This window comes from Equus quagga, chromosome 14, assembly GCF_021613505.1.
Source record: "Equus quagga isolate Etosha38 chromosome 14, UCLA_HA_Equagga_1.0, whole genome shotgun sequence".
Classification (NCBI taxonomy): Eukaryota; Metazoa; Chordata; class Mammalia; order Perissodactyla; family Equidae; genus Equus; species Equus quagga.
This window is the reverse complement of record NC_060280.1, coordinates 72,577,583-72,649,671: the sequence shown is the minus strand read 5'-3', so window position 1 is coordinate 72,649,671 and position 72,089 is coordinate 72,577,583. Positions and strand designations below refer to the sequence as shown.

Here is a 72,089-nt window from a genome sequence, read left to right as displayed (position 1 = left end):
AAAGAAGATGGGCAGATTGGTGACCCTCACTCATTCTTACCCATCCTCAGGAATGAAATAAAAATAAAAAACAAAAAGCTCAACAAGTTACCTTTCCCCATCTGTGAGTTAAGAAACCACGTACAGAAATCATGACTAAAAGAACTCTGAAAATCTGCAAAGCTTTTAACTTTATGGCCTAATCTCTTATAATACAGTAGACATTGCTAAAATGCTTTAAAAAGAAAAGGCTATACATAATTGTTTTTAGGGAAAACAAAGAGGGGTGACTTCATCAGACAGTGTTTCACTATAATGTTTGCTTATGTATGAAAAATACATGGAAAGGGGCAAGTGAGAGGTGGTCTAAAAAGGAAAAGAAATGGGGTTGAATTTCAGGACCATACTGTTAAGAATAAAGCTCAGTTAAGTGAGTAAGTATGGAACTGAGAATAATCATGAGATTCAATAACATGTTAGCATGTTTAAATGACATGCTTGAGGAAAAAAAGTAGTTAAAGCAAAAATCTTGTTCTGAAGAAAATTATGGGGAAACACACTCATACATATACAAGCACACACACACATACCAACAACCCAATAACATTGGTTCTGCTTAGTTTGCAATTCTCTTCAGGGTTTTCTCCAGAGCAAGTTTGACATTCTTGTTCCTTAGACTATAGATGAGGGGGTTCAACATGGGCACTACATTGGTATAAAATACTGAGAGGAACTTCCCCTGGTCTTCAGAACCAGAAGAAGATGTCTTCAGATGTGTGAATAAGCCGGAACCATAGAATAAGGCGATAGTAATTATGTGGGAGCTACAAGTGCTGAAGGCTTTGGACAAACCCTGAGCTGATGAGATCTGGAGGATACTGGAAAGGATCAAAGCATAAGAAATGAAAATAATGAAGCTGGATATTATTACAACTGTGCTCACAATAATGGAATCCACCAATTCATTGGCATAGGTGCTGCTGCAGGAGAGCTGGAGGAGGGGGAAGATGTCACACATGTAATGATTAATGATGTTGGAACCACAAAAAGACAATCTGACCATGTCCCCTGTGTGGAGCATGGCACCAGCAAACCCCATTACATATGAACCAAACATCAGCAGAGAACAGATCTGAGGGCACATGTTGGCTGTGTACAGCAGGGGCTTACAGATGGCTACAAAGCGATCATAGGCCATGGCTGTCAACACATAGCACTCAGAATGGACAAAGAAACAGAAAAAAAACAGCTGAGTCATACATCCTTCAAAAGAGATGATATTCTTCTCCAACACAAAACTCATCAGCATTTTAGGAGTAATGACCAGAGAGTGAAAGAGATCTACGGAGGATAGGTTGAAGATGAAAGAGTACATGGGAGTGTGAAGGTGAGGATTCAGGCATATTAGATTAATTAAGCTCAAATTCCCTACCACAGTGACCATATAGATTAATAAGAAGAGAAAGAAGAAGGGTAATTGGAATTGAGGTTGATCTGTAAATCCTACCAGGATGAACTCAGTTACTGAAGAGTCATTTTCCATAGCCATTATCTGCAAGGATGTGATCTGTGAGGAAATGAAAGAAGAATGTCACATTAGGAAGGGACTCAGATCCTTTGTTTCCAGAGTGAGGACTTGTTCTACTGGGCTCAAATGTGACTGCTGGGACAGCACTCTGAAGGAAGAGCCAGAGCAACAACTCCCTATCTTTTAACTTTCTTCTTTCATTTGTCCTTTCTTTCCATTTTGCTTATTTTTGATTGTTTGTTTATTTTTTGGTTTGTGAGGAAGATTCGCTCTGAGCTAACATCTGGGTCAATCTTCTTCCTCCTTATATGTGGGATGCCTCCACAGCATGGCCAATGAGCGAAGCAGGTCCAGACCCAGGATCCAAACCCACAAACCTGCATGTCAAAGCAGAGCGCGTGGAACTTGAACCACTCGTCCATAGGGCCGGCCTCTTCCTTCTATATTTTAAAATCTTAACTGTAACTCCTCACCTACTCTGGGCCGACACAACCCAGAATAAAGTCTTTTCATATGGTCATCAGAAGTGATGTCCACATTTGAAAGATAAGGAAACAGTATTTTGAAAAGATGCATAGACTTGCCAAGGTCATACAGCAAAAGAGCAAGGGAGACAAGAGTAGTACTCAGGACCATTTTATAAGGAAATTTGTGAAGCTCTGAAATAGTGATGTCAGTGTGGTCCCCATTGCACCCATTGCTCAACCCATTCTCTGCTTCTTACTTTTCAGAAACTCAGTACCTGGCTTAGTGAAAGGGCCGAGAGTGTCCCCTACTGTCCTGTATTCCTCCTATCCATTATCTTCATCCAATCTTACTTCAAAATCACAAGGAATTGTTGAGGAAGGACAGATAGCCTCCCCACACCTCACCACTGCTGTAGCTATGGGATCGAAAACATCACAAAATAGAAGACTCAGCTGCCCAACTTCCTTCTGGAGATCTCCCTATTACCAAACCTTAAGTGTTCTTTTCCCTTCACTGTCCTGAAGGAGACAAAGGTTCAGGTAATGGAGGATGCAACATCGCTTCTGTTTGTGGATTTGCATGTCTTCAGGGCAAAGCAAATGCATTGACTTTACATCTTCAAATCACCAGCTGGCTAATATTGTGAATTTGTCTTATTCTCTGCGGATCTCAGCAACTTGTTTGGAAGCTTGGAAAACGTGTCTCATTTAGGATGAAAGTTTGAAAAGGCTCCTGAGGGAAGAAATTATTGAGCCTGTGTTTACATCCTCTGTCAAGGAATTAACTTGGTTCCTATGGGATTCAATGCTCTTATCCAAGTATCAGCTCATATTAAGAATTTCAAATTCTCTGTACAGGGAGTGAGTAGCCTCCTTTTTGTTCCTAGTCACCCTCTAGAGCTCATGCTTAATTCTAAAAGAAGAGTGTTCAGGGATAGAGTCATTTGCCATTTACAATATTTTTTTACATTTTTCTGTGATTGATAGAGTATATGTCATAGCTTTAATTACTATCCATCTTTTGTTGTCTTTCATATCTATAGAGAAGTATAACAGGCACATGTTAAGAGAATGGGCTCTGGAGTCAGATTGATTACGCTTGAATTCAAATTCCTCCACTTACTGTATGTGTGCTCTTGGACAAGCTGCTTAATCTCTCTGAGCCTTTTTGCCTCATGTACATTATGAGTTTAACAATAATTCCTACTTCCTAAAATTGCTTTGAGGATTAAATGCCTTATAAACTCTAAGGCACTTAGAGCATTGCTTGGCATATGGTAAGTGCTAAATCAGTATTAGGTTTCCTTCGTCTTTATCGTAATCTGCATCTAGCCTGGGCCTATTCCCTTAGTCCACAATTCTATATCCAACCGTCTACTAGATATCCATACTCAAACTGAATTCAGCCTCTCCTTGTGGTCCAAGAACTGTTTCTCCTTTCATCATCCTTTTCTAAGTTCAACGCAACATCTTCTACCTAGTTAGCTAATCCAGAAACAGGTTGTCATTCTGGACTCCTCCTTCTCACTAACCATTAGCATCTGATCTTCAAAGTTTACATTGCTCTTCTTTCCTTAAAATCCCTGGTTTCTGACCCTTCCTCTTCATTTGATAAAGCTCTCTTACCTCTCTTACTTTGTCAGAAATACCATCATGTGTTCCTTACCGACATAGGCATGTTCTGAGAAATGCATCATTAGGTGATTTTGTCATTGTGCGAACACCATAGAGTGAACTTACACAAACCTAGTTGGTATAGCCTACTACACACCCAGGCTATATGGTAGTAATCCTATGGGACTGTATATGCAATCTGTCATTGACTGAAATGTTATGCGGTGCATGACTGTCTTCTAAAAGTTTCCTTAACCTGAGTTCTACCGTTACCTGTTATAGTGGCTTTTTATTGATGTGTAACAGATTGCCTTAAACTTAAAAGAACTTACAAGAACACCCACTTGCTAGTCATACTTCTGTAAATTAGAAGTCTGGTATGTAATGGCCTGGCTGGATTCTCTGCCCAGGTCAAAATCAGGGTGTAGGCAGGGCTGCATTTCCTTCCAGAGGCTCTGGGGAAGAATCTGCTTCCAAGCTCATTCAGTTGTTAGTAGAATTCAGTTCCTTGCAATTGTAGAACTGAGATCTCCATTTCCTTGCTAGCTGTCAACTAGGAATCACTCTCAGCTTCTAGAGGCTGCCTGCATTCCTCATCAAGTTGCTCCCTTGTTTTCAACTCAGCAATAAATAACACGCTGAATTATTTTTGTGCTTTGAACTCCTTGACTTTCCCTTCTGCCACTAGCTTGAGAAAAAACTCTCTGCTTTTAAAATATTCGTGTGACTAGGTTAGGCCTGCTTTGCCAATCTCCCTAATTTAAGGTCAACTGTACCATATAACATAACATAATCACTAGAGCGGTATCTCATTATATTTACTGGTTCCACCCACACTCAAAGAAGTGGAGATTATACAAGGGAGAAAGTCATTGGGGAGCTTGTTTTTACTTTTCATTGTAGGTGAGACTAACTCGATTCAAACAAAAAAGTCTGGAAATGTATTCTTCACACATTTTGTATAGAATTAGCTATATAAAATGCAACATTCCCTTGCTTAAAACTCTTCAGCTTCTCTCTCAACACAAGTGTAAACCCCTCAGCCTGCCACAGAAAGCCTTCTAGGGTCTGCTCCACGATTTTTATGTTCACAGCCTTTTCCCTCCCATGCCTCCACTCCTTGAATTTCACTTTCTAGTATTGAAGAGCTTGAAGTTCCTCTCACACATTCTGATGATTTCTTGGCTACATGTTTTTTCATCTTCCTGAAATGCCTTCTCCCTTATTGTTCACTTGGATACCCTTACTGATACTCAAAGAGTCAGTTCTGTCCTCATTTCTGATAGAATATCTATTCTGATCTCTTCTCCTGTCCCCACTCCCAGCACCTGAAGTCTCATGTCTGTATGCTGCTGTGGCATCTTGTGCATGCTCCTATTTATACACAATGTGTGTACCTTCATTACCTTTAGGCTGTAAACTCCTAGAAGGCAAGGATTCAATCTTACTTATTTTTATTCATGCTGCTCTTAATGGATTTTTGCTTTTTTGGTCTTTAACTCCATATTTCCAAATAACATGTAATTGCATCTTGATTTTTCAGTGTTAGGCCTCGTTAGCTGACTTTAAGTTTGAGAAATGAGAATTTAGCCAGTTTTCACCTTCCATCACCACGAATATACTTCCTAATCCTGCCAATACAATTTATTTTTTAGTAACATCAATATTCAGTGTTTACATGATTATGAAGATGTAAATGCTTTGCACATCTAAGTAGTAAAACATGCTGATTACTTTTTCTTCACAACCTTTGTTCTCTCTAGAGTAAATAATGGTCTTGGTTTTTTGTTTGTTCAATTTCATGTACATTTATAATTAATTCATCTCAACACTCTCCCCTAGTTCTTTAAATCACCTTTCTATACTTACACACCCTTTAAATGTTCAAATTCAAATGTAAAATAATGAAAATACAATAAAAGTTCCTATTTAACTAACAGAAAACCCAAAGTATGTTTTTCTAAATGGTAGGCAGCTCCCTAAAATTAATAAACTTAGACCCAAGATCCTTCCTTCTTGTAGCTCTTGTCATCTTTAACACATGCTCTTTTGTAACAAGTTGGCCAAAGGGGAAATATGAGAGATTATGAAAATGAAGTTTTTGTGGGTTTGGAACTGGCACACTTAACTTTGCCTGTATTCCTTTCACTAGAACTCAGGCAACTGGCTGTATGTAACTGAAAGTTATGCTGGGAAATGAGTTCTAAAATGAGTTTGTTGAACAGCTAGCCTATCCACACTTTGTATGTCTTGACCACATCTTGTATGCCTGAAAGTGTCTTTATTTTATACTTATATTTAAATGATATGATAGCATTCAGTATGTGAACTTCTGATTATTTCTGTTGTTTTCTGTATAGTACTAGCACAGTCTATTGCCTTCCTTCCAGAGAGCCTCCATTTTACATTCTCTACAGAATAATTTCCAGTCTCCTGCTGGGATTCAGGAGGATCATTCACCTTGATGCACTGAGTGGAAGAGAGACTCTGGGAATCTATTTCTTTGACAGACTTTCAAGTAGCCCTCCTGTTTTGTTTTGTTTTATTTTTTGAGGAAGATTAGCCCTGAGCTAACATCTGCTGCCAATCCTCGTCTTTTTGCTGAGGAAGACTGGCCCTGAGCTAACATCTGTGCCCATCTTCCTCAAGTCTATGTGTGGGACACCTACGACAGCATGGTTTGCCAAGCGGTGCCATGTTCACACCCGGGATCTGAACCGGCAAACTCCGGGCCACCAAAGCGGAACGTGTACACTTAACTGCTGCACCACCGGGCCGGCCCTGTAGCTCTCCTGTTTTTATCCTCTTCTTCACCTCTACTCTCAGAGGTGATCTGTGCTAACAAAGTGCTGAACATACGGGAGATGATATGATGTGTGATATTTGCTTCTACCTCATAGCTTAGAGTTAAGCTTTCTCGGGACTGCGGAGTCAGTTACTGATCATTCCTCTGCTTTCCAGATTTGCAAATTTCTTCCTGCTATTCTTCCCCCTACCGTTCTCCTTCTCCCAGGGAGTTAATGTAACATACCTGTGCTTCTGACGTTTAATGCCTTTATTACCATTTTAGTGGGTGTTCAGAAAGTAAGAGTGGTTAAATGCATATGCTCAATCTATTATCTCTAATCAAAAGTCCCATCACTGAACTTCTAAGGTGATATGTAGGAGAACACAAAGTCAGCATAATTTCGTCTCTTGGTAACGAAGCACCCATGTCCTGAGCTGTTATATCCCTACTTAGAGAAGGAACTGTCCCTGAGGTTTAAACTCCACAAACAAGTTATCTGATTATTTTATTACTTTTACTGATTAATTTCATTCAATAAACGTCTCTTTGAGGATTTAAGTTGCAAGTCACTATGAACAGGAAAAGGAATAAGATGCGGATCCTGCCCCTCAGCACTCTCGGTCTAATTAAAGAAGCAACAAAAGAAACTGAAAATTGTGCAATTTATAGATAAATGATGCTAGTCACAATACTAAATTCTTTTATTAACTTATCATTTATAACACTCACAACTAGCTGAGACAGGTATCTCTGTTTTATATATGAAGAAACCAAAGCCAAGTTTAATGATTTTGCCAAAGTCACAACTAATGACAGAGCCAGGATTCAGACACAAATCTTTCCTAATGTAAAATTAATTTCTTTTACAATGCTACGTAGAAAAAGGGAGTAGGTGCTACTATAGTAGTTTGTACAAGGTACAATAATGATATATATTATTAAAAACTTTTCAGTGTAATAAATTACTTTTCATTTGAACTTGAGACAAAAAAAGTTCATTTAACTGGGAAGTTCAGGAATGCGTTTTGCTTCAGATTTGACTGGATCCAAAGGGTCAAGGAGGTTGTGTCTCTCTGTTTCATTTTCTTGAATATGCTTGGTTCTAGATGGCTTTATTCTTGGACATAATTTCTACATGTGTAGACAATAGACCAACTGTTTTTCTCATGAATATGTATCTCCAACTTTATTATGCTGACTCAAGCCATGAAAAGATCACTTCTTTGCTTGATCTCATCCTAGCTGAAATTTCAAAATGGACCTTACTAAGAGTTGGGGCATAACTCATGGGGAAAATGGCTTACCATGAGACCATATTAAGACTCCTCTGGGACTCTATGGCCCTTCTCCATATACTCAGATCCCATGAGAGAGAGTAGCTCTTATCTGGGTACCTACTTTGTAACTTCCGGTTGTCAATGTGGCAAGCACTAATTTTATTACCATACACCCAAGATTATCCCAGAGGTATTTTGGGCTTTTAGAGTTCAAATGAGGAAGGGGAATGAAGAAGTGGGAAAGAAAAAGACTCAATATCTGCTGCTCAATGCCTGTACTTTTAATTTTAGTTTTCTTCTGAAAGAGATACATCTTTAAAATGTGACTGATGCAAAGAAAATGAACTCACCCTCAAGTGCATAACTCTGGGTGAGATTTAATAGAACACTCTTCTCAGTTGGGGATTGGAGAATGCTAACCCCTGTGAAGGATCTCACTCCTTATTTGATTTGCCTATATCTCTTTTTTCCCTTGTTGCAGTCTTTAAGGTTTTACTTTTAAACCATTAAAATACAAATTTTATATTATTATTTGACCTCTCTGGTTATTAGTGTCTATTATTCCTTTACACGTGGTACTTTCAGAATTTTAATTTTTTCCTTCTCTTGAGGTACCAAGAAGTTCCATTTCAAATTGCATATCCTTTTCATTCCCTTCTTGTATATCTTGCTCTGATCAATCAAGACACATTTTCCTTTTTCATATTTAGCGTGAACTTACTCTTTCTGCCTATGGTTTTAGATCAAATTAGATCCATCGCAAATGCCCTTCTTCCCTCTTCTCCACAGCATTTTTCCACCTGTCCTGCTCACTGCAAAAGCTTGAAGCAGAGCAGGAGTGACAGAGAATGCTCCCTGAGATTTAGAGGTTTCTTCTTTCTTAATTTATAGTTATTTTGAACTTTGGGCATTTTATGTCTTTAGATTATACTGTGGATATTGTTTCTATGGAGTTTTATTAGTTCTTATTGTTCTATATTGCATTTACCAGAAATACTTGGAGGCAAAGATCTAGGTAGCTGCCATTTTCTTTGGTTTCCTAGAAGTCTTCTCAGAAATATTATTTTTGAAATATCTGTATATTTTAAAGAGCTATATTGCATTGATTTAGAGCTGGTTCACTTTCAACTCAGAAATACTTTTTTGGTTTTAATTTTGTTAAAAACACCACCGTTCATCATTTAAACTTGTGTTATTTCAGGAAAAGTAAATATTCAAAAGATTATTAGGACTATTACTGGAAATATGGTGGGCTGGCTTATTCAAACCAACAGTCTTGTTGGAAATAACTGTATGGTCATATAAAATATAGATTTTTTTTCTTATTAGAATTGAAAGCTGAAAGAGTATAAAAAGTTACTAGGTCAAAATAGATCACACGAAGAGTCCTATATCTATTAAACAAATTGAATTAGTAAGTAATCCTTTATAAACATACGTACACACACACACACACACACACATCTTCGTTCCCCAATGGCTTCACTGGTTTGTTCTATCAAACTTACAAGGAGGAATAATACTTTTTATGCAATTTTTTGCAAATTTACAAATTTTATGCAAATTCTTTCAGAAAACAAAGAGAAAATACTTTGCAAGACATTTTATGAGGCCAGCATAACTGTGATACCCAAATGAGACAAAACATTACAAGAAAAAAAAATACACCAATATCTCTGATACACATACAGGGAAAAATTATTTACAAAATATTAGCTAACCTAATACAGTGTTCTATAAAAAGGATAGTGCATTATGACCAAGTGGGGTTCATCATAGGAAGTCAATGTTGGTTTAGCCTCTGAAAATCATTCAATATAATTCACAACATTAACAGAATAAAATAGGGAATAATATAATCTGCTAAGTAGATGCTGAAAAAGCATTTGGAAAGACTGAACACCTATTTATCATAAAAATCTCAGAAAAATAGGAACAGAAGAGAGCTTTCTCAATTCAGCAATGAGTGATCATGAAAGATCTACATCTAACATCATAGTTAATATTAATAGTAAAGACTGAATGTTTCCCATGAGATTGGGAATAAGCTAAGATTGTCATCTCTTCTCTATATTTGGTGAAGAGCCTACCTATTGGAAATAAGATAAGAAAATGAAATAAAATGCCAGAAGATTGAAAAACAAGATGATAAATAAGTGCATTATTTATTTCTTTGGTGAGGAAGATTCACTCTGAGCTAACATCCATTGCTAATCTTCTTTTTTTTTTTTTTGCTTTAGGAAGATTATCCCTGAGATAACATCTATGTCAATCTTCCTCTAGTTTGTACGTGGGTAACTGCCACAACATGGCTTGATGAGTGCTGTAGGTCTGTGCCTGGGATCCAAACCTGTGAACATGGATCACCAAAGAAGAGCATGTGGGACTTAACCACTACACTATGGAACCAGCTCCATAACTGCATTACTTATAGAAAATATGATTAATGTAGAAAATTCTAAAAAAAATCCTCAGAGAACAAAAAATACTAGAACTAATAAGTGAATTTAGCAAAGTCTCAGATACAAGGTCAGTAAACATAAATCAATTGTTGTTTTATATATTAGCAATTGAAACTTGGAAAATGAAATTAATAAAAATACCATTTACAATAGTATCCCAAACTAAAATAATTAGGAATAAATTTAAGGAAAGATGTGCAAACCTCTAACTTGGACACTTCAAAACCTTGCTATGAGAAAGAAAAGAAGATTTAAATAAATGAGAGATGCACCATGTTCACGGATTGGAAGAATCAATGTTGTTAACAGGTTCACGTCCCAGAAACTGATCTGCAGAGTCAATGCAATCCAAATAAACATAAAGTTTAATGCATTCAAAATTCTGGAAAAAAAATAACTTTAAAACTAGAATTTTACACCCTACCAAACTGCCAATAAAATAGGAAGGTAAAATAAAGCAACTTCAGACACATAATGTCTATAAAATTTGCATTCTATGTACCCTTTCTAAGGAAATTAATGGAGTATTGCTTCATAAAAATATGGAAAAAACTGACATTGTCAATGGGAGTCAAGGATACATGACAGCTAAATGTAGTGGGGTAGCCTCGATGAGATCCGGGAAGTGAAAGAAGACATTAAGAAAATACTAAGAAAATATGAATAAAGCATAGACATTAGTTAAAGATATCATAACAATATTGGTTTATTCATTGTAGCAAATGCACTGTGAGATAATTATAGGGAAACTGAGTGTAGGTATATGGGAACTCTCTGTACTATGTTATCAATTTTTCTATAAATCTAAAACTGTATTAAAAACTAATGTTCATTTTGAAAATCAAGGAGGGAAACCAAGAAACAGTTAGACACAGAGCCCAAAAGTAGGGGACCTAACACAGGTAAGAGATGAAAAGATCCCCAGAAAGATGGTGAAGAGTGATCTCAAGATGTTAGGTTTTCAACAAATAAAGAGAGCATCCTGTCAGCACTGGAGTGGATCATAAGTTTCTTGGAAAAACTTCCTAAAGAAGATGAAATTATAGAATACTAGCTGACGTCATGTATAATATATACATATGTACATACAGCTACAACTGTTTATACTCAGAGGAGATCTATACAAGTGGTAAATAGGTTGGGGCTAAATCAGGGAAATCTATAGATTATTAAGCAAATGAAAGCACTGAAAATATTCACTTCTCAAGTTCTTCATAAATTAAAGAGTGGAAACACTCCTAAACTCATTTTCTAAGGCCAGCATTACTCTCACATCAAAACCAGGTAAAGACACCACAAGAAAAGAGAACTACAGGCCAATCTCTCTGATGAATATAGATGCAAAAATTCATAACCAAATTCCAGCAAATTGAATTCAACAGCACATTAAAAGGATCATACCCCCTAAACAGTGAGATTTATCCATGGGATGCAAGGTTGGTTCAACATACACCAATCAATAAATGTGATACACCAGATTAATAGCACAAAAGATAAAAATCCCATGATCATGTAGTAGATGCAGAAAAACCATTTGACAAACTTTTACATTCCTTCATGATTAAGAAAGGACAGGGAATGTTTTGCCAAAGGGTATGATGAAAGTTTGGGGGTGATGGAGATGCTCTAGATCTTGATTATCGTGGTAGTTACATGACTATATTATTCTATGAGAGTCATTGAACTGTACTTTTAAAATGAGTGACTTTTGTTGCATCCAAATTATACCACAATAAAATTGATTTTAAAGGGGCCAAAAGGTGGCATAGTGCTTAACTTTGTGTGCAGCTCTTCAGCAGTCTGGGGCTCAATGTGTTCAGATCCCGCGCATGGACCTGCACAATACTCATTAAGCCATGCTTTGGCAGCTTCCCACATACAAAATAGAGGAAGATTGGCATGGATGTTAGCTCAGGACCAATCTTTGTCACCAAAAAAAAAAAAAAAAAAAGAATTGCTTTAAAGAAAAATTACAAATGAACCAGTTTCAAGTATGATCTTCTAGCCTCTGCCTTTGAAAAATTTCCATAAACAAAACAAATTTAGTTTTGTATTAAACAACCTAGTAATTTTTAAATTACTGCAGAAGGTTGAATAAAAGTGAGTTCTAAAAAAATGGAATGCAATTCAGCAATAAAAGGGGTAAACTATTGATACAAGCAACAACTGGGATGGACTTAAGGGCACCATGCCTAGTGAGAAAAGCCAATTTCCGAGGTTAGATATTGTATAGTTTCATTTGTTGTCTTCCAAATGACCTGACTATACAGATGGAGAACAGGTTTGTGGTTGTCAGAAGACAGAGATGAAGGTGGGAGGGGATAAGTGTGACTATAAACTGGTAGTATAAGGGAGTCCTTTATAACAGTGGAGCAGTTCTGTATCATGAGTGTGGTAGCAGCTGCATAAATCTATACAGGTTATAAAATCACATTGATCTACACACACAAAGATGCACATAACAATACAAACAGAGTGTATATAAAACTGTTGAAAGCTGAACAACATCTGTAGTCCTGTAACCTGTTAACATTATTGCACTAATGTCAATTTTCTGGTTTTGTTGTTGTACTACAATTGTTTAAGATGTTACCATGGCAGGAAGCTGGGTGGAGTTCAGGGAACTCTACACGTTATTTTTGCAACTTCCTGTGAATCTATAATAATTTCAAAATAAAAAAATAGTTTCCTTCTCACAAGCATGACCACAAGTTTATATATATCTGGGAATTCTAAAGTCATATTTTCTTAAAGTGGAAGCTTATTAATAGTGATTTGTCCAATAGATTTGATTTTAATCTATTAATAGAAAAGACATATTGAGCCAGAAAACCCAAGATAATTAAACTTTGATGAAATAATGGATCATTCTTATACAGGCAATCCCTGACTTATGATGGTTCAACTTACAATTTTTCAACTTTACAATAATTTGAATGTATAAGTATAAACCATGCTTTGTATTTTGATCTTTTCCTGGGCTAATGATATGTAGTATGATGCTTTCTTGTGACGTTGGGCGTGGCAGCATGCCACAGCTCCCAGTCAACCATGTGGTCACCAGGCTAAACAAGTGATACACTTCTGTACCCGTACAATCATTCTGTTTTTCACTTTCACACAGTATTCAATAAATAACATGAGATATTCAATGATTTATTATAACATAGCTTTGGGTTAGATGATTTTTCCCAATTGTAGGCTAATGTAACTGTTCTGAGCAGTTTTAAGGTAGGCTAGGCTAAGCTAAAATGTTTGATAGGTTAGGAATCTTTTTGACATGATATTTTCAACTTACAATGGGTTTATCAGGATGCAAACTCATCATAAGTTAAAGAAGATCTGCATTATATAACATTTTATAAACAAAAATCTCTGAAATCAGTTAAAATCCTTTTGTTTATCTTTATAAAATTTGCATAAACACTGATTATTTAAAGAGATTCAAATATTTAAAAAGAGCATAATAAATACACTTTACTAAAATGTTCATAAATCTTTATGAACATAAATCTTTAAAACTAGCCTGTTACCTAGAATTATAATTAGTGAAATTTTCAATAACATTAATAATTTGCATCTTTATAGGGAACAACAGAGGATCATTTTTCCTATGCCCTGGGGGATATGTAATCCCTGATGGGAAACCAATATTTACTGTCATGGTTAGTAACAGAGTAACAGAGTAAACAGAGACATCAGTTTCTTCCCTGCAGAGCTTATCATGATGGGAAGGTCCTAGGGGAGACCTATGACTGGATTGTTAATCAGGTCCAAAAGAATTATAAGCATTAAGCAAATGCCATGTGCTCTATGACTTGGGGGTTCAGGTGTCAAGTCTGTGGTTTCCCTTTATACTCTATTAGTAAATTTATAACTACAAGTTTGATGTACAATTCAGAATGACTCCTGAAATATTCAGACTGTGAGATCTATGATTTGACTCTTTTGCTAATAAAAGAAGAAGATTCTCTGACTACATCTCCTCAGCTTTTATATCACAGAAGGCAGTTCTTCTTCAAGGACAGTGGAGGGGAAACACAGGTAAAGGGTCACTACTGAGTTCTCTCAGTGGAAGGAGAGTGTTAATCAAATTTCTATTTTTCTCTTACTCTCTCTGTTGCTGAAAAATGAGGAAAAGTATTTATATTGAATAATAGGAAACTCAAAAGTATGGAGCTCTGACTACAATGCCTGCATCATTCCCAGCATACCTCTCTGTGCTGGAGTCATCCTCAATCTGGTAGCAAGATCGCTATGTTAGTACCAAGTGACATATCCAGAATATTGCAACATTAGAGAAAGAAGATGTTTGTATCTTTCCTAAGAAAAAGCTTTTCATTGAAATGTACTATGCATATAGAAGAATTCATATAAGTATACAGCTTGATAAATTTTCATAAATTTAACTAATTTAATTAGCATTCAAGTTAATTATGTTTCTCTTTCATGCCATCTTACAACACTTGGAAAAGCATATCCACCTTTCCTTATTCATTCTCTGTCCTTCAAAAATGGAACAGGGGAGAAGAATGTGTAGAAACACTGGAGTGTTAATTACAAATCTTAGCCTACCAAGGCTCTGAATACCTGTTATCAATTATTGGCGTCAAAAAATCTTGTAGTAAGGTATCTGAAAACCCCGTAGGCTGCTGGGACTCCCTTGTAAAAAGCAGAATATCAGTATGGTCTCTGCCCTGGAGGAATCCTCTATTTATTGATGGTCATCACAAGGGAACTGAGGTTTCTATTAGGATAGTGGAAACATGAGTAGGAACCAGAAAGTGAAGGACCAGATGAATAGGTGGGAGAGATGGGGGATACATTCCCACTACTGAAACTCGTCATCAGGTAGGCTTGTTCCTCAGCCACTCCATCCCTCTATCTTCTAGTAAATACAGGAGCAGTTGTTTGTCACATGCAGCTCATGCAATAAAAGACAGAGTGATTTAAGTGTTGAGGGGGGTGTGTGGCAGTACATTCAGAGCCCATAAGGCAAAGGAGGACATATTTGATTTCTGCCAGTCTGAGTCCCCTTCTCATAAATGAGAGGTTGTAAGAACAAAGCTGGGTTCTCTATTACTGGAATTTTTTTCTCTTCTCACAGATTTCCAAAGTTGAGAATGCTGGCTAGAAATGACTCCTTAGTGACTGAATTTGTTCTTGCTGGATTAACCGACTGTCCAGAGCTGCAGAAACCCCTCCTTTTCCTGTTTACAGTGATCTACATTGTCACCGTGGTGGGCAACCTTGGCTTGATCATTCTTATTAGTCTAAATTCTCACCTCCACACCCCCATGTACTATTTCCTCTTCAATCTATCTTTCATTGATCTCTGTTACTCTTCTGTTTTCACTCCCAAGATGCTGGTGAACTTTGTGTCAAAGAAGAACATAATATCCTATGTCGGGTGCATGACTCAGCTCTTCTTCTTTCTCTTTTTTGTCATCTCTGAATGCTATATGTTGACCTCAATGGCTTATGATCGCTATGTGGCCATCTGTAATCCATTACTGTATAAGGTTACCATGTCCCATCAGGTCTCTTCTGTGCTAACTTTTGCTGCATATTTGATGGGATTTGCTGGAGCCACTTCCCACACAGGGTGCATGCTTAGACTAACCTTCTGCGATGTTAATATCATCAACCATTACTTGTGTGACATCCTTCCCCTCCTCCAACTCTCTTGTACCAGTACCTATGTCAACGAGATAGTAGTTCTCATTGTTGTGGGCATTAATATCACAGTACCCAGTTTTACCATCCTAATTTCTTACATCTTTATCATCACTAGCATTTTTCATATCAAATCTACTCAAGGAAGATCAAAAGCCTTCAGTACCTGTAGCTCCCACATCGTTGCTCTTTCTCTCTTCTTTGGGTCAGTTGCATTCATGTATCTTAAATATTCTTCTCCTGGATCTATGGAGCAGGGAAAAGTTTCTTCTGTTTTCTATACTAATGTGGGACCCATGCTCAATCCCCTGATATACAGTTTGAGGAACAAGGATGTCAAAGTTGCACTGAGGAGAGCACTGATGAAAATCCAGAGGAGAAACATGCTCTGATTAGAAGCAGCAATAATGTAAAGACATTCAATTTTTTAATTTAATTTTTATTATTGTTTTTCAAGATGAGATTTTTCCATGATGATATTGCTTCTACAGATTGTGTTATGTATGGTTTAATAGAATTGTCTTGTTATTTCCCTTATAGAGGATCTTGTCTCATTTTTTGCCTGCATATCTCTTACACCTCATACCAGTTTACTAAATAACTAAAAACATGTTTATAAAAGGAAGAAATATATGGACCTACTTTTTTTCATATATTTTCATATTCCTTCTGTCCCCTGGGCTATTCTTAATCTGGACAAATATGATGAGTTTCATAAGTCCCAGAGTGTTAAAATTACATCCTGTTCACCTAAACACAGAAGTGCCAAATACAATAGAAGCATTCTCATTCTTAGAAATATTATTGCCGGTATAGGCAAGAGGATTCAATGATACATCTTCATTATACAGTGTGCATATAGCTTAAAATATAGTTTATAGTTAAATCACCCTGATCTTTTCCTTTTTTTCTATTTTTCATACCAACTTTATGCATATTCTGTCCTTTCTTGTTCCCTTTGAGAATGGCACAACCTGTATTACACACTACCTGTTTTTGAGAGCCTCTATCAAACCCAGCTCTTTTAATATTGAAGAGAATGCATATAAGTCCATTTTTTATTGCAAAAAATGACATTAACAGGGGCTGGCCAGTGGCATAATGGTAAGTTCCCGTGCTCTGCTTCTTGTGGCTGGGGTTCGCAGGTTCAGATCCCAGGTGAGGACCTATGCACCTCTCCTTAGGCTGTGCTGTGGTGGCACCCCACATACAAAGTGGAGGAAGATTGGCACGGACATTAGCTTAGGGCCACTCTTCCTCACACACACACACACACACATAAAATAGCATTACCAGACTATGATTAAAGCCATAATGCATATGTATCTTAGGATCTCAATGAGGGAGCATAACCAGTTTATTATAAATTTTCTATTCATTACTGTCTAAAATGATGTTAAATATTTTGGAAAAAAGCATGTAGTTGTTATTGCAGATTTATTATGTATTGCTTAAAGGAAAATACTGCACGTTAAGTTTGGAGAGACATGTTAGAGACTGTTTTACTTATCTAATGAGACTTATCATGAAAAAAGGTGTAGATTAATTATAATAAACTATATCCCTAGCAATATTTTGTGGGCTTATTTAAATTTGTGTCTTAGTCCATTTGCGCTGCTATAGCAAATTACCAGAACTGGGGCTTACAAACAACAGAAACTCATTTCTCACAGTTCTGGAGGCTGGAAGTCCAAGATCAGGGTGTCAGCATAAACGGGTGTGGGTCTTCTTGGTCACACACTTCTCATTATAGCCTCATATGGTGGAAGGGGTCAGTGATCTCTATGGAGCCTCTTTTATAGGGCACTAATCCCATTCATGAGGCTTCCATCCTCATGACTTCAATACCTCTTAAATGGCCCACCTGCTAATATCATCAACTTTGGGAGTTAGGATTTCAAGACTTGATTATAGCATCTTATCTCACCAACAGGAAAATAAACATATTTTGGGCCTGCCCAGTGGCACGGCAGTTAAGTGCACACGTTCTACTTCGGTGGCCGGGGGTTCGCTGGTTTGGATCCTGAGTGCAGACATGGCACCGCGTGGCAAGCCATGCTGTGGTAGGTGTCCCACATATAAAGTGGAGGAAGATGGGCACAGATGTTAGCTCAGGTCCAGTCTTCCTCAGGAAAAAGAGAATTGGCAGATGTTAGCTCAGGGATAATCTTCCTCAGGAAAAAAAAAAAGGAAAATAAACATACTTAAAGTAGATGCTAGGTCCCATAATTTCTTTATTTCTCCATTGCTTTTCCCACTTGTATATTTAGAATGTCAGATATATTTGGAAGACAAGAAATATTTGTTGAATTATATTATCTTGTTTGAATAACAACAATAAATTTTATTGTGATGATAATTAGTAAAGTATAATAATAAATAACAACAATAATAAATAAATACTTCAGAAAAACTTTGAGGTACAATTTAAGTTTTGGGAGGAGACTGTGGCAGCCATAGATGCGCTGCTCAGCTCCCTTTCAAGAGAACCAGCTATGGGGAGCATCACTGATAAAAGTCTATAGCTGATACTCCTTTGGATCCACCATAGTGTTGAGGCAGAGTCCATGCTTACTCTGAGATGTCCCCAGCCAATTGCTTAGCATGGTGGGTCATACAGGAGCTTTCCAATTTCTATGTAACATGGGTCTCTTCTGATAGGCAGTCTTTGCTTAGGGAATCCTATCGTTCTAAGACTTTTCAGAACTGGACTGTGTGGTTTGAAATTTTCCTATCCACTCCTTACTTATTTCTCTCTTTTCTTAGGTGTCAGACTTTCATCTGTGTCTGAAGGCCTTTAGAACTGGCTTCTACTCCCGCTTATCCTGCACAGATATTTTCCACAATAAATGTCTTGCAAGTCCAATCATTTCTTGGCATCTGCTTCTTAGGGAACCCGAAATGACAGAGATGACTTCCATAACTGATTTTAAAACTTAGCATAAAGCTCTGATAATCAAGACAGATTGGTTTTGTTATGAAACTAGACAAATAAATCATGGGACAGAAAATAAGGTTCAGAAACAAATCCTCACTCAACAGTCAATTGCTTTTTAACCAAGCAACAAAGTAATTACATAGGAAAAGAAAATCTTTTAAGCAATTGATGCTGGAAATACCAACTATTGAGAAGAAAGAAATTAAACTTTAACTCTACTTCACATCATACACAAAAATTAATTTTAAATGGATCAAAATCATATACACAAAGCTTAAATATAAGTCTTCTGGAAGAAAACATCAGAAAATATGTTGGTCTAGGCACAAATTTCTTAGACATGTTCTGGAAAGTACTAAATCCCAAAGAAGAAAAAATAAAATAAATTTGATTAAAATTAGAACATCTATTTATCAAAAAAATTCATGGATAAGTCATAGACTTGAAGAGTATTTTAAGTACATATATTTGATAAAGATATTGTATCCAGAATATAAAATAACTTAAAAATTGAAAGATATCTCAATAATAAAAAGACCATATCTTAAATGGGCAAATAATTTGAAAGGAAAATCCCAAAGGAAGGTGTGCAAATGGCCAATAAGAACTTGAAAATGTGCCTAACTTTATATTTTTATGTGACAACTTTTTGCTCTTTCCTCCTGTAATATCTGTATAACCAATTCTCTGTTTTAAATATCCTCTGTAGAAAGCACATAGTATACCATTTCTTTTTCTCATTAGACCTTGTCTGATCCAGGAAACACATGTTAAGTGAATTTGTTGGACCGACTTGCCCACCTCACAAGACATAATCCTGTCTAATCTGCACATGTTAAACTATGATGAAAATGATTAGACAGAAATAGTCATTTGATTGTAATCTTTTCCACTAAAATTATTTTTAACAATTTTTTTTTATTCCTGGATTTACTGAACTGGTAAGATTAAATCTAGGGATTCTGGTAGTCCTATTTTCACTTCAGGGGTAGAGTTCATCTGCGAATAAAACCAAAGAGAATCAAGCTGTACAAAAAGTGGGAAGGGAGACACTCTCATGAATGATCAGTCCTATCCAGCCAAATAAGAAGCCATGTCCATCCTTGACCCACCAGTTTCACACACGGTTTTGGTGTGGGCTGGTTTATGTAGCCAAGTTTGACTTGGATTCCTGTCACTTAAATTGAAAGAATCCTGAATGTACCCTGTACAAAACTTTGTGAAAGCACATACCACAAAGTTTTGCAAGATGTAGTGACTAAATAAATCAATTTTAGATACCTAAGTACTAACCTTATTCTTGAGTAGTAACTGTGACCTTGTAACAACCAATGAATCCCTCCCAGCTTTAGCTTTTTCATATATGAGACAATGATGTGTGATTTAGAGGGTGATTGTAGGGGTGACCTGAGGGAAGGGGTATAAAGAATTTAGCACTATGATTGGCTAACAATAACTAATAGTGATACGAATCTCAATTTCTTTGGTTCTCTCTCTAATTATACAGAGAAATCATAGGGGCAGGGCCTCTGTCTCATTCTGTTTGTATTCACTGTGTCTTGCAGTCTAAATGCCCAACAAATGTTCATTGGATGAAATGAATCAGTAAAATCTCTAAAATAAAGAGAGAATCTATTGACGGAGTTTTACACTTCATGCACCATATATTCATAGTAGAATAGAACTACAGAAGGTCTGGAGCTTTTACTGCCAGGCTCCAGGTTCCTGTTGACTTAGTTTTCTCCTTGATGTCATTATAGAAATAAAACAGAGAACTCTGGTTGAAAATGACAAACTTGATATAGGCAACTTGTATGTACTTCTTCCTACAACTCACTAACGTGAAAGAAAAGAGATTAAAAAATGGCATTAACTCACAAGGACAAAAAAGCATAGACTCACAAACAACCACAAAATTTTGGAAGCTAGAAAGTAGGTAAATAAGCAGTATTTGATCTGGCATACTCCCAATAGCTGACCTTACAATAGAGCTGTGGAAACCAAGAAAATAACAATTTATACCATATTCTCTCTCATATACCAAGGATTTTGTGGTACCAGGTGTTTTTTAAAGAAGTCATGAAGTTAAGGACAGAGGAAATGGAATGCTTAAAAGTCTCTTTAAGAAGTATTTAGATCTTCAGATCTCCTCTACCTCTCCATGCAGCCAGATGACTTCCTCCATTATCACCCAGTAAAAGACAGAGATTTATTAATTAAGGAAAGTAAAACAGAGTCTTTATATTAGGAGACTATCTGTACATTTGAGAGAGAGTTTCCCATACTAAAAAAAGGGAAAGAAAATGGAAATTTCACCTAATGAATGTTGATATCATTAGCCTTCTTTCTCCTCTCAGGTCAGAGAATGTTGAAAGCTAGGATTATGTCTTTCAGGAATATTAGAAGACCCTTTTCTGGGTGATCAAATTAGCACATGGCAAATGACCTACTGATATATCCACTAAGAGTACCCCCACTGAAATTGGACATTATACAATGAAGCCTCCACTTGGCAAGCTCTAAGCCCCAACATGGAGATGCTAGTCAGCTTTTTAGAACCCCACTCCTAAATGTTAATACATGTGCAGGTATCCTGAGACATTCAAAGGGAACCTGTAATATAAAATAAACAATGTAAACAAACAGAAATAATTTGAAGGAAAGGGGCAACTCAAGAGAAGAAAATTTCTGAAAAAATTTTATAAGAGAATAAAATATACCCTTGAACATTAGAAATAATAGACTAAAGAAAAAAAATCAATAAAAGTCCTGGAAGGAAAAGTTGAAATTATCTCCCAGCTAGTAGAGTAAATGAATGGAAAATAGAAGAGAAAATGCAGCACAAAAAGAGGATATTCAGAATTTCAGCATCTGAATAATAAAAGTTCCTGAAAGACAACAGAAAGTCCAGTGAGGATGAAATAATAATCTATAGTTTAAGAAATATTTTCCAGACTTGAAGGACTTGAATTTCCTGAGTGGACTGAATTAATGCTCCCCTTAATGTATAATCAGACACATAAAGATACAATGTTGTGGGCCAGCCCTGGTGGCCTAGTGGTTAAGTTTAGCACACTCTGCTTCAGCAGCCAGGGTTCAGTTCCTGGGAGTGGGCCTTCACCACTCCATTAGCAGTCAGGCTGTGCTGGTGGCCCACATACTAAAAAAATAAAGAAATATTGGCATGGATGTTAGCTCAGGGTGAATCTTCCTCAGTCAAAAAAAAAAAAAAAGAAGAAGAAGAAGGAGATAACAGTGAATGTTCAAAATAATGGAAACAAACATGCAATCTTAAAAGCTTCCAAAATGGACCGAAAGTAACCAATTTTCATTAAAAATATCAAGAATCAGGGAGGTATTGAGCTTCTTAAGATTGGATCAATGCCATTAAAATTTTGAGGGAAAGTGACTTCTAAATTAGTTGTTTATTCCCGTGTAAGTGGCCAATAAATAAGAAGGTACAATACATGTCATTTCAGATGTGGAAGGTCAGATAAATTTGCATTCCACATATATTTTTCAAGAAATCAGGATAGTTTACGTTTTGTGCCAAAATGAATCAGAAAACCAAGAAACAGGGACATATGTATTTGAGGAAATAGAGGATCCAGAACATGATAAAGATAAAGGGAATCCCTACCATGGTGATAAAGGAAGATCTCAAGATTTCAGATTTTCATCACAGCTGGGAGACAATCTGTCAAGATAGAAGTGGGTCAAAAAATTCTGAGAAGATGTCTTCAAGAAGATGAAATTAAACAAGTGACTAAATATACTGAGAAGAGATTTATAGAAACTGGAGAAGCATTTGTGTAGAAATCAGCAAAATCTATAGAATAATAAGAAAAACAAACAAAAATAATTAGGGAAACAAAATCATACGGTGGATTAGCTGTGAATATTGCTTAAAATGGTGTTAGCAATGTAACACAGGAATATTGATCTAACCTAATTTATGATTACAACTATATTGGTAGGAATTAGGGATGGGGAGCAGGAAGAGAAAGGGGTGTGTGTGTGTGTGTGTGTGTGTGTGTGTGTGCGCGCGGTGACGATGAGGGGTATGAAAAGTTCCAAATTCTCATCTTCCATAGAAGTCCAACTTAGAATACTGTTAGAGTACTCCAAATGTGAAAAGAAGCTGTGTAAGTGAGAGGACAGACCAAACTTTTCAAAGAGATGGATCCTTTGATACTTGGAAACTGGATGAATATGGTGAGTGAGAAGGTGCTTAAGTTTAGTTTATGGATTAGCGCCATGGAGGGTGGTGAAAATAACTTAAAAATAATGACCTGGAGGAGCAGCACTGAGAATCATAAGAAAATACTGAATTCAAATTCAGCTTGGAGCATTTTGAGCTTGAGGCACTTACATAGACATAAAGTAGGATTGTCTGGGAGGTAGTCATGACAGAAGTCCAGGCTATACACAAAGATCAATAATTCTCAAAAATGGGTGATTTTGCCACCCAAAGGACATATGACAATGTCTGGAGAACATATTGATTGTCACAGTGGTGAGGGGGGCTGCTACTGGCATCTAATGAATAGAGGCCAGGGATGCTCTGCATCCTATAATGCACAGGACAGGCCACAACAGAGAATTATCTAGTCCAAAATGTCAACAGTGCCATGATTAGGAAACCCTGATGTAATGAATATGGATTAGGAGCAGAGGGAGGGTACCAACACTTCTCAGGCTCTTGTTATGTGTCAGGCATGTTTCTAATACTTTATGTGACTCAATTAATTTAGTCCCCACAACAACCCTATGAGATAGCTCTTTAACCAGACTCATTTTATAGATGTGAAGAGGTATAAGTAGATAAAAATATACACATACAAGTGCCAGAGAAGTTATATCCTTGTGTGCAGTCTCAGAGTTAAGGAGTTTAAAGTCCAGATTTAAACTCAGTCTGACTTGAGGGGCCCACCCCAACTCTCTTAACCACTTTGCTACATCTCTTTATGGAGGTAAAATCACAAGCACAGATAGAACTAAAATTATGATTTAGTATTTTACTAATGCAATTTCAGAGGCTCTAGGGAAGTGCTCAAAATGGCAAGTGACCATGCTTCAGATATTCCTCTTTTAGGACTGTGCATAGAGTCCAGGGGATAATGAAGGAAGTGACAAAGGGGGGCACTCATTTCTCTGCATTGGCAATTAGGAATTCCTTTTCTGAAATTATAAACTGAATAGAACATTGTGTCTCAAAGGATCCAATGTTAGATCTATAACAAAGGATGGAAACACAGTCTCACTAATTTCTACCCTCTTGGGCTAGTTTAACTTGAAATGAAATCATGAGGGAGAGAAAAATTTTCTGGGCTTCTAATCAATTTTCCTAGAACTACAGGGCATGGAATAGATTTTCACTTCAGCCAACTGATTGTTTTGGAGCTCATGTAAGGTTGTTTTCCTCCTTGCAAGTAAAGAGAACTTTCTAGGCAAATTCTCAAATAGAAATCATGGTCTATTCCCCAGAACACCTCTTTTAGCATTTCAAAGACTGTGGATACTGCTGATATATAGCATCTCCTTCATTGTTGTTGATCCCCTCTAGACTGTAGGGTAGACGGGCTCTTAAAATCCAGAAGCAGTGAGGCCTCCAGGAAAAGGAAGGTAAGGGTTGAATCAACTTTGCCTCGATAATTTCCTTTCAAACCCAAACTGAATAAATCAAGGGATCTGGGAAACACCACCTACTTATTGCTCCTTTCGGTCTTGTTCTTTCATGGAGACTGGGAGAAGAGAGGAAATGAAGTGCAAAGATGCCAGTGGTCTATCAGGATTCTTTCCAGAAAGAGACAAACAACATGAATGGGGGTAAAGGAGGAAATGAGGAATCACTAAGAATAATCTTAGGAAGTCTTGCTGTGTGTCTTCAGACAACCCTGAGCTTGTAAATCAGCAGATCTAGCTCTCCTTCTGGACACAAAGAGTGAGGGTCCATTGTAAACGTCACTTTCTACTCCTGTGATCACACCTGCAAAGTAAATGGCTGTGGAAAATGAATCTTCTGTGACTGAGTTTATACTTGTGGGATTAACAGACCAACTTGAACTCCAACTGCACCTGTTTTTTGTGTTTTTGGTGAACTATGTGGTCACTGTGGTGGGCAATTTGAGCTTAATTAATGAAATATGTCTGAATTTGCACCTTCACACCCAGTGTACTTTTCCCTCTTCAATCTGTCCTTCACTCTGTTTTTCATTTGTCTTTCCCCCCAAAATGCAAATGAGTTTTATTTCAGGGAAGAACATCATCTCCTCTGTAGGACGCATGACTCACCTATTTTTCTTCTGCTTCTTTGTGAACTCTGGGTGCTATGTATTGACAGCCATGGCCTATGATTGCTATGTGGCCATCTATAAACCCCTGCTGTACACAGTCAACATGTCCCCTCAGATCTGTTCTCTGCTGATGTCTGTTTCATATGTGATTGTGTTTACTGGTGCCGTTGTCTACACCTGGTGTATGATCAGGCTGATCATATGTGATTCCAACATCATCAACAATTACATGTGTGGTGTTGTCCCCGTCCTCCAGCTTTCCTTCAGCAGCACCTGTGCCAATGAGCTTGTGATTTCTGTTACTGTGGGCACAATTGTCATAGTATCTGACATCATTTTCGCTATTTCCTATGCTTTGATTCTTTTCGGTATCCTTCACATCTCATCAGGTAAAGGTTTGTCCAAAGCCTTCAGCAGCTGTGGCTCCCATATAATAATGTTTGGTCTCTTCTATGGGTTTGGGTTGCTCACTGATGTCAAACCATCATTTGCTGGGTCTGTGGGCCAGAGAAAATTTTTCTCACTGTTTTACACTAGTGTGGTGCCCATGCCAAACCCTCAGAAGCAAGGATGTCAAACGCTGGCTCTCAAGAAAACCCTAAAGAGATTTACAAACTGAGTGGAACCATATGCCATCTAAGCCTCCTTGGCTGTGTCTTTTTCTCTTCTTCCTGTTCCTCTTCAACCTCTTCCTCCGATTCTTTTATCATTCTCTTCATTTGTCTTTCTAAAGTCATCTTGAGAGAATTTCTGTTCTGTTGTCTTTTCTTCTCTTGCTACATAGTGTAAATCTCTGGGCTTATTCTTGGACTTAAGGGTCATCCTCAGTGCTAAGGTGACCCCATACCAGTTGGAGACAATGGTTGATAATTTTTCCTGTCTAAGGATAACACTACCTACTATTTTTGTGTGTGTATCTATCCCATTAAAGGTATGTCATGGAATGGTACGCTGTCTAATGAGTTCATTTCTTTCTTGGTTTTAAGGGTTTATTACTTATAATTGCATTAAAACATTGAAGGAATGGCAAAAATTGTGGGTCTGGTAAAGCTGTCAAAATTTCCAGGATTTTTCAGAATTTTTTTTTTTTAGTTATGGTTCTTGTTTTGGAATTTCAGCCTCACATATGTAAAGAAATTGAATACCTCATTGAACCATGGTTTTTCTTTTACTCTTGGGGATGCTTGAGAAGGAATCAGCCATACTGTTCTGCCCATCTTTCTCAATCCCCACCAATAATGAATGCCACTATTTATTGCTTTCATTGACTGATATTTTGTCATAAATAGAGCTGAAATTGTCTAACTTATCCATATCTCTGTGGATTATAATTTTGACGAAAAACTACACAATGATCTTGACCACAAAAAATAGTGCCATGTGTAATGTCAAGATTCTTTGTTTTCCTAACTGTGTAACAGGGGTTCCTCTTTGCAAGGGAAGATGTGTTTCCTGCTTTGAAAAATCAAACAAAAATATATGACTGAGGGGCTGGCCTTGTTGCTGAGTGGTTAAGTTCCTGCACTCCCCTTCAGTAGCCCTGGGTTTTCCAGTTTGGGTCCTGGGCGTGGACATGGCACTGCTCAGCAGGCCGTGTTGAGACTACATCCCACATAGCACAACCAGAAGAACCTACAACTAAAAATATATAGCTATGTACTGAGGGGCTTTGGGGAGAAGAAGAAAAGAAAAAGAAAAAGAAGATTGGCAACAGACGTTAGAGCTCAGGTGCCAATCTGTAAGAAAAAAAAAATATGGTAGAAACCTTGTCCCATTGGGATTTATTCTTTTAATATGAAAATTTGACTCCTCTCCTTTGTCTCTAAGAGAAAAAAATAAATCTGTGGTCCATACCATACGCCGCATTTTTTGTACATTCCATTAAAAGGTAAGTCTCTTTATCACATTCTTTAGATGAGGAAAAATGTAACTTGCTGAAGATCACACAGCTAATGACGCAGAGCCCAGTTTTTAAACGCATTGTTCATCCAACAAAGAAATGGAAGGAAAGTAAGAATTGTGAAGGAACAGAGATAAATTCTGAAGATTTATTTCCCAATAAGCTTGGAAGAGGGAGTTTTCCTGGGAATAATGTCCTCAGCCAAGGTGCTTGTTGCAGAGAAATGGCTTATAAGACTTTGATGCTCAACTAGAAAAATGCACCTGCCTCTGGAGAAGTTTGGTTTACAGCAGGGTAAACAGGTGAGTTACAAAGAAATGCATTATCACAATCTTTTTATGATATTGATCATTTCCTGGGACAATGAGTCTGAGGAGTTTGGGGCAAGCCTCCCAAGTGAGGCATGCTGCAATTTTTATAGTAATATGTGTGCTTTAAGAAGCCTATTAAATATTATGCTATCAGGTGGAAACAAACAAAAAAAGTGTCCTTTTTTTTAAAAAAAAAAGAAAGCAATAGGAAATAGAGCTGTATAAAATTTTTTAATTTTGTGTCTTACACAGAAGATTAACAGTCTACCGTCCATTACTACTTTCATTGAATTTAGGGCAAGATGTCCCTCAGAGGATATATCTTAGTCAGGAATGTAGTTAATTATCTCCATAACTTTTATGTTTGTACAAAGATATCATGAGTTTTGAAAAGTTCTAAAACATTCATTTTTAAGAATAGCCTTACAGATAATTGTGCCGGTTTAGAACTTTACTTAAATCTGATTAAAATTATAGTTATGAGAGCAGATAATCAGGTAATTATATTAATTATGCTTATATTACTGTCATAATTTATTTAAAACTTTTATTCCTCAAGAAGAATCTGAATGCTGCGTATGTGCTTCTATCCTTCTTTTGTCTGCATCCATTAAAATGCCTGCTTAAACAGATAGCTTAATACTGTTCGGTTTGAATTTTACTCTGAAGGGCATGTTTTCAGAAATTCACATGCTTTAATAATGATATAGGATGAGAAGTATAACACCCATGTCTAATAAATCCTTAGTGCTTAATAAAAAAGTAAAATGTGAAACCTAGTCATAGTACATAACTTGTGGTCTGAGTACTATACGTGGGCATCAGCGCTCCCCGGTGGAGTATGAGTCGGCAGACAGTCTGGCTCAATTCTGTGAAGTCAACAGTCTTATTTTACAGATTGAATTTCTTGTGTTGACCTGGCAAATCCAACTGACTTAACATTTTAATTAAAACCACCTTTCATAATTTTATAAATAAAATTGTTTAAACTCAAGCTTACTGGTTTTTAAATTAACATTATTTAATTAATAAAATAAGAAAATTCAATATAAAATAAATTCAGAGTATGTAAGCTTATTTTACAACTATAGAATGCTTGGAAATTATGTATATGTAATTCAGTCAATTTCTTAAAGACATGAATATTGTCATATACAATCATACTTTAGTGACAAAGATACCTATTGATAAATGCATCATTAGGCAATTTTGTTGTTGTGCAAACATCCTAGTGTGTATTTACACACACCTATATGTTATAACCTACTACACTCCTAGCCTATATGGTGCATCTTATATGTAGTCTACTGACTGAAATGTCTATTGGATGCCTAACTGTACATTTTTCTTATCTTCTTGTTATAGAATAGGTACTCCATAAACAATTAAATTTGAAAAATTTTGTTTTACTTACATTCAACTCATATTAGCAAATTTTAAAGGCATATCAAATCTTTTTTATATAAAAGCTAAATTATATTAGTTGTAATTTGCTTTAATTAGGTTAAATAACATAAACCTAAAAGGGCAACATCCCAGAGTTTAATGTTGAGGGAAAACATGATGTTAGAAATTTTAGAAATGTATTATTTTGGTACTCATGGAATAGTGCTTGTTCATCAATCAAATTAATTCCATCACCTGAATAAATCGAAATCTTATTAGGTCCTTGATTTGCCACAGCATCAAGGCAGACTTAAGGGACAACTTTTTAGATTGTTTTATCCAAAGTTCTCATTCTTTCTCCTTCCTGAATAAAAATTGAGACAGATCTTTTTAACCACTGCATAGAACACAGTATGGCAAATGAGTTACAGGTTAAGTTACTGAACCTAGGCCAGTGAAATTTGGCCTTGTCTAGTTGGGGTTTCAGTCTGATTGCTCTAACTGATGGTAGTCTACAAAGGGGCTCCTGGGAGGTCAAGAGTAAAGGAGATTTGACGTGATCCACTCCCATGTCTTTAGCAAGCATCAAGAACAATGAGACAAAATGGCATTTACTGCTCCATTTAAAAAGCCCAACCGAAGAGATGCTCCACCACCTGGTCACCAACTATAGCAGCCATGTGCAGAGGGAACAGTGCCCATTGTGGACAAGAGGCCCTTGGGGATGCTAGAGGAGCTCGTGTTGCAGGTGCCCAAGGAGCACAATAGTCACCCATTGGTCTGCAGTCTGTGGTGATGGGAGGCCAGGCAGGGAATCCTGAATCTGTTCCAGGAAGAAGCCACAGTCTCTGTCTCTTCATTTCAGATATTTCTGTCCATTTCCAGCTATGTATCTTGTTAGTAACAGCTGAGCTGTTATGATTGCTCTAAGAACGCACAAGCTTCTGCAAATTAGGGCTTCTTTATTATGTTGAAGTATTTAAAATGAAAAAGTGAAATTTGTTCTAAATTCGTTTAACATTAAATTCGTCAATGAAAGAAAACAACTCTCACATTATCTGTATGATTCAATTGTAAATTTTTAGATGGTTTAAAAAGTGATTTAAAACTGTGTTACTTTTACATTCAATATTTTTTGTTCTGGTGATTGTAAAAAAATTATGGCTACAATTGTTAAGAATTCTTGACTGGAAGTTGTTGTTTAATTCAAAAACTTTGATTAAAAATGTATGTTCCAGAATGAGCACACATTTTCATTAAGGATTATGAAGATATTTTATTTGGAAATATTATCTTAAAAATAATCACAATTCTGTTTTAATTTTAGGTGTATTTTGAGTTTTAAATAATTTATATTAATAGGGTATATATTGACAATACTGATTTTTCTTATCTTACCACTGAACTTAGTACACATATTGAAAAGTTCATGGAACATTTATTTATAGTTTAGTAAATAATGAAAAATATCAATGTAACATCTACCCAGGTTACAAAATATTGCCAGAATAATTCATTTAGTAGAACTGAAGAGTTTTCTCCAGCTTCTGATGGGCTTATATAGCTTTGCAAATGCTTAGAAATATTCTATTTTTCTCCAGCTTTTCTAATGTCTCTTACTGTTCCTCTCTCTCTCAATGCATGAGCTGGATCCACTTTAATTGCCTAACGTTACTTCATCGATCTTCTCAGCTTTTCTTTTTATTTTCAAACTCTGTTTATCCCTGTTTTTGCTAAACTTTACTTTTTCTAAATTGTCCCCCTAACTCACCTCTCATTTCTAATGTTCTGACTTTTGAATTCTCTAGTTAACCACTGATTTTGAAAGATAGTCACACTGGCTATTCTTGAGTCCTAATGAGTGAAGTGGCCCTTTATGGTTTTGGTAATCAGGCTCACCAAATCTGAGATATTTGGTGATACTTTTCAATTGTTTGTCCTTGCCAGAAAGAAACCAGAGGCCTTTGGATTGAACGTTCAGTGGTCATCTTGTGACCATAAGCAGAAAACCTGGTTAGGATTGAACTTACGCTGAGGGAGCAGGACTGAGAAAGGACAAGAGAAACCAGACCTTAGTCACATCATCTGAGCCCTTGGGTCAGACTTCACTTGAATCCAAGGAAATATTTGAACTTTTTATTTAAATGAAGCACAACTTTATTTTCTTATTAAAACTGCTCTTTTCCAAAAATGCCAATTTTATTCACAGTGGTTTGATTGGATCTGTAACTATAACTATGAAATGTACACCAGTGTGAATATATGCATTTATATTATGCAGCATTACCCAGCTTAAACTTACAAAATCTCTTTTGGCTGGAAATAGATGAAACTTAAAAAATTTTTATTCACAAAGATTGAGCAATTCAAACAAATCAGTTTAAATTGTTAACCATAAACAAATTGTAATTTCAAAGCTATAGCTTTTTTTTTTTTTTTGATACTTGAATGCAAGGCTACTCAAGGATCCTAGTCTGATATAGTCCTCATACTTCTTTCAAATGTACGGTTTCAACCTAACCACCAGCAGAAAACATCATCAATTCAGACTTTATTACCTCAGAATTTTTGAAAATGTTGATATGGAATGCAAAGAAAAGCAATTCCATTACTCTGCTAACCACTATACTTAGGATATGCTGTAAAGAATAGTTATTTAAAAAGAGTAGTTCTATTTTTCAATTTTTGTATGCTTAATAATGTCTATTTCTTCTCAGTTGGTGAAAGATTCTTTCTGGGTATAGAGATATAGATTGACAGTATTTTCTTTCACTGATTGAAATGTTTTGCTCCAGTGCCAAGTGGCTTACTTTGTTTTGATGAAAATTCTGTTGTCATTCTTATCTTCATTCTTCTGAATGTAATGTATCTTTTTTCCCCTCGAGATGCTTTTAAGTTTTTCTCTTTATCATTGGCATAATCAATTTGATTATTCTATACTTCGGAGAGCTATTCCTCACGTTTCTTCAGCTTGAAGTTCTTTAAAATATTTTTTGTGTCCCTGCTTCTTTTGGAATTCCAACCACATATACATTAGGCCACTTGCAATTGTCTCACAGTTCACTAATACCCTGTTTATTCATTTTCAATCTTTGTGAGTGTGTGCGCTTCTATTGTTGTTTTCAAGTTCATTAATAATTTCTTCTGCAGTGTCTAATCTTCTGTTAATCCCATACAGTATGTTTTTTATTTCAAATACAGTGCTTTTTTGTCTCTTAAAATTCTTGTTCATTTTTTCATCCCTTCTATCTGTATATTTAACATGCTAATTCTTTCCTCTACCTTCTTAAACATATGTAACATATTGATCATAGCTGCTTTATTGTCCATGTCTCCTAATTTTAGCTTATGTGTCATTTCTGGATATTTTCCATAAATTAATTTTTTTCTAATTATGGGTTGAATTTTCCTGTTTCCTTGCATGCTAGAATCTTCTTTTGATTTTGCTTTTCTGTTTTGTGAAACATAAAATTTGCCATACTTTTAAACTGAAATTACCCATTTGTAAGTTTATCACTAAATAAATGATATAGATTGATGCTCTGGGGCCGGAACTGTGGCCGAGTGTTTAAGTTCCTGCGCTCCACTTCAGAGGTCCAAGGTTTCACTGGTTCAGTTCCTGGGTGCGGACATGGCACCGCTCATCAGGCTTTGCTGAGGCGGTATCCCAATTACACAACCAGAGGCACTCACAACTAGAATATGCAACTGTGTACGGTGGGGCTTTGGGGAGAAGAAGGAAAAAAAAAGCAGATTAGCAACAGATGTTAGCTCAGGTGCCAATCTTTAAAAAAACAAGATTGAGGCTCAATCATTACCATTGGTAATAGAAACATAAACTCATTGTAAAACTAGTGGCACTCATGTGACAAAAGCTTATATGGAAACTGATGTATATCTGTAATTTTATCTGATTTTTTTTCTGAGTTCTCATTGTGTGTCTGCCTCAACTCCACTGACTTTCTCTAGGTCTTAGAAGTGGATTTAATAAAATTCAGCATTTCTTTTATGGACATATCAGAGACTTATGCAGGTTAGAACCATTCATCCAGCTCAGTATAATGCATCTGATGGTGACATATAAGGAAGTGGATGTCCCCACTGATGTCATCGTGTAGAGATATGTTACCAAAAAAACCCCTATTTTTCCATAATATGTCTCAGTGGATCTTTTGAACAATACGTTGCTCAATATTTTGTGGTTTATAAAAGTATATATAAAGAATTCATATTTTAAATTTTATTTTTTGAAGTGTTATTAACATATAGTAAAATGTACAAATCTTTAGTATATAACTTGATAGCTTTTTGGTTATATCCATACAATCTCCACCAAGAACACTATATAGACTACTTCCATCATACCAGAAAGTTTCCTCTTCCACGTTTTCAGCCAAACTCCACATTCTACACCTTAAGCAAACATTGATGTAATTTTTATCGCTATCGACTCATTTCACCTCTTTTAGAACTCCATAAAAATAGGATTATAGAATACATATTCTTTTGTATTTAGCTCTTTTCACTTAACATAATATTTATCAGGTTTTATTTTATTGTGTGTCAGCAGTTTGTTCTTTGCTATTGCTGAGTAATATTCTATTGTCTGAATACACTACAAATTGTTTACCCTTCTGTTTTTTAATGGACATTTGGATTGATTTCAGATTTTGGCTATAATTAATAAAGCTTCTTTTAGTATGTGTATGCAAGTTGTTTTGCAGTATATGTTTTCATTCTCTTTGGAAAATATCTAAGAGTTGAATTGCTGGATCATACGGTAAGTATATGCTTAACTCTATATGAAATTTCCAAACTTTATCAAAGTGGTTTACTATTTTACATTCCCAACAGAAATGTGTGTAAGGTGAAATTGTTTCACATCTTCTCTTGGTGTTACATTTTTTTCCTAATTTTAGCTGTTCTAGTCAATATGAAACATGAAGTGGAAACTCATTGTGTGTGTATGTTTAGATTTTCTTTTATTAAGGAATAACTCAGAGGAAAAATTCAATGTCTAGTTTATAGTTCTCTAAGTGTTGTCAACACAGGAAGCAGAGTAACCATCACTGAAACAAAGATACTACCCCATCCTCCTTTACAGTAAAACTCTCCCCACTCCTTATGATTGGAAGCCACTAGTATGTTTTCTGTGGCTATAGTTTTTCCTTTTCTGGAATGTCGCATAAATGGAATCATACTCTATGTAGTCTTTTTAGTCTCGCTTCTTTCTCTGAATGCAATGAATTTGAGACTCATCCATATTGTTATATGTATTAGTAATTTGTTCCTCTTCGCTGTTGAGTAGAATGATTGCATGGGTGTATAGTCATGCACCACATAATCATGTTTCAGTCAACGACAGACTGCATATATGATTGTGGTTCCAAAAGATTAGTACCATACAGCCTAGGTGTGTAGTAGGCTCTACCATCCAGGTTTGTGTAAGTACACGCTATGATCTTTGCCTAACAATGAATCGCCAGCAACACATTTCTTAGAATGTAGCCCTGTCATTAAGTGAAACCTGACTGTACTGTAGTTCATTTATTCAGTCACCACTTGAAGGATGATAAAACTACTATAAACATAAATACACAATTTTTGTGTGAACATATGTTTTCGTTTACTTAGGCAAATGTTTAGATGGGGACAACTTTAAGAGAAACCGTGAAACTGTTTTCCAAAGAGGCAGTACCGTTTTGTATTCCCACTAGTAATGTATGAGAATTCCAGTTGTTCTACATCCTCACCAGCATTAGGTATAGTCAGTTATTATTATTTCTCTAATTTTAGCATATTTAATAGTTTTGTGGTGGTACCTCACTTTGCTTTTAATTTGCATTTCTGTAATGACTAATGATGTTGAATATCTTTTCACGTGTTTATTTGCTATCCATATATCTTCTTTGGTGAAGTATATGTTCACATCACTTGCTCATTTCTGTATTTGATTGTTTGCTTACTCACTATTGAGTGTTAAGTGTTCTTTATACATTCTGGATATAAGTTTCTTATTAGATAGATTTGAAAATATATTCCTCCAGTGTTTGGCTTGTCATTTTGTTCTTTTAACATTGTGTTTTTAGAGAAAAAGTTTTGAATTTTGATAATGTCTAAATTAACTATTTTTTATTTTATGAACTGTGTCTTTGGTATCCTATCTTAGGAATGCTTGTCTAACCCTAGGTCGCAAATCTTTCCATTTTTATTTTCTAAAAGTCTTAAGGTTTTATGTTTTACATGCATATCTATGATTCATTTTGCCATAATTTCTCTTAATGTTCTGAAGTAGAGATTGAATTTGTTTGCTGTTAGTATATTTGTTCACTTTTGGTATGTATATCTAATTATCCTTGCCTCATTATTTGAAAAGCTTGTAATTTCTTCATTAAGTTGCCCTTGCACTTTTGTCAAAATTAATTAACCTGATATATAGTCATACCTGAGAGATATTGTAGGTTCAGTTCCAGACCACCGCAATAAAGTGAATTGCCAATAAAGCAAGTCACACAAATATTTTGGTTTTCCAGTGCATATAAAAGTTATGTTTAGGGTCTGGTGCTGTGACCAAGTGGTTAAGTTCCTGAACTCTGCTTCCGCTGTCCAGGGTTCACAGGTTCAGATCCTGAGTGCGGACCTATGCACCTCTCATCAAGCCATGCTGTGGTGGCATCCCACATAGAAGAACTGGAATGACCTACAACTAGATACTGGGGCTTTGGGGAGAAAAAAAGTTATGTTTACATTATACTGTAGTCTATTAAGTGTACAGTAGCATAATGTTCAAAAAATCAATGTATTTATCTTAATTAAAAAATACTTTATTGCTAAAAAATGAAAAGCATCATCTGAGGCTTTAGAAAATCATAATCTTTTTGCTGCTGGAGGGTCTTACCTCCATGTGGTTGGCTGCTGATGATTAAGGTGGTGGTTGCTGAAGGTTGGGTAGTTGTGGCAATTTCTTAAAATAAGGCAACAATGAAGTTTGCCAAATTGCTTAGCTCTTCCTTTCATGAATGACTTCTCTGTGGCATGTGATGCTGTTTTTTAGCATTTTACCCAGGGTAGAACGCCTTTCAAAATTGGAGTCAATCCTTTCGAAACCTGTCACTGCTTTACCAACTAAATTCAAGCAATATTCTAAATCCTTTGCTGAAATTTCAACAGTCTTCACAGCGTCTTCACCAGCATTATATTCCATCTCAAGAAATGACTTTCTTTGTTCATTCTTAAGAAACAACTTCATTAAAGTTTTATCTTAAGATTATAGCAATTCAGTCACATCTTCAGGCTCCACTTCTAATTATAGTTTCTTGCTATTTCTGCCACATCTGCAGTTACTTTGTCCACTGAAATCTTGAACCCCTCGAAGATATACATGAGGGTTGGATTCAACTTATTCCAGACTCCTGTTTTTGTTGATATTTTGACCTCTTCCAATGAATTATGAATTTTCTTAATGGCGTCTAGAATGGTGAATCATTTGCAGAAGATTTTCAATTCACTTTGCCCAAGTCCATCAAAGGAATCATTACCTGTGACAACCATAGCCTTACAAAATGTATTTATTACATAGTAAGACTTGAAAGTCAAAATTATTCTTTGATTCATGGACTGCAGAATGGATGCTGTGTTACCAGGCATGAAAACAACATTAATCTCCTTGTATGTCTCCATCAGAGCTCTTGGATGACCAGGTGAATTGTCAACGTACAGTAATATTTTGAGGGGGATCTTTTTTACTGAGCAGTAAGTCTCAGCAGCGGGCTTAAACTATTCAGTAAACCATGGTGTAAACAGATGTGTTGTCAGTAGGCTTTGTTGTTCCATTTATAGAGCATAGGCAGAGTAGATTTGGCAGGATTATTGGAATGGTAAATGAGCACTGGCTTCAACTTAGTTACCAGCTGCCTTAGCGCCTAACAAGAGAACCAGCCTGTCCTTTGAAGCTCTGAAGCCAGGCACTGACTTCTCCTCTGTAGCTATGAAAGTTCTAGATAGCATCTTCTTCCAATGTAAGGCTGTTTCATCTACATTGAAAATCTGTTGTTTAGTGTAGCTATTTTAATTAACTGTCTTAACTAGATCTCTTGGATAACTTGCTACAGTTTTTACACCAGCACTTGCTGCTTTACCTTGCACTTTTTTGTTATGGAGAAGGCTTCTTTCTTTAAGCCTCATGAACCAACCTCTGCTAGCTTCAGACTTTTCTTCTGCAGTCTCTCAGCCTGCATGGAATTGGAGAGAGTTAGAGCCTTGCTCTAGATTAGGCTGTGGCTCAAGCAAATGTTGTGACTGGTTTGATCTTCTATCCAGAAGATATCAGCAATATCTTTCTCCATATCAGCAATAAGTAAGTTTTGTTTACTTATCATTCATGTGATCACTGGAGTACCACTTTTAATTTCCTCCAGGAACGTTTCCTTTGCATTCGCAACTTGACTGTTTGGTACAAGAGGCCTAGCTTTTGGCCTATTTTCAACATGCCTTCCTCACTAAGCTTAATCTTTTCTAGCTTTTGATTTAAAGTGAGAGATGTGGAGAAGTGTGACTCTTCTTTTCACTTGAACACTTAGAGGGCATTCTAGAGTTATTCATTGACCTAATTCCAATACATTTTAGCATCTTTCTGTTTCAGAGATTAGAAAGGCTTGAGGAAAGGCAGAGACAGGGAAACAGTCAATCAATGGAGCAACGGAGCAGTCAGAATACATACAACATTTATTGATTAAATTGGCTGCCTTCTATGGGCGTGGTTTGTGGGGCCTCAAAATAATTACAACAGTAACATCAAAGATCTCTGATCACAGATCATCATAACAAATATAATAATAATTAAAAAGTTTGAAATATTGTGAGAATTACCAAAATATCACACAGCGACACAAAGTGAGCAAAATTTGTTGGAAATATGTTGCCACTAGAATTGCTTGACACAGCGTTGCCATGAATCTTTAATATGTAAAAAACACAATATTGAGGAAGCACAATAAAGTGAAGCACAATAAAATGAGGTATGACTGTGCATGGATCTATTTCTGTGTTCTATCTTCTGTTCAACTGAACTATCTGTGTATCATTTTGCCAATACCACTTTGTCTTGATTATTGTAGCACTATAGCAACTCTTGAAATCAGCTAGTGTGAGTCTTCCAGCTTTGTTCTTTTAAAATATTGTTTTGACCTTTTCTTGTTTCTTTGGCTTTCCACATATATTTGAGAATCAGCTTTCTGTAAATCACCCTGCTTGGAATTTAATGTAACTGCATGGAATATATAAATCAGCTTAGACAGGATGGACATCTTAACAATATCGAATTTTCTGATTCATAGACACTGTTTACCTTCCATTTATATGTCTACTTTGATCTCTTTCTTCACTGTTTTATATTCAGAATATACAAATCTTGCACATATTTTATTAAATTTATTCTTAAGTTTTCATTATTTTTGGTGCTATTGTAAAGCATATGGCTTTTTAAAAACGTCAATTTCCAATTGTTCATTGCTAATAAATAGAAATAACACTGACCTCATATTCTGTGACCTTATATTCTTTGAACTTTACAAGTCCTGGTAGGACTATTTTTTAGATTTGTTGGGATTATTTTTAATACAATCATGTACTTTTCTATTAGAAGTAATCCTCTTTTTCTTTTGCAGCATATCCTCCATTTATTTATTTTTCTTGTCTTATTGAATTTTCTATGGCCTCCAGTACAATGTCAAATAACAATAGTGAGAGTGGAAATTCTTGAGTTTTTCCACACTTTGGGGTAAAGGATTCACTCTTCACCTGTAAGTGTGGAGTTAGCTGCAGATTTTTTTGTAGGTGACCTTCATTAGGTTGAGGAAGTTCCTTTCCCTTCTATTTATAGTTTTTTATACTTTTACTGCATCTATTTATATGATTACATAGTTTTATCTTTTTATTCTCTTAATATGGTGAATTACATTGATTGATATTCAGATATTAAACCAATCTTGCACTCCTAAGATTGAATCTAACTTTTCACGATGCATTTCTCTTTTTACATAATGTTGGATTCAATTTGCTAAAACTTAAGAAAAAACTTTTCATCTATGCTTATGAAGGTTATTGGTATTCAGTTTTCCTTTCTTGTAACTACTTTGTCTGGTTTTGGTAACAGGCTTATGCTTATCTTATGGAAGGAATTGTACAATTTCTCTATTTTTTAATTTTTCAGAGTTTGTGTAGAATTGGTATTATTTCTTTTGTGAATAGTTGGTAGATTTTAACAACGAAGCTACCAGGACCCAGAATTTTCCTTGTGGGAAAGTTTTCAACTGAATATTCAATTTATTTATTACATATACAGCCATTTTATTTACCTATTTCTTCTTAAGTGAATTTTGGCAGTTTGTGTCTTTCAATGAATCTATCCTTCATTGGTTGTCAAATTTAGTGGTATAAATTTGTTCATAATATTCCTTTACTTTCCTCTTAATGTCTGTAGGATTGATAGTAACGTCCTCTCATATTTCTGTTATTGGTTATTTGTGTCTTTTCTCTTTTTGACCTGATCAGTCTGACTAGAGAATTATCACTTTTACTATCTCAAAAACACGGCTTTTAGATTAACTGATTTTTGTATACTGTTCTTCTGCTTCCTCTTTTATTAAGTTTTTTGCTGTTAACTTTATTATTTCACTTTCATACTTAATTTGGTTTTCATTTGATGTTCTTTATGAAGTTTCATAAGATGGAAGTTAAAATGTTTGATTTAAAACCACTTTTCTTTTGCAAGGTGGGAACTTAGTTGCTATAAATTGCCTTGTAAGCATTATATTCATATTACATGTATTTTGATATGTTGTATTTATATTTTCACTCACTTCAAGATGCTTTCTGATTTCCTTTTTTATTTCATCTTCTTTTATTTTAGAGTTTTAATATTTTTTGTGGTAATTTTCTTGATATTACCTACACATCATAAAAATCACACATTTAAATTGCAAAATTTAGTGGTTTTTACTTTATTCACAGAGTTTTACAACCATAACCACAATCGATTTTAGAGCATGTTCATCATTCCCCAAAGATGCTCATACCCTCAGGCACCACCCCTCTACTTCCACACCCTCAGACCTATGCAACCACCAATCTGCTTCATATCTCCAGGTATTTGAATGCTCTGGATATTTCATATAATGGAGTAAGGTAATATGTGATCTTTTGTCATCGACTTTTCTTACTTTACATAAGGCTTACAATTTCATCCATTTTGTAACTTATAAAGGCACTTTATTGTTTCTTCTTTGTTGAATAATATTCCATTGTATGGATATAGACATATCCCATTTTTCAGTTGATGTTCAATTTAGATTTTTCTACTTCTTGGCTATTATGGATAATGGTGCAATGAAGATTCATACACAAGTTTTTGTGTGGCTAGATGTTCTCTTAGGTGTGTACCTAGGAAAGAAATTGCTGGGTTATATGGCAATTCTGTTTTTACATTTTTGAGGAACTGCCAGGTTGATTTCCTAAGGGGCTTCATCATTTGATATTCGAACCAGCAGTTTATGAGCTTTCAATTTCTTCACATCTTCATCAACACTTAATATTATCTGCTTTTTTTTTTAAATTGTAGTCATCCTAGTGTGTGTGAGGTGATATTTTGTTGTGGTTTTCATCTGTATTTCTCTGCTTACTAATGATATTGAACATCTTTTCATGTGCTTATTGGCCATTTGCATACATTCTTTGGAAAAATGTCTATTCAAATAATTTGATCATTAAAAATGGATTTCTTGTCATTTTATTATTTAGCTGACAAGCAGTTTATACATTTTTGATACATGATCCTTATCAAGTAGATGATTTGTACATATTTCTCTCATCCTGTGAGATTTTTTTTTACTTTCTTGATGGTGTCCTTTGGAGGCACTCCTTATTTTTAGCAGTTTGAACATTTAGGGAGTCTTTTATTTTTGACTAATAAGGGAACCCTCTCTATTAAGTATAGCGTGATGCCCTTTTCCCTTCACTTTGTCTAAGCAGTCTGTGTATAAATATTTACTTACCTATGAATTTTTTCATTTAAATTTATTTAAGACAGTTGAGTGCTAAGATAAGTGAGTAGATTTAAAGCTCAAGAGAGTAAATTCACTTAAAAATAACAAATATATTCTATAGCTAAGTTGAACAGGCACAATTTCCTATTACAAAGATCTTTCACAAGCTTTTTGCTTGTGGCAGCGTGTTGATGTCTTACCCAATACATGTCCTCTCCTTTATAATGTCAAAAACTTCCTTTCATGATAGTGGCTGAAAATGGAAGATAGCCATTTTGACACTATTCCTTGAAACCAGATCATCCATGTGGCATAGTCTTAACTAAAGGGAAGTAATCCATTGGCTTTTGGAGAAGATTTGCTTTATGATATAAAGAGAGAGATATATGAGCGAGTTCTTTTGCTTTGTTCTCTTGCGTTCTTCTTTAGATATAGTTGTGCTTAGATGTGATTCTTAAAGCTATGGCAGTCATTTTGTGACCCTGAGATGAACAACTGGAGGACTAAGGACAACAATCTGTAGACAGTGAAAGGAAAGACTCTGGATCTTTGAGAGTGTTTAGTTGTTTGCCCAACCCCAGAACACTGTACCTCCATATTTATTATTATGTGAGAAAAATAAGTGACTGTTGTAAATAAGTTTTTAAGTGAGAATTCTGTAACTCAAAGCATGGAACTTTCTCATTGATAACATGGGTTAATAGTTACATTCCTGAGCTATTAAGTAGAAAGTATATTATTTTAACAGATGAATATCTTGAGAGATATTCTTGCAAATTTTCAGTAAACACTGAAGAGAAAACTTGTAACATTATGATAGAAAGGAGAGTATGTGCAGATTTAAACTTAAATTTTAAATATATTATTTTGTTCACTTGGCTAATGTTTTCTGTTCCTTATACTCTTCTGGTCTCTTAAATGTTAACATTATCCAACATTCTCTCTCTTTTTATTTTTAAAGATTGGCACTTGAGCTAACACCTGTTGCCAATCTTACTTTTTTTCTTCTCCCCCGAGCCCTGCAGTACATAGTTGTATATTCTAGTTGTAGATCCTTCTGGCTCAGCTATATAGGATGCTGCCTCAGCATGGCTTGATGAACCATGCTAGGTCCGCACCCAGGGTCCGAACCAGTGAAACTCTGGGCAGCAAAGTGGAGCGTATGAACTTAACCACTTGGCCATCAGGCTGGCCTCAACGTTCTCCTTTTTATATTTGCTGAGAAAAGTGAGAGTTTGCACAATACTTAATGTGCTCAAAACAGTTAAATCAATCAGAATAGTACTTACATAATTTTTATAAGATTTACCTCTCACTTAATTTCTTCTTTAATGTTATCCAAAACTTAATAGAGCAATTTTGATTCCTATACTTTTATACAATGTTTCAATTGTCCCATGGGTAATTGAGAGCCACTGAAAGTTCTTAAACTAGGAAGGGACAGATCTGGGTGTTCAGAACTTATTCTAGCAAGGAAAGTATATGGCCAAATAAGAATGAGTATGTGGAAAGATGCTAGAATAATAGTTGGAGCTAGTACAATTCATCAGTTCAGTTCAATTAAAATCTTAAAAGTAACTGAATGTGTGCAGTGGCTGAGGAAAATGGATGGAAATTGGTGTGGCTGCAGACTCTAAAGCTTATCATGAAAGAAATGTGGAAAACATTCTAAAGGTTTTCACCCAGAGCAACATATTTAGAGAATTATTTATGGAGTGCCTACTACGTACTTGGCATTATATATAGCACAGCAAGAAAGGTAGTAAACAAGTGAGAGGAGATATTCGTCCTTATAGGAGTTATAGTTTATGGAGAAACACAGGAATTAAAGAGGAAAAGTGGTCTGATGAGTGTTACAACAGCGGGTCTATGGGAAATTTTGAGAACATAAATAATCTCAGTTGACATTGATTGACTATTTACCACATGCCAGGTATTGTTCTCACCATGTTACATACATTTTTTTCATTTAATCGTCAAAAGAACCCAATGAAAGAGATGCTGTGTTTATCATCATTATTTTAGAAATTATGAATATGAGGCATAGAGAGTTTATGTGTCCAAGTTAGTAGGCATGGAGTAGGATTCAACACATTCCTTCTAACTCCATAGACCCTACTCTTTTCTAGGATGAAGAGGAATTGATGACCTCAGTTAATGAAATATTACATTTAAGGACTCAGCAGAATCCTCAGGTAGAAATTTCCCCTAGATGTTTAGAAGTAAAAATTTTATAAGGGAAAATGGTATTATTATTTTTTCTTTTTTTGGAGATAACCCAGGAAAGACAACAATTGAATTAAGTTACTAAAATTTTTTAAAATTTCAAGTAAAGAAATGAAGAATCCTGTAGGAAGACTCTGGAAAATTTTCCTTTAGAATATGAGAAGGAACAGAGAAGGAAACCCTATAATAGATCCTCCTTAAGACATGAAGATGATAAGAATATGAGAGTTTATTTTTGTCTCTGCCTTACGGGATGTACAATCCCTAGAGTGAAGTGTAAACTAGATGAAAATATTGAGTCCCTAAAGAGCTAAAGAGAGATGATGATCCAGAGTGTAAATATAATTCCTTTATTTATTTTTTACACATAGGATCTATTACCTGGGGAAGAGAATGAGCAAGCTTATAATCTGTTTATAATCAAGTGAACTGTATCATTAAACTCAAATTCAATCTTCTGTGTCTTATCAAGCAGCAAATGTGATAAGACTGTTTATTTTTTTCTGCTGCTTGAGAGGGATTAAAGTCACAATCAGAAATTGTGATTTTTAGTTCAGAAAGATTTCCAGGGCATATATGAAATTAAATCTGGGCTACATCCTTTTAGAATCAAAGGAAGAAAAGCCTCATAAACTGAAATTGCCTTTCTAGGACCACCAAGGATAAGAGAGTACTGAGGTTTTCTGGCCTAAGAAAGGTGAGCTTCTGAATTCTATTTATATTAATGGCCTTCTTGTTTTGAGATGGAAGTCCGGGAATATAAGATCTGCCAATTTTTTTACATTTTTTGCAGTCCTGAAATTCAAGTGAAATTGCCAGGACAATGAGTTCAACGGTGATCAGAGAATGTTCAGAGATTAGGAGGCTCAGAAAGTGCATTATCCCAGTCAGTGAGTTCCCTCTCCATGGATGGAACTCTCTTCTAGATTTATGACTTGGGCAGTCGCTTAACCTCTCCTACACTTTGCTTCCTTAGATTTTGATTAGAAACGATCTTTTTGTTTATCACCTCACCAAGTCGACTCTGCCTTAGAGGCCAGCACCAGTTGCTAAAGTAGGTGCCCCCAATTTTACTGATGGGGAGAACTTAAGCTAATGAAGAAATGGTGAGATGAGAGAAGGAGGATTCTGTCCTGATCCACCCTTCTTCTATCTTGGTTTTTCTAACAGTCATGATTGTATATGGCATCACTGACCTCTCCATAGGCTGTTTGTGATGCCCTTTGCTATATTTAGCTTATTAAGACTCCAGTAAGGGAAAGTTTAAATCACTCAGTGTCATGATAATAGCAAAGGCAGATTCTATGGGTCCAGGCTGGGCTAGTCTTGGGCATTTCAAGTGTATACACTTTCTTATCAGACGAGACATTGCAGAAGAGCTGAGTTGTTCTCTAAAGTAACCCTTTCCTCCTGTGCCCTCAGATTCTCTTAGAAAAGAATGGCTTCTGGAAACTGTTCCTTCGTGACTGAATTTATCCTGCTGGGGTTAACAGACCAACCAGATCTCCAACTCCCCCTGTTCTTCCTGTTTCTAGTAATGTATATGGTCACTGTGTTGGGAAATTTGGGCTTGATAACTCTAACTGGGCTAAATTCACGCTTACACACCCCCATGTACTTTTTCCTCCTTAACTTGTCCTTCGTAGACTTCTGCTATTCCTCAGTATTTACACCAAAAATGCTGATGGATTTCTTATCAAAGAAGAATATTATCTCCTATCTGGGGTGTATGAGCCAACTCTTCTTTTTCTGTTTTTTTGCCATTTCTGAAGGTTATGTGCTGACATCAATGGCCTATGATCGCTATGTGGCTATCTGTAATCCACTTTTGTATAACATTGCCATGTCCCCTAAAGTGTGTTTCAGCCTTATGCTTGGTTCATACTTGATGGCATTTTCTGGTGCCACAGCCCACACCGGATGCATGCTGAGACTGACCTTCTGTGATGCAAATACTATTAACCATTATTTCTGTGACATCCTCCCGGTTCTCCAGCTCTCCTGCACCAGCACCTACATCAATGAGCTGGTAGTATTTATTGTGGTGGGCATCAACATCATCGTGCCCAGTCTCACCATCTTTGTCTCTTATGGTTTCATCCTCTCCACCATCCTCCACATCAGCTCCATGGAGGGCAGGTCCAAAGCCTTCAGCACCTGCAGTTCCCACATAATTGCTGTTTCTCTCTTTTTTGGATCATGCGCATTTATGTATCTCAAACCATCTTCTGCTATGTCTATGGATGAGGGAAAAATCTCTTCTGTCTTTTACACCAATGTGGTTCCTATGGCGAATCCTTTAATATACAGTTTGAGGAACAAAGATGTTAAAATTGCTCTGAGAAAAATCCTGAGGAAGAGAACATTTTGATTAGAATCAGTGTCTCTATGTGTAGGTAATCTTAGGACAAGGAGATTCTGTGTTTATTACAATATTTTTATTGTTAGCCTTTTAATCCTATTTCTTCCTCACCATGGCAGAGGAAATTTGACTTTTCTCTCAATTTGTTTTCAATTTATTCTAGACTAAGTCTTCCTTTCATCACCATATTTGCAATTTCTTTTCCTTTTCCTCATATTTCCTATTTAAGAATAAAATTAAGGAAGAAATTTGTCTCTGTTTTCTTTCTGTTGTCATTATGGACTTTCTTCTTTTCTCTTGGCAAAAGATGGATGGTTGTACTAATGATTAATAAAATAACACTAGTGTGTCCTTGTGCATTGGAGAATTTCTTAATTACCACTTGTAATATGCTGTTGGAGGCATGAATCAGATAATCTGTCCCTATTCTTTTCTTTTGACTCTGCAGTGGGAAGGAATATGGCTTGTTCAAATGACAGTGTTTCACAGATGTAGCAGATTCTATAATGACTATCAAATATATCCCACTTTGCAGCTAACATTAAGCTATGCATTAAGCTTCTTTTCTGTACCTCAGAGGTTTCATATTTACCTTTTTACACTCAAGGTAGCACATAGTAGATTGTCAGTATATATTTATTACAAGAATAAAATACTGAAACTCAGAGTTGTTAATGATTTATGTAAAGTCACAAAGCTTCTTTATGAAGAAGTCTAGAATAGATGATTAGCCTTCTGACTTCAAGTCTACTACTCTTTGTGGTATACTGTCTACTTAATTTTATTTTTATTTTAGTTAACATGAAATATGAGAAAACATTTCTATTTTGAAACCTAACTTTTTGGGTGAAAAAATAATGTGAAATGTTTTCAAGGTCTTGTAATTCAGAGAACAGAACATGGAATAAAAATATTCCCAGGAACACATCATTACTCCACCACCCAAAGAGATACATGGCAAATAAATAAGAGGTCCCTTAGTAGGGAATGGACAGTGAGATTTAGAAACTGCATTTCATTCTGAATTTGTATCCTGTTCTGTAGAGTACTGTAACTATCCTCCACTGTCCAAAACGCTTTGATTAAAACTTATAATACGTAATGAACACACAGTAATAGTGGTTTTGGAAATGAAGACCAACGGCTATGGCCAAATTTGTGGGGAACGAGATAGAGAGGGGACGACATCTTAAGAAGATTAAATAGTGAATGTTAACCAAAACTCAAGTTAGGAAGAAGGAATAGAGAGTAAAATGATGAGAAAAGAAAGCCCTTTCTATGACTCTCATCTCTTTTCTGAAAAAGCCCTAAAAATATTATAGGCATCACAGGATCTCTGGATAGGATAAAAGTCAAAGTTATTTTATGTTTAAAAAGTTAAACCTACAGGGGCTGGCCTGGTAGTGTAGTGCTGGAGTTCATGTGCTCTGCTTCAGTGGCCTGGGGTTCACAGGTTCAGACCCAGGGGTGGCCCTGCACTCCACTTGTCAAGCCATGTTGTGGTGGTGTCTCAAGTGTAAAATAGAGGAAGAATGGCATGGAGGTTAGCTCAGGAACAATCTTCCTCATTAAGGAGAAAAATAAACCTACAGGGCTGGTGGACCTGGGAACAACTAAATCACTCCTGTTTTATAAGAATCAAATACTCCTATATGGATTTTAAAGTGCAAAAACCTCAAATCGCAGCTGAGAGAGCAATGAAAATTTGAAAGAAATATTTGATGAATAAATTAAATTTTGACAATGTGTTTTCTAGAATAGGAAATTGAATTATTTTTCATTGGAGAAAACAAGCAAAAAGATGATCATTCAAAGATACTTAATATGATTCATCAAGTGACAACTTAAACATCTTTTAGGACAACTGTAATGGCATTTAATATTTTCTGTTTTTTCATTCTCCACTTAACATTTACATATTTTAAAGTTTAAAGGAGCTGGATTGTTGAATTCTTTGTTTTTTAGATGTTCAGCATTGCTAAATCCTTGACTTATGGTTTTAAATGACCACTCGTATCTTATCCCTTGACTTTAACATTAATATGCTGGATTTTTACTTAACTAACTACTTCTATTTTTTTGAAATGTTAGTCTTTGTTGGATTTTTCTTTTTGCTTTTCTTTTAGTAACTGTTTGTTTTGATAAAATTCTCCATATTGAAAGAAAAGTATATGTCAAAAAGTACATAATATCTGTATTATTTGGAATCTTTGTAGACATTGCAGAGGTGCATTCACTCTGTTATGTATTTTATTACTATTTGAGATGGCGCAAAGAGTGAGTTAAAACTGATCATTAATCGTTCATTTGTTGAGACTCAACATACAAATGAAATGTTTCAATTTCAGAAAAAAATATTTCTTTAAATTAGATTCCATTCTTTCAGATTATTTTGGAAAAGATTAATCAGAAAAACAGATATAAAGACAGACTGTAAAATTTAAGGGTGTATTTATGCTAAATTTCACAATTAATGAAGGTTGCAGAACTCTGATTATGCTTATACTTAACTGAACATTAATCCATAAGCAAAGATTGAGAACAACAATCCAAGTTTATGGGAACAACCTTCCTAGTACAGATTGGCTCACACAGAGGAAACAAGCAGATGTTGAGTAACATGTGCAAAGTAATCTAGACCTGTCCCGGGCAGAGATAATCCCTTTACTGCACTCAGTGAAGAATTTCCTCCAGTGTCTATGAGAAGAGGAAAGTCAATATACCAACCCATTTTATAGATTTGCAGTCAGTGTATAACATAATATTTAGTTTAATGATATAGTAGAGAGGGTATAGTTCTCATTCCATATTATATAACTTCATTTTATCAACCCTTTCTATTTTCTTCATAGTCTTTCCTTAAAGGACTTCTTCAGGTATTATTTCCAACAGCTCTGTGATGAGAAGAATTTGGGGTTATAGAAATATAGAAATACGTAGGCATAGAGAAAAGACTGTGCTTCAATCTCCAGAGTGTTATAAAACATAACAATTGAGTCAGAATGAGGTGTCACAATTACAATTCACGTTTAGAGATGACTCAGCAGTAAGTAATTTTGTGTCAAGTCCCAGAATATTGGGTTAAATCACCTTGTATTTCACCTGTCTGGATAAGCACTGTTCCTGGATACCAGGATGGGCTTGAATGTGAATTAGGAAGTCAGATTGTCTCTGTTTAGTAAAGTGGAGAGTGAAGAAGTAGCTGGTCCTTGATATTTGCATGTTTGTACTCACAATGCAACCATCATGGTTATTAACTTTCTATAAATTGGTCACAATATGGAACTTACCGTGGAATCAGAATAATTAATATAGTTTATAAAAGTGATGGTAAAATATGATAGTGGTAAAAAGTGGTGAAAACAAACACTTTGTTAGTTATGCTAGGAATTATAAAGATAAAAGAAACAGAAAACGTTAAAACTACAAAGGTATGATTACATAAAATAAGGGCCAAGGAGAAGAGTTCACTTATCACTGACAGTGGGGATAGGAAATGTGAAAAGATTAACATTATTTTGACAGAATTCTGACTTGAATCTTTGGGTTGGAGTTCTCAAGCTAGAAGAGTCTGCTGTTGCAGAGATGCAATGGTATTTTTAGTTTGGACTTGCATTTTGCAGCCAAGAATCTTCTGATACTGAAACTGGCAAACAGCCATTGATGATTAAATATCTAGGTACTAAATTTTTTCCCTTTTTGCAATTCCTGATTATAGCTTTTAGCTGTTGAACCCACCCATTGTTAACTGTGCTGTTTAGGCAATATGCTATCTGACTCCCACTAGGCTCCTATAGATAACATCTCCCTGGAGCCTGGGTCACCATGGTAATGGGTGTGTGAGCTGTTTTTCAGGAATTAGAACTCCTTGTCCACTTCAGGCCAGTTGAGACTACCAACTCATCAACTGGGCCTGTGCAGATGTGCAGATGTCCGATAGGCAACCTTTTGATGTCGAGAGGATAAAAACTCCACACTCAGATCATGTTAACTCTGCCATTTTGTGAACATGGGTCCTATGAAGAGGCGTGAAGTCTGACTAGGCTTGTGCAGATCATCAGTTACCTCACCTTTCCTCACCTCCGATCACCTCTCTCCACATTTCAAACTACCTTGCCCCCATCCCATAAATATCCCTGAGTCCCTATTTTCAGGGAAGCGAATTTGAGACTTATGCTCTTGCTTTCTCACATGGCTTCCTTGTGAGTAAACTTTCTCTCTGCTGCAGTCTCGTCATCTCGGTGTTTGACTCTCTGGGCGGTGGGCAAAAATGAACCTGGTTCAGTAACAATACCCTCTCACTGAAAAAAAGAGAGAAAAAAAGGCTTTTAATTATTTCCTAAGATTTTTATTTTTTAAACCACTTTATTGAGGAATAATTGACATGTAAAAACTGAACATATTTAATCTTATCAACTCAATGAGTTTGGGGATAAGCATTTAACTGTGAAACTATCATCACTATCAAGGCCATAGATATAAATATACGTCATATACGTCACCTCCCAAAATTTCCTCCCATCCCTTAATTACTATTTTTGTAACAAGAACGCTTAAATTCTACTCTCTTAGCAAATTTTAAGTATGCAATATAGTACTGTCAGCTATAGGCAATACCTTGTATTGTAGATCACCAGAACTTATTTTTGTATAACTGAAACATTGCACACTTTGGTCATCCTGGCTTTCCTCTCCCCAAATCCCCTGGCAATTGTCATTCTACTCTCTACATCAATGTGTTTGACTATTTGAGGTTCTTCATGTAAGTGAGATCATACAGCATTTGTCTTTCCGTGTCTGGCTTATTTCACTCAGCGTAATGTCTTCCAGGTCCATCCATGTTGCTGCAAATCACAGAATTTCTTTCTTTTCTGAAGCTGATAAATATCTATTATTTGTATATATCATATTTTATTTATTCATCTATCAGTTAATGAACATTTACTTTGTTTCCATATCTTGGCTATTGTGAATGATGCTTCAATGAACATAGGAGTGCAGATATGTCTTTGAGATACAGGTTTAATTTCCTTTGGATATATGCCCAGAAGAAGGTTTGCTATCTCACTTTTACTTTTTAATTTTTTGAGGAACTTAACACTATATTCCATAATAACTATATCAATTGCGCATTCCCATCAACACTGTACAAGGGTTCCCTTTGCCCCATATCCTCACCAACAGTTATTGTCTCTTGTCATTTTTGTGGTAGCCATTCTAACAGGCAAGAGGTGATAAATGATTGTGGTTTTGATTTGCATTTCTCTAGTAATTAGTGCTATTGAGCACTTTCTCATGTACTTATTGGCCATTTGTACATCATTTTTGGAAAAATGTATTTTCAGTTCTTCTGCCCATTTTTTAAATTGAATTGGTTGTTTTATGGTATTGAGTTGTATGAATTATTTATATATTTTGAATATTAACTCATTATCAGAGATAAGGTTTGCAAATATTTTCTCTCACTTTATAGGTTGCCTTTTCATTTTGTTGACTATTTCTTTTGCTATGCAGAAGCTTTTTAATTTGATGTAGTCCACTTATTGAGTTTTGCTTTCATTGCTTGTTCTTTTGGTGTCATTTCCAAAAAACCCATTGCTAAAACCAATGCCAAAGATTTTATTTTCTACATTTTCTTATAGGAATTTTCAGTTGCAGCTTTTACATTTAAATCTTTAAACCATTTTGAGTTGATTTTTGCATGTTATCCAATTTCATTTTTTGGCATGTCAATATGTAATTTTCCCAATACCATTTATTGAAGAGTCTATTCTTTCCTCATTTTGTATTCTTGGTGACTTTATTGATTAGTTGACCATATATGCATGGGTTTATTTTTAGTCTCTTTATTCTGTTCTGTTGGTCTATGTGTCTGTTGTTAAGCTGGTTTCATACTGTTTTTATTGCTGTAGCTTTGTATTATAGTTTGAAATCAAGAAGTGTGGTGCCTCCAGCTTTGTTCTTCTCTTTTAGATTGCTTTGGCTCTTTTAGATCTTTTGTAGTCCAATATAAATTATAGGATATTTTTTTAATTCTTTTTGAAAAATGCCACTGAAATTTTGATAGCAATTATAAAGGGTCTGTAAATGACTTCCCATAGCATGGAAATTTTAACAATTTAATTCTTCCTATCCATTTATTTGTGTCTTCTTCCAATTCCTTCATGAACATTTCATAGTTTTCAGTGTACAGATCTTTTACCTCTTTCGTTAAAATTATTCCTAAGTTTCTTTATTTTTTTGATGCTATTAGACATGAGATGCTGTTACCAGCTCTTAGTTAATATCATCCCTCATCTTGGTTCCCCTACAGTGAACCTGGCATGTATGGGGTTAAAAGTGAAAACCTGCATTTCTAGTTCCTGGTCTTTAGTTACACTCATATGTAAATGTTTGTTTTTTTAGCCTCTGACTCCCTGAGCTTTACAACCAAATAGAAGTTACAAATTGTTAAAGCCCAGATGGCCTCAAACTGGGCTCCCACTAAAGTTGTAGCTAATCCCAGGACCTTGAAGTTCTTTTACAGAGAAACAAATGTCCAGAGAATATGAAGAAACCAAAGCTTCCCAGGCCCAACTACTTGGCTTCCTGACGTCAGAGTCTACCCTCCACCATGCAGATAAACAGCCAAGGACACTCATCTGAGAAATCCTTTGGCTCCTCCACTGGAAGCAGCCCCAGACATAAGCCAATGCACAAATGCAGACCAAGAAGTCCACGGCACCCCTCCCCAACCTAAAACCCCAATTAAAAACCCCTACCCATTTCTTAATGGGGAGCAAGCGACTTTGGGGGCACTAGCCCTTGCTTTGTTCCGTCTGCCTGACAAATTAAAGCTTTCCTTTTCCTCCCAAGACTGTTCTTATTATTTAGATTGGCATCCAGATCAGAGACTGAACTTTCAGTAACAATGCTATCACAAATGATTTGTTAATTTTTTTCAGATAGTTTGTTATTAGTGCAGAGAAATGTAGGTAATTTTTGTACGTTGATTTTGCGTCTTGCTACTTTACTGAATTCTTTTATTAATTCTAACATTTTGGGTGGAGTTTTCAGTATTTTTTTATATATAAAATGTCATCTGTAAACACAGACAATTTCACTTCTTTCTTTCTCTTTTGGATGCCATTTATATCTTTATCCTTCCTGATTGCTTTGGCTAAGACTTCCAGTACAATGATGGATAGAAGTGGCAAGAATGTTTTGTATCAGATCTTAGAGAAAGAGCTTTCAATTTTTCATTATAGAATATGATGATATCTTTGTACGTGTCATATATGGCCTTTGTTATGTTGAGGTGCACTCCTTCCATACATAATTTCTTGAGAATTTTTATCATAAATGGATGTCGATTTTTGTCAAATGTTTTTTCTGCATCTGTTGAGCTGCTAATATAATTTTTTTTGCCCTTTTGAACTCCAGAATTTTCTTTTGATTTCTTTTAAATTTTTCCATCTCTTTATTGATATTTCCATTTTGTTCATATATTGTTTTCTGGACTTTCCCCACCTTTAGTTCATTCAGATTCTTTAAGACAAGATGTTCTACAATCTTTGTCTAAGAGACCTTCCACCATGTCTTTTTCTGGGACAGTTTCTGTTGATTTGTTTTTTTCCTTTGAACTGGCCATACTTTCTTGTTTCTTTGCATGCTTTGTGGTTTTTTGTTGAAAACTGGACATTTGAATCTAATAATACGATAACTCTGAAAATCAAATTCTCCTGCTTCACAAGGGTGTGTTGTCGTGGTCAAAATGAGTCAAAAGTATGTGGTGTGTGATACGAGTTCACTAGAGTTTAAATATGGTGACTTCATGATTTAGTGCTTTCAGGTTCTATTCTCTTTCCACATTAGAATTACTTGGGACCATTAATTGTTGATACTCATCTGTTTTAAAAGAGTTATTGCCCCCTCAAAATGAGAATATAGTAATCATTCAAATACAAGCATTAGTAAAATCCTTAGAAGCTGTGCAATGAAAAGATAAAAAAATTATGATTTTGTATTTATTTTTACTTTAACACCACTACGTGTAGTTCTATCTATTTTTACCAATTGCCTTAGTTTCCACAGTCAGATCACTTCATAAGTTCATCCTCTCCCCTTCCACTCAAATTTGACTTAGTGCTCTTGGTAATGTTTTAATAGACAATTGTAAGGCTAGAGATGGATCCACATTTAGAATCTATAGTTTTTAAAATCACCTTCCTGAGTTGCACAAGATTATAAGCAACTTTATCAAAATGAAGAAGAAATTGAACAGGAAACTTAAAGAAAATCAACAATATTTGTCTTCTTCTTTTCCCCCTTTTCTGCATTAGAGTCTTATATGAGAAATAATTGGAGTCTCAGATGCTACAAGATGTGTTTTGTTCCTCTATGAAGCCAATCAGCTTTATGGCAATACATTTTCTGTCAATTTAAAATAAAAATACAATATTTATTTAAATAGTAACTTAAGCAAACTGTTCAAATAGAATATCTTAGGGTTAAACACATTAAACTTGTATTTTACGAGACAACTTCATAATAGCCCCACCCCAGCTCTATGGCATCTAAAAGGGAGAAATTATCCAAAGAGAGAACAACGATTGTTTCAAGAAATTTGTTAAATATTGGTTGTGCAAAGATAAGTTGGACATGGATCCTAATTCACTGAGATGGGGACATTTTAAGTAGATCTCGTAAGCCATTGTGAAACTTTGGCTTTTTCTTTGAGTGGAATGAAGTGCATAAAATTAAAACAAAGTGACTTAAGTTTTAAAAAGATGACGTTGTCTACTGCGTTGGGAATATACTCTATGAGTCAGGGGATGAAGCAGGGACTCTAGTTAAGAAGACTTTTAGTAATGCTAGTATGAAACAATTCTTTGTCAGATCAAGGTGGTAATATCATAGCTATGATATATGGGTAATTATGTATATATTATGTATGTAAATATAGAAGTAGTTGACTTCATACAAATTTTAACTTTTATTTTATAGTACATACTTAAATAAATCAATGTACTTATGGAGGGTTAGGAAAAAATATAGTTTAAATGCAGGTGACAGGTATAGGATTAATATACATTATGTTTATTCAGTTGGGCAAAATGGGAATAAAAACCCACAGAAAATGAGGAAAAGGAATAAATATGCAAATTACAGAAAAGAAAATTACCAAAGTTTACAAATTTATGAAGAGACACTCAAGCGGACCAATATTTAGAGGAATGCAATTAAGAAATGCTGAGAGAAGGATAGATTCTTTCATAAATAACCTACTGGAATATGAACTATAATGGCCTTTTGGAAACTCAACTGAACATACATATTAAACTGAAAGACAACATTCTGTGAATTTATCTCACTGAAAAGTAATATCATATAAAGATGTATGCATAATGGTTATTATTTTAGCATTGCTTTTGATGGCAGAACAACCCGGAGAAACAGGAATTTCCATCAACATGGAGTAGGCAAATAAGTTTTGATATGTCTACAACATGGAACATTGTTTCTAAATGACAAAACAAGAGGTCAAAAAATGTTTCTTTGTATATCAAGAACACAGCCCCTATATATGTATTTAAGAGTATGAGCAAAAAATAAGAAAATGTAGGAGTATGTGTGTTAGGTTTTAAAATTAGTAACTGGCAGTGATGAGTTAAAGAGCTGTGAAGGAAAAAGGAGTGGTAAAAAAAGGAAAAGAGGAGGAATATGGGAAAACAGCAGAGTACAAAGCACCAATAATTTGTTTCCTCACTTGGACAACAATTGCAGTTGCAGAATCTGTCTGATGAAACTATTTTGGAACTCTGGATTCTACTGAAGGTTTGCAATCTCCAGGGAAGGGCTGGAGAGTAAATTCTAGTTAATTTTGATCACTTTCAGTTCTTAGCACAGTAGCAACTACCCATCTCCCATCCTCCAGCCCTGTGGCAGACAGCCATTCATGTGTTCCCGGAGAAGCTTGCACACAGCTTGGGGGAGCCAGGGTGGACAAAATGGATGCTGTCCTCCAAATATCCCAGGTCTGTACTCTGTCAATGATGCTACTTTTGATCTCTGAACTGTAGATAAAGAAGTGGGTGGCATTTGTTGTTACAACTCCCCTCACTGTTGCAAGCCCATCTTCCTCTTGCTGAATTATCTTCCAGTTGATTTAAAGGCCAGTGCCACTTTTCTCTCCTTATTGTTTTTTCTTTTTCCACTTTTGGGAGCCAAATATTAACAATTCGTTCTTTCAAATGGAATTGTACGTACGGGGGAAATTAGACAGTCACTATATATGAACACGGAAACGTGTAGGCTCAGAAAAACCTGAGATGACCTCAAGTTAGTACCTCAGGATGATCCTTGGTACAGATACAACCTACAACAATAAAACAAAACAAAAGAAAAGAGGCAACAACAACAAAAGAAACCCAGTAAACTCTGGTGAAGGGGGAGAATCTGATTTCCAGAGTTACAGTATCATTAGGTTCTTATGTTCAATTTTCAACAAGAAATCAAAAGATGTACAATAAAACAGGGCAGTAAGAGCCACTCAAAGGAAAAAAAAATCAACAAAAACTCACCCTGAGAAAAGACATGATGGCAGATCTACTTGACAAAGACTTTAAAACAACTGTTTACAAAGGCTGAAAAAACTAAAGGAAGATTTGGAGAAAGGAAAAAAACTATGAACAAAATGGAAATATCTATAATGAAACAGAGAATCTAAAAAAGAAGCCAAAGGGAATTTCTGGAGCTGAAAAGTACACAATTGAAATTAAAAATTCACTAGAGGAATTCAAAGGCAGATTTTAGTAGCCAAAAGAAAAACAGTGAATTGAAAGTAGGACAAAGTAGATCACTGAGTCCAAGGAATAGAAAGGAGAAAGGTTGAAGAAAAGTAAACAGAGCTTAAGAGATTTGTGGCATACCATCAATTTCTGACCAACACATACACTGCAAGAGTCCCAGGAGATGAGAGAAAGGGTCAGGGAGACTACTAGAAAATAATGGCTGGAAATTCTCCAAATTTAATGAAAGTCATGAATACAGAAATCCAAGAAGCCCAATGAATTCTAAGTAAGATGAACAGATAGGGACCGATTATTGTAACAACGTTTGATAACTCCACTTTTTGTTTTCTATATGATTTAAGAGAGTAATACATTAAAAAATAAATAGAAGTCTAAAAGCTAGTACTATTTTAACTTTGGTTGACAACTCTACATTTTATTTTCTACATAATTTAGGAGAGTAATGTATACAAATACATTATTAGTTTATATTTTGGAGCACATGATGTATAAACATGCAATTTTATGACATTGACCACTAAAATAGGTAGAGATCGAGTTGTAAAGGAACATATTTTTAGTATGTTGTTGAAGTTAATCTGGTATAAATTCAAATTAGAGTGTTACAGTTAATGTAACTCCAATATAGTTAAATATAATTCCAATGGTAACCACAAAGAAGATATCTATAGAGTATACCCAAAAGGAAATGACAAAGAAATTTAAATTTTTCACTGCAGAAAATCAACTAAACTCAAAAGAAAACAGTAATGCAGGAAAGGAGGGACAAAAAGGATATAAGGTAGGTGGAAAATAAATATCAAAATGATAGAAGCAAATTCCTCCTTATCAGTAATTACTTTAAATGTAAATGGATTAAGATCTGCAACCAAAAGATGGAGATTGGTAGAATGGATAATAAAACAAAAAAAGATCCAACTATATGCTGTTTAAAAGGGATTCCAATTAGATCTATGGATACAAACTGGTTGAAAATGAAAGAGTGGAAAAATATATCCATGCATATGACCAAAATAGAGCAGGGATGGTTCTGCTAATATAAGACAAAATAGACTTTAAAATACAAAAGTTAACAAGAAACAAAGAAGGACTATACACACTAATGAAATAATAAAGTAAGAAGATATCACAATTATAAACATTTACATAAATAATAACAGACCATAAAAATATATGAGGTAAATTTGACACAAGGGAAGAGAAATATAGTTTTAATAATAGTTGGAAAGTTCAACAGCCCATTCTCAAAAATGGTTAGAACAATCAGACATAAGATAAGGAAGGAAGTAGAGGACTTGAATAAGATAAAGCAAGTAGATGATCTATCATATATTTATAAAATATTGGTCCAACAACAGCAGATGCACATTTTATCAAAAGCACATTGGAATATTTTCCAGGATAGACCATGTGTTAGGCTTCAAATTAGTCTCAGTAGATTTAAAAAGAGAAATATCATAGAAACTAAATCCCTTGACCACAAAAGAATGAAGTTAGAAATCAATAACAGAAGGAAAACTGGAAAATGAACAAGCTTGTGAAAATTAAACAACATACTATTAAGAAAACCAATAAATCAAAGAAGAAATCACTAGGGAATTTAGAAAATACTTTAAGACAAATGAAAACAAAACTAGAACATACCACAACTTTGAGGATGCAGCAAAAGCAGTAGTTAGGGACCAATTTATAGGTAAAAATGCTTACATTAAATAAATAAAAAAAGATATCAAATCAACAACCTAACTTTACAACTTAAGGAACTGGAAAAAAAAAAGCTAAACCCAAATTTGGAAGAAGGAAGGAAATAAACATTAAAGCAGAGGTAAATAAAATAGACAATAGAGAAACAATAGGGAAAATCAATAAAGGCAAAATTTAGTTCTTTGGAAAAATCAACAAAATTGACAAACTTTAGCTAGATGGACTAAAAAAAAAAAGACAGAAGAGTCAAATTAATCAGAAATAAAAGTGAGGACTATATTACTGAAGCTACAGGAATAAAAAGGATTACAAGGAAATAAAATGAACAGTTATATGCCAACAAATTGAATAACCTAGATGAAATGCATAAATTCCTGGAAATGCAAAACCTACCATGACTAAACCGTAAAGAAACAGAAAATCTTAATAGGCCTGTAACTTGTAAGGAAATTGAATCAGTAGTCAAAAATCTCCAGGCAAAGAAAAGTCCCAGACCTGAGGGCATCACTGGTCATTTCTACCAAACATTTAAAGAAGAACTAACACCAGTCCTTCTCAAATGTTTCAAAAATATTGAAGGGAACAAAAACTTCCTAATTCATTCTCTGAGGCCACCATTATCCTGATACCAAAGCCAGACAGAGATACTACAAAAAAGAAATCTATAGACCATATCACTAAGGAACATGGAGGTATATATTCTCAACAAAATGTTAGCAAATCAAATTCAGCAGTACGTTTAAAGGTTCATACACCATGATTAAGTGGGATTTTTTTTCCTGGAGAGCAAAATTGATTCAACATATGAAAGTCAATCAATGTCATATATACCGCATTAATAAAATGAAGGGAAAAAAAATGATCGTGTCGATTGATTCAGAAAAAGCATTGGACCAAATTCAACATCTTTTCATGATAAAGAAATTCTCAACAAACTAGGAATAGAAGGAAACTACTTCAACAGAATAAAATCCATATTTGTAAAACCCACACAAACATTATACTGAATGGTTAAAGATTGAAAACTTTTTCTCTAAGTTCAGGGACAAGGCAAGGATACTCACTCTGTTTTATTCAACAGAGCACTGGAATTTCTAGCCAGAGCATAAAGCAAGAAAACGAAATAAAAGTGCATTCAAATTAGAAGAGAAGAAATAAAATTTTTCTTCTTTAAAAATGATATGATCTTATATGTATACAAGTCTAAGGATTCCACTAACAAACTGTTAGAACTGACAAACTCAGTAAAGTAGCACAATACGAAGTCAAAACACAAAAATCAGTTGCTATTCTATACTCTAACAATGAACAATCCTAAAAGGAAATTAAGAAAACAACTCTATTTACAATAGCTACAAATAGAATAAAATATTTAGGAATTAACTTAACCAAGAAGGTGAGATATTTATAAAATAAAAATTAAAAACCATCACTGAAAGAAAATACAGAAGACATAAATAATGAAAACACATTTCATGTTCCTGAATTGGAAGATTTAATACTGTTCAGATGTCTATACTATCCAAAATGATCTACAGATACAATGCAATCTGAATCAAAATTCCAACAATGTTTTTCTTTTTTTCTTTTTTGCAGAAATAGAAAAACTTATCCTAAAATTCATACAGAAATTCAAGGGACTCTGAACAGCCAGAATAATCTTGAAAAAGAAAATCAAAGTTGGAGTACTCACACTTCCTGATTTCAAAACTTACTACAAAGATACTGAAATAAAAAGATTGTGGTACTGGCATAAGGAGAGACATAGAGAACAAAAAAATAAAATAGAAATCCTAGATATAAACTCTTGTATATATGGTCAAATGATTTTTGACAAAGGTGCCAAGATCATTCAACGGGAAAATGAGTCTTTTTGAAAAATGGTGCTCGGAAAACTGGATATCCACATGCAAAAGAAGAAAGTTGAACCCTTGTCTAATACTGTATACAAAAAGTTGACTTAAAATGGATCAAAGACCTAAATGTAAGACCTAAAAGTATAAAATTCTTAGAAGAACTCATAGTGCAAAGATTAATGATGTTGGATTTGGCAATTATTGTTTTGGATATGATACCAAAAGCACAGGTATCAAAAGAAAAAATAGATAAGTTGGAATTCATGAAAATTAAACATGTTTTGTTCATCAAAAGATACTATCATCAGATAAAAATGCAAACCAAAGAATGGGAGAAAATATTTGCAAATCATATGTCTAATAAAGGAATCAGGAATATATAGAAAACTCTTTAAGCTCAGCAAGAAAAAGCAAACAACGCAATTAAAAAATGAGCAATAGACTTGAATATGTATTTCTCCAAAGTAGATATAGAAATTTCCAATAAGCACATGAAAAGATGCTCAACGACGCTAATCATTACAGAAATGAAAATCAAAACTACAGTGAGATACCACTGCACAACCATGAAGATGATTACTATCAAAAAAAACCAGAAAAAAACAAGCATTGGCAAGAGTGTGAGGACATTGGAACTCTTGTGCACTGTTCATGGAAATGTACAGGGGTACAGCTGCTGGGGAAAACAGTATGGTAGTCCCCCAATACACTAAAAATAAAATTACCATATGATCCTGCAATTCCACATCTGGGTATAAATCCAAACAAATTCAAAGTAGGATATCTGAAAGATATTTGTACAACCATGTTCATAGCAGTATTATTCTTGATAGCTAAAGCATAGAAGCAGCTCAAATGTCCATTGGCACATGAATAGACAAGCAAAATGTGGTATATATTGTGCAATGAAATATTGAGTGGCTTTAAAAAGGAAGAAAATTCTGACGTGCTAAAATATGATGACTCTTGAGGACGTTATGTTAAGTGAAATAAGCCAGTTACAAAAAGACAAATACTGTATGATTCCTTTTATATGAAATACTTACAATAGTCAAAATCATAGACAGAGATAGTAGAGTGGTGATTATTATTCTTGGGGGAGGGGAATGGGGAATTATTGTGTAATGAGTATAGAGTTTCAGTGTTACAACACGAAATGAGTTTTAGAGATTAATGGTGGTTATGGTAGCACATTATGAATGTATTTAATGCCACTGAACTGTACATGTAAAAATGGATAAGATGGTATTTTTATGTTTGTGTATTTCAACATAGTAAAAAATTGGAAAAGAGGGAAAGAAAGTGATTTGTTCTAAACCATTATAAAGTATTATAATGGTATAATCAATTTTATTTCATTGAAATATATGATATACCTATATATATGTATATCATATATATATCATGTATGTATATGCAGTCAATTTGTCTCTATTTTTAAAATCTTTTGTTTTCTTTCACAAGTCATTTGTCTGAGATCTTTACTACATTTCCATTTCTTCCTTAAGAGTTTTCATTCTCATTGGTTGATAGTTAAAAACAAAGGTGGATGTGTTAGAATGCTTTCAAGGTACTATTTTATTTATTTGTGATCACCTGGAAAAAGAAGAGTGAAAGTGGGCAGAAAGGAAAAAGAGCCTTTAAGTGCTTTCTCTCCTTGAACTGTTCTTTGAAACACTGCTGCCTTAGCTCTTAACAGCCCTCCTAAGAAATCAAATGCTTCTCACAGTGAGATAAGGGGACATGGGAGAAGAGTACAAAATTATTAACAAATTTTTCTTCTGTTGTATTACACTTTACAACTTTTTAATTAATTTAAATCTTGTCTAAGTCAAAGCTACCCATCAGAGGGTACTGTTTACTCAGATGTTGTATGCCTTTCTCAGCCTATTGATAGTGATGCTATAAGCTAAAAATTCCTTGGCACTCACCTGGGCCCCCATGGACATTTCCCCTTTCAGAACCAATGATGTGGCTGGACTGGCCCTGTGGTTCTTAATATGGATTGCAAGATGCACCTTAGAAATAATCATCAGGGAACTTGAAAACTACACAGCATACTTAGGGACAGACAGTGAGCACATTGGCAGAGAGAGAGAGAGCATGGGTCTTGAGTTCTGCATGTATACTCTTTATTGGCAATTTAAAACATAATAATGAGAATTAAAGTGTGGGAAGGGAAAAATAAGCAGTCAAGTAATCAGTTATCTAAGTCAAACAGAGATCGCTAAACGAAAGGAAATATTGGGGTGGGTGGCCTGGCTTTTTATCTAGTCATGTAGCTGACAATGTGTTTATTGGAGATAGCTGTCTTTGCAGAGGATGCCTGGAAAATCAGACACTTAATGTCAGGCACTTGCATTCAATAAACAAAACAAAACAAAACAAAATAAAAACTGTCAGTTGTCTACGCTACAGTAAATTATTACTGAAACTTAATATGCAAATGAGAAACTTTCCATTTTTTGATAGGGACCTACTTAGATTACATAACTAGATTCCTTAATTTGTAAGTAGATTGAGACATATTTATTTTTCACACTGTAGTTGTTTCGATACAGAAGAAAATTCTTATTTTTAAAGTGGTTGAAATTTTTAAGGCGGCTTTCCCCTGAGAACCCTGTGTTCTTTCCTTGCTTTTCCATGAGTCAGCTCTTATACATCATAAATTTCACTTGAAACTTTATTGTCTATAGTCATACTTTCTTTGACATGGGGCCTGTAGGTTAATACAAGGATGTCCCTAAAGACAACCTAGTGTCTCCTTTTTTTTTAATATCTCAAGTACTTGTGTATTTCCTAGGGAAATTTCTAGCTTAAGTTCATATAATTAAAAATATTCTCTTAACTTAGGATGCTTTTTCAAATTGCTGCTGGTAGAGGCTGAAAATGGGAGATACTCATTTTTTCAGTTCTCTTTGTAGCGTGATAGCCATGTGGCATAGATATATGACTGAAAATGCATAAAGGGAATTCTGGAGAAGATTCACTTCATATATAAGGAGAGAAATATGTGAGTTGTTTCACCTTCTTGTCTCGCTTTCTCTTTTAAATTTTGTTCTGTTTAGATGTGATTCTCGGAACTACAACAGCCATTTTGTGACCATGAGGTAACAAGTCTGAGGACTAAGGCAAATGGTCTGAGGAGAGTAGAATAGAAGAAGCTGGGTTCTTGAGCATGTTTAGTGCTAAACCAACCCTAGGACACCCTATCTCCAGAATTTTTGTTATGTGACAAAAATAGTCTACTGTTTTAAAAGGGCTTTTAGTTGAGCGTTCTATAACTTGAAGCTAGAAACTTTATAACTGGTAATATAAGTTGGAGGTTACACTGCTCAGATATAAATTTTAAAAAAGGATATTATTTTAACACATGAATATCTTGAAGGAGATTCTTGCTCTTTTTTGTTAAATATTGAAGAAAGGAACTGATTTAAAATGATGGTAAGTGCATTTTTTCAGACTGAAATTTAAATTTCATATATTATCTTTGGCTCACCTAGCTAGTATTCTTTGTTCACCTTGTGGTCTCTGACATGTAAACATTATCCAACATTCTTTCTTATATTTGCTGAGAAGGCTTAGAGTGTGCATTATACTTAATGTGCACAAAATGCTCCAATCAGAAGACATGGTTTTTTCATGCCTCCTCATCAAATATAGCTTTGAGTCGGGAATGAAATCAACAAGATAGTGGACTACAAGGTTTCAGTCCTTGTCTTCCCACAAAAACAATGATTTACCAACTACCCATGCATGAAAATAGCTCTAGAAGAGTTCTGGAGTGCAATTATAAAGCCGCATCAAGCCTATGGGGCACAGAAACTGAGATGGTTGCATAGAAAAGCACAGGAAGCATTTTAACTTCATCAACCCCTCCCTCAGGCCAGCATAGATTGGTGCCAAGAAGGATCTCCATGGGAGGTGGAATCAGGACTCCAGCAGCCTTTGCCACTGAGGATCTCAGCAACCTTCACTGTTGCTGCAAACAACTTTAGCTTTTACCACCAAGAACCCACTTGGCATTCACCGACACTGACAAGGTGATGGGGCTGCTGGGAGTCCTTGCTACTGTGGCCCACTGGAACCAGAGCCACATCTGTGCACTTCCAAGGCCTGAGCTGCTGACCTCCCCACCCCAGCACCATCATATTTGCTGCAGAAACTGGCATGCTATTACTGCATGTGCCCCAGTTCCTAGGTTTTGGTGCTGCAACTGCATATGCACTCACTGCAGAACTGGCACCAATAGGAATCCCCTCAGCTGTGACTTCCCTCATTGGGAAAAGGAGAGTAGGAGGACCCCAGCAGCCTTCATCATTGAGGAGTCCCTAGTCTTTCCCAATGCTGACGCAAGCTGATGGAGCTTCTCAAGTCCATGCCTCTGTGTCTCCATAGAGACTCACTTTAGAGTTAAGGATGCACATAAGCTGAACATCATGGGATAGAAAAAGATATTCTATGCAAATAATAACCAAAGGAAAGAAGAGGTGGCTATACTTACATCAGAAAAAATACACTTTAAGTCAAAAAGAGACAAAAAGGTCCTTGTGTAAAGAGGTTAATTCAATATAAAGATATAACAATTATAAATATATGCACATCCAACATCAGAGCACATATGTATAAAAAGCCCTATCAACAGAACTGAAGGGAGAAATTGACAGCAGTATAATAATAGTAAAGGAGTTCAATATCTCACTTTCAAAAATGGAGAGAAAATCTAGACAGAAAATCAGTGAAGAACTGCTGACTTGAACAATACTAGAGACAAAACACATAATGGGGAAAGGATAATCTCTTCCATAAATGGTGTTGGAAAAACTCGATGTTCACACGCAGAAGAATGAAATAGGATCTCTTATCATACCACACACAAAATTCAACTCAAAATGGATTAAAATGTAAACATAAGACCTAAAACTCTAAAATAATTAGAAGAAAACACAGAGAAAATTTCCCACATCATTAGTAGGGGAGGCTAAGCGTGTGTGGTGGCTTTGGGTAAATGGGTATGTCTATACCTTCCTCTCCATTTTTCTGTAAACCTAAAACTGCTCTAAGAATAAAATCTTAAAAAAAAATTCTTCTTGGGCTGGCCCAGTGGTGTAGTGGTTAAGTTCGTGCTCTGCTTCTGCTGCCCCGGGTTTGTGGGCTCTGATCCCAGGTGCAGACCTAGAATCACTTGTCAAGCTATGATGTGGCGGCATCCCACATTAAACAGAGGAAGACTGGCAGAGATGTTAGCTCAGCAACAATCTTCCTCAAGCCAAAATGGGAAGATTAGCAACAAACGTTAACTCAGGGCCAATCTTCCTCTCACACACACACAAAATGCTTCTTGACTTTGTTCTGGACAGTGATTTTCTTGAACATGACATCAAAAGTAAAGGTAGTAGAAGCAAAAACAGACAAGTGGGATTGCATCAAAATATGAAGCTTCTGCACAGCAAAGGAAATGTTCAGCAAAATGAAAAAGCAACATAAGGAATGGGATAAAACATTTACAAACCATATATATGGTAAGAGGTTATAACCAAAATATAAAAGGAATTCCTAAAAGTCAATACCAAAGTCAACAACCACCACCATAACAGCAAACTAATAACTCATAAAAAATAAGCAAAGGAACTGAATAGACATTCCTCCAAAGAAAACATACAAGTGGCCAAACAGGTATATGAAACGGTACTCAGCATCGCTAATCATCAGGGAAATGCCGATGAAAATCACAATGAGATATCACCTCACACCTGTTAGAATGGCTATTATCAGAAAGACAAATGATAATAAGTGTTGGTAGAATGAAGAGAAAAGGAAACTCTCGTTAGTGGGAATGTAAAATTGGTACAGCCATTATAGAAAAAAGTATAGAGAGTCCTCAAAAAACAAAAATAGAATTACCTTATCATCCAGCAATCCTACTTCTGGGTATATATCCAAAGGAAATAAAATCTGTTTCTCAAAGATATTTTGCATGTCTATATTCATTGAAGCATTATTCACAATAGCCAAAATATGGAAACAAACTAAATGTTGGTTAATGGGTGAATAGGAAAGAAAATGTGGTATATATACAAAATGGAATATTATTCAGCCTTAAAAATAAAGGACATCCTGCCAACTGCAACAACATAGAAGACGTTATGCTAAGTGAAATAAACTAGTTACACGAAGACAAATGCTGTATGACCTAAGATATATGAGGAATCTAAAGTAGTCAAAACCATGGAAGCAGAGAGTAGAATGGTGGTAGCCAGAGTCTGAGCGGAGGGGAAAAGGTTGGTCAAGTGGTACAAAATTTCTTTTATTCAAGATGAATAAGTTCTGGAGCTCTAATGTACACCACTGTGACTATATGAACAATACTGTATTGCATACTTGAAATTTGCTAAGAGGGTAAATCTTAAATGTTCTCACTACAAATAACCAAAAAGTAAATGGTAACTCTGTAAGGTGACGGATATTTTAATTAGCTTGATTATGCCAATTTTTTCAGAATGTTTATGAATAATGAAAAGTCAGGTCATGTACCTTAAATACATGTAATTGTTATTTGTACATTATACATTATAAAGATGTGAAAAAAAGAAGTTGGACTCAATTTCTTCTTTAGTTTTTACTGAAGCTGAATTACAGTTTTGATAATTGTATTTTCATTACAAAATTTCAATTGCCCAGTGGGTAATGGAGAACCATTGAAAGATTCAAACTAGTGAATGACAAATCCGTGCTTTCAGAGCTTATTCTAGCAGCAGTGCAGATGGCTAAATAAGAGGACTATGTGGAAATGCTAGAGAAATAGGAGTCACTATATTCAGTAGTAAAGTCTAAACCTACAAAGTTCTTGGACTTGTTTGGTTTCTGAGGAAAATGGGTGGGGGACATGTGGTTGTGGACTCTACCTTTTAGCATGTGAGAAATGTGGAAAAAATCTGAAGGTTTTCAACCAAAGAACAATATAATTTTCAGAGATATTGGCGTTCGACTTTATATTCTGTACCGTACTTTCAAGGAAACAAGACAGAAAAGATGTTTGTTCTTATATAACTTATAGGTTATTAGGGAACACAGAAATTAAGGGGAGAATGGTCTGATGAGTGTTCTGATTGAGGATCTGCCAGAATTTATGATAATATAAATAATGACAACTGACATAAATTGACTATTTAGCACGTGCCAGGCCAGACTATTTAGCACCTTCTACATTTTTTCATTTTATTTTACATTACATTTCTTATTTACATTTTTTCATTCGGCTATCATAGAAACTCAATGAAACAAAAGCTATTTTTACCATTTCTATTTTACAAAAGTGAACCAGAGGAAGAAAGATAAAGTAATTTTATCAAGGTATTATAGTTAGCAAGAGTGGAAGGAAGATTCGTACACACACCGTCTAACTCATAGCCCCTATTCCTTTTTACAATGAGAAGAAATAAAGATCTCAGTTACTGAAATGTTGCATATAAGGTCCCAGCAGAATAGTCAGGTATAAATTTCTGGAAGATATTAAAAAGTTCAACTTTAGAAGAGATGGAAGACATTTCAAATTATTTCAGAGATAGCCCTTGAGAGAGAACAATTGAAGTGAGATACTGCAATTCTTGAAAAGTTTCAGATGAAGAAATAAAGAATCCTGCAGGAAGAACCCTTGCAGAAAATTTTCCATTTAGGATGAGAAGAGAGAGGAAAAGAAACAATTCAATAGATTTTTCTTTAGAGATGAATATGATGGGAAGACATGAATTTATTTTTAGATCTGTCTTGGGAGATGTATAATCCCTCGAGTTACAGGAAAACTTAAGTAAAATATTGAGTCCCTAAGGAACTAAAGAAAGATCAATGGTCCAAGGTGTAAATACAACCTTCTTATTTCCCTTTCACATGTAGAATCTATTCCCTGGGGAAGAGACTGAGCAAACTTCCACCCTGTTTATAGCCAACTGCATTATATCATTAAATTCACATTCATCCATCTGCATCTTTTCAAGCGACAAAACGTGTCTTTAGTTTTCTCTGCAGCTTGAGAGTTCTCAAAGTCACATTCAGAAAGTATGCTGTGTAGTTCATAAAGATTTACAGGGCATGTATGAAATTAAATCTTTTGCAGCATCCTCTTAGAATCAAAGTAACCAAAGCCTTCGAATCTTAAATTGCCCTTCTAAGACCAGAGGAGTAAATAACACTGACAAGGAAGCAGTAAAATTTTCTGGCCTAAGGATGGTGAGTTTCTAAATTCTATTTATAAGAATTTCCCTTATGCTGTGAAATGGAATTCCAGAGATCTAAGATCTGCCACTTTCTTTCCCACTTTGTGCAATTCTGAGACTCAAGTGAAACTGGAGGAAGAATCTGTTCCAGGGAAGAGTAGAGAATGTTCAGAGATATTAACGGGCTCAGAGGGTACAGTTTCTGAGTCACTAAGTTCCCTTTCCAAGGATGGAACTCTCACTCTTCCACATTTATAGCTTTTACTTTGTGATAAGGGGGCAGTAACTTAATCTCTCCTAGACTCTGGTCCTTTAGTCTAGGATTAGAGACAATCTTTTTGGTTTCCAACCCACGAAGTATAATCTGCATTAGATGCCAGCATCAGGTTGTTGGGTTGAGGGCCTCCACTTTTACTGGTGAGGAGAGGGTTCAAGAGAATTAAGAAATGTTTACATGAGAGTAGGACTATTTTGTTGTGATACTTCCTTCTTCTCCCTACTCCCTTGTTCTTTTTCAGTAGTCATATTTGCATATGACAGCAGTAGCCTTCCCTCTGAAGGAAAAATTAATGATGCCCTTTGCTGTATTTAGCTTATAAAGACTCTAAGAAAGGGAAAGTTAGTGTCATTCAGTATCATGATAATGGTAAAGGCAGACTTGATGGGTCCAGATTGGGCTAGTCTCAGATATTCGCAGCACATAACCCCTTTTGTAGGACAAGATATTGTGGGAAGGGCTAGGGTTTCCCTCTAATGTAACCCTTTTTTTCCTGTACTCACAGATCCCTTTGAAGAAGAATGGCCCTTGGAAATAGCTCTTTTGTGACTGAATTCATTTTGTTGGGATTAACAGACCAACCATATCTCCAACTCCCCCTGTTCTTCCTGTTTCTAATAATGTATATGGTTACTGTGTTGGGAAATATGGGTTTGATAACTCTAATTGGACCAAATTCACACTTACACACCCCTATGTACTTTTTTCTTTTTAATTTGTCTGTAATAGATCTCTGCTATTCTACTGTGATTACACCAAAAATGCTGATTAATTTCATATCAAAAAATGTTATCTCCTACATGGGATGCATGACCCAGCTCTACTTTTTCTGTTTTTTTATCATTTCTGAATGCTATGTGCTGACAGCAATGGCCTATGATCGCTACGTGGCCATCTGTAAACCACTTTTGTATAATGTTACCATGTCCCCTAAAGTGTGTTCCAGCCTTTTGCTTAGTTCATACTTGATGGCATTTTCTGGTGCCACAGCCCACACTGGATGCATGCTGAGACTGACCTTCTGTGATGCAAACACCATCAACCATTATTTGTGTGACCTCTTCCCTCTACTCCAGCTCTCCTGCACGAGCACCTACATCAATGAGCTAGTAAATTTTATTGTGGTGGGCATCAACATCATTGTGCCTAGTCTCACCATCTTTGTCTCTTATGGTTTTATCCTCTCCAGCATCTTCCGCATCAGCTCTGTGGAGGGCAGGTCCAAAGCCTTCAGCACCTGCAGTTCCCACATAATTATGGTTTCTCTCTTCTTTGGGTCAGGTGCATTTATGTATCTCAAACCATCTTCTGCTGGATCCATGGATGAGGGTAAAATCTCTTCTGTCTTTTATACCATTGTGGTTCCCACAATGAACCCTTTAATCTACAGTTTGAGGAACAAAGATGTTAAAATTGCTCTGAGAAAAACCATGAGTAGGACAAAGTTTTGATCAGCAACAGTATCTCCGTACATGTAGTTTAGAACCAGTAGATTCTGGTTGTTTTATTACAGGAATTTAATTGGAAGCCTTGTTATCCTATATCTTTGTTATTATGGCAAAGAAAATTTGAGTCTTCTGTCAATTTGTTTCCAAGTTTTTAATAGTAGATCTTCCTTCCTCACCATTTCACAATTCCTTCTCCTTTTAACCGTTTGACCTGTTTAAGAATAACACTAAAGAATAAATTTATCTCTGCTTTTTCCATTGTCATTATGGTGTTTGTTTTTCTCTCCTGCAGATAGGTAAACGGTTCTGCAAATGATCAAGTAAAGTAACAGTAGGGTGATATTGTGCCATTGGGGATTTTCTATCCACCACTTATATTGTGCTATTGGAATCAGGATCAGATGCTCTGTTTCCACTCCTTTCTTCACATCCTCAATTGGCCAGGAATGTACCCCCTTTAGATGTCAGTGTTTTACAGATATAACAGGTCCTATAAAATCTATAAAATATAATCCACTTTCTGGCAGTAAACACTATGCATTAAGCTTATTTTGGCAGAGATTTCATTTTTACGTTTGTAAATTTGAAACTGAAACTTAGTAGATCATTAATATATGTTCATTTCATAGACATGATTCTAAAGTTAATGGTTGAAGTCATATAGCTTCTTATTGTAAAACCTAGATAAAGTGTTAAGCTCCTGATGTCCAGTCTACTACTCTTTAAAGTATACTTTTCAACTACTTCATCTTATTATTTTTGTTTCAGTAATCATGAAATATGTAAAAACTTCTGTTATAAAAGTTGAATGTGCTTTGTTGGATTATATACGATTGGCTTTCAGCATAGTAGTTTTAATTTTTTGATTTAAGAAAACAGTATGATTCTTTTTCTTGTAAAAGAAAAGTCATACTGGGCTAAGATAGTTGAGAGATGATTGGCTCAAATAGGAAGCTTAATTTTTCTGAATAATAAAGCAAAAAGACTTTAGAATTTTTGCAGGTGCTTGAAATTCAGAGAATAGGGCATGGGAGAGAAAAGAGCCTAGCAACAGATCATTAGGCCAGGACTCAAAATCACATGGCCAATAAATGAGAAGTCCCTCTTTAGAGAAAGGACCATGAGAATTAAAACTGCATTTCAATCTGAATTTGTATCCTGTTCTTTAGAGTACTGTAATTATCATCCACTGTCCATAAAGCTTTGATAAGACTTATAATACACAATGACCATACATTAATAGTGTTTTGGGGAATGAAGGCCAAAATTGGTGGCCACATTTGGAGAGAACCAGGAAAAGAGAGGATGGCAACTTCAGGAGATAAAGTAATATGTGATAATCAAAACTCAAGTTAGGATGAAGGAATTTAAAAAGTGAAATGATGGGAAGAAGAAAGCCCTTTCTATGACTCACATCTTCCTTCTGGAAGGCCTTAAAAACATGGAGATCACAGGACTTGTCTGGAGAGGATAGAAGCTTAAGTTATTTGATATTAAAAAAGTTAAACCCATAGGGTTGGAGGACCTGAGAACAAAATCAGTCCTGTTTTTGTTTTCTTCCATATGCAATTTCCTTATGGATGTTAATAAAGAAAAATCTCACATGGCAGTTAGGAGAATGGCAAGTTGAAAGGGATGTTTGGTGAATAAACCAAATTGTGACAATTTATTTTCTGTAATATGTTGGTGGATTATTATTTTTCTTTTTTGAGAAATAAAAAGATGACTACTCTAAAAATCCTTAAGCCTTAATCAAGTGATAATTTAAATATTTCTAGGATGACTTTAACACTATTTACTATTTTACTAGTTTTCTGATTTCCCCAAGATTTAGGTATTGTGAAATTTATCATAACTGGTTTGTTGGCTTGTTTGATTTTTAGATGTTTGGTATTGTTAAATTTTTGACTAATTGTTTTAAATGATCACTCATAGCATATCCCCTGATCTGAATATCAACATGCTTGATTTTCACTTAACAAGCTCTACATATATAAAATAGCTGATCTCAGTTGGAGTTTTCCTTTTCCTTTTCTTTTACTTAATGTCTGTTTTGATAAAACTGTTTTCCTTATTGAAAAAAAGTGTATGTCAATAACTACATAATATCTGTGCTGTTTGGGAACCGTTGTGGACATTGCAGAGGTGCACTCATTCTGATATGTATTTTATCACTATTTTAGGTGGCAAAATGTGTGTCTTAAATCTGCTCACTATCTTTCACACACACAAGCATTTTGTAACTATAAGTGCCTAGCAATGTGTAGCATAGGGCTATACGTCGCAAATATAAATAAGTCACAGTAAGAGAAAGATGTAAGTGTGGATTTTCATAATGCAACAGAGTAGAGCTACATACTGCATATAGACGGATTCTAAAATCACACTTAAATAGTTAAAATTATTTCTTAAAATTAGTTTTATTAAATTAACGTCCATGTTGGGGCAAGACGTGGGATTTGTCACTAAGTATAGCATTGTTGGTTTTTCTCTCGAGGACTGGGACATTTCACTATATTATCATCTGAGCACTAGATGGAGAACTTG

The 72,089-nt window shown here is 35.4% G+C and overlaps 4 protein-coding genes and 1 pseudogene across 4 annotated transcripts; 4 read left to right on the top strand and 1 right to left on the bottom strand.

Annotated features, from left to right (window-relative positions):
- Positions 1–595: 595 nt before the first annotated feature.
- On the bottom strand, positions 596–1,531 carry LOC124225184 (olfactory receptor 143-like). The gene has a single exon (XM_046637675.1). It carries the CDS (start codon positions 1,526–1,528, stop codon positions 596–598), a length of 933 nt encoding a protein of 310 aa, XP_046493631.1. The 5' UTR covers positions 1,529–1,531.
- Positions 1,532–11,784: 10,253 nt separating this feature from the next.
- LOC124225071 (olfactory receptor 8B3-like) lies at positions 11,785–16,183 on the top strand. The gene is made up of 2 exons (XM_046637481.1): positions 11,785–11,801; positions 15,238–16,183. The coding sequence occupies exons 1-2, from the start codon at positions 11,785–11,787 to the stop codon at positions 16,181–16,183; spliced, it is 963 nt and encodes a 320-aa protein (XP_046493437.1).
- Positions 16,184–24,729: 8,546 nt separating this feature from the next.
- Positions 24,730–25,644, top strand: LOC124225610 (olfactory receptor 143-like; annotated as a pseudogene).
- An 18,683-nt stretch (positions 25,645–44,327) lies between these two features.
- On the top strand, positions 44,328–45,260 carry LOC124252572 (olfactory receptor 8B3-like). The gene has a single exon (XM_046686238.1). It carries the CDS (start codon positions 44,328–44,330, stop codon positions 45,258–45,260), a length of 933 nt encoding a protein of 310 aa, XP_046542194.1.
- Positions 45,261–68,615: 23,355 nt separating this feature from the next.
- Positions 68,616–69,545, top strand: LOC124252576 (olfactory receptor 145-like). The gene has a single exon (XM_046686242.1). It carries the CDS (start codon positions 68,616–68,618, stop codon positions 69,543–69,545), a length of 930 nt encoding a protein of 309 aa, XP_046542198.1.
- The last annotated feature ends 2,544 nt before the right edge of the window (positions 69,546–72,089 follow it).

Bases quoted from the DNA above. Each gene is read 5' to 3' on its own strand.
- LOC124225184 (XM_046637675.1), bottom strand. From the start codon at position 1,528: ATGGCTATGGAAAATGACTCTTCAGTAACTGAGTTCATCCTGGTAGGA.
- LOC124252572 (XM_046686238.1), top strand. From the start codon at position 44,328: ATGGCTTCTGGAAACTGTTCCTTCGTGACTGAATTTATCCTGCTGGGG.
- LOC124252576 (XM_046686242.1), top strand. From the start codon at position 68,616: ATGGCCCTTGGAAATAGCTCTTTTGTGACTGAATTCATTTTGTTGGGA.